The 72,089-nt window shown below is 34.9% G+C and overlaps 2 protein-coding genes and 1 long non-coding RNA gene across 3 annotated transcripts; 1 reads left to right on the top strand and 2 right to left on the bottom strand.

Moving 5' to 3' along the window:
• The first annotated feature begins 21,647 nt into the window (after positions 1-21,647).
• Positions 21,648-23,663, top strand: LOC137835506 (transcription factor MYB8-like). Its single transcript, XM_068644041.1, has 3 exons — positions 21,648-22,223; positions 22,383-22,512; positions 22,827-23,663. The coding sequence occupies exons 1-3, from the start codon at positions 22,094-22,096 to the stop codon at positions 23,545-23,547; spliced, it is 981 nt and encodes a 326-aa protein (XP_068500142.1). The 5' UTR covers positions 21,648-22,093; the 3' UTR covers positions 23,548-23,663.
• A 23,068-nt stretch (positions 23,664-46,731) lies between these two features.
• Positions 46,732-49,343, bottom strand: LOC137834501 (uncharacterized). The gene is made up of 6 exons (XR_011084905.1): positions 48,928-49,343; positions 48,023-48,193; positions 47,585-47,659; positions 47,340-47,438; positions 47,038-47,089; positions 46,732-46,950 (listed from the first exon to the last, which is right to left on the bottom strand). It is a non-coding gene; the product is annotated as an uncharacterized lncRNA (long non-coding RNA).
• Positions 49,344-63,041: 13,698 nt separating this feature from the next.
• Positions 63,042-65,477, bottom strand: LOC137835505 (putative cyclin-D6-1). The gene is made up of 6 exons (XM_068644040.1): positions 64,922-65,477; positions 64,737-64,817; positions 64,372-64,467; positions 64,081-64,297; positions 63,835-63,965; positions 63,042-63,701 (listed from the first exon to the last, which is right to left on the bottom strand). The coding sequence occupies exons 1-6, from the start codon at positions 65,096-65,098 to the stop codon at positions 63,465-63,467; spliced, it is 939 nt and encodes a 312-aa protein (XP_068500141.1). The 5' UTR covers positions 65,099-65,477; the 3' UTR covers positions 63,042-63,464.
• Between the last annotated feature and the right edge of the window lie 6,612 nt (positions 65,478-72,089).

The following is a 72,089-nucleotide window of genomic DNA, read 5'->3' as shown; positions in this document are numbered from 1 at the left end:
ATGTTTATGTGATTCTCTCTTTTCCTGATCTTACATATATCTTTTTTAAGTTGTTTTTATTAACTGCTGATAAAAACAGTTGGTTGAATCGCAAAACAACCGGTTGATTTTCTGGAAATCAACTAAAACAGCTTTGTGTTTTGCTTTCCTTAGTTTCTTTCTCTGTGATTCTTCATTGACCTTCATTATACCTTTAAAGTTTGCGAAAATCTTTCATAAACAATTCACTCCCCCTCTTGTTTAAGGCCATATATTCTAACAACCATTTCCATTCCACATTGCATTCCATCTATCACTTTATATTTTTTTTTTTCATATTTTCCTTTGTGAAGTGAACATTCACACTTACGTAACCATTTGGTTAAGTTCGTGTCTAGTGGGGATCTTCCTTAGGTTTCACCATAAATTGCTAAAATCCCAACTCTAAGTAAAGTGTCACCATAAAATGGAACCATCTAAAAATCAACGCATATCAAGAGAGAATAAAGATTGATCACATCTGATACAGATTGAATTCAAAAGTTACAAAGTCCTATTCCACTCTTAGCAAAATTCAAAGGTTGAGGCAAATCTTGGATAAAAACTGATTTGAAAGATGTTAATTTGATATCTTAACTACTAGGAGCAGAAAATAGATTATTTAAACTTCAGATGGCTAAAAACCTTTAATGCAAAAGCCAAATCTGTTTTGAATCAATTAAAACAGATTTACCAAACTTAACAAATTCTGTTAAGGATTTTCGAAAACCAATCGGTTGAAACGTTGAAACAACCGATTGAATTTGTTTGACAGCAAGGTCAACCAATTCCAAGCTTTGTCAAAACCTGTTTCAAAAACACTAAGTGTAAAACAACCAATTGAAATGATAAAACAACTGGTTGTTTTCCACTTCTTTGTAAAACACTATTTTTTAAAAGGATTTGATTTAAACCAACTTTGTATCCTAACGAAGAGTGGATTTACAAATCCAAACTACCCAAAACCCACACACACAAGAAGAAGCAAGGCCTTCAACCAATCTTCATGGATTTGGAGACATCAAAGCTCTTGTTCAATAGATCATGTGTGTGGACTATACGAACCTAAACAAGGTATGCCCGAAGGATTCATATCCGCTTCTTAACATCGATCGACTGGTGGATGGAGCGGCCGACAACAAGATCCTAAGCTTCTTGGATGCTTACTCTAGTTTCAACTAGATAAGCATGCACCCTTGGGACAAGGAAAAGACGACCTTCGTAACGGATGACGCCAACTACTACTACAAGGTGATGTCGTTCGGCTTAAAGAACGCTAGAGCAACCTACCAATGGCTCATGGATAAGATCTTCAAGGGTCTTATCGATTGGTGTGTGGAGGTCTACGTGGACGACATAGTGGTGAAGTCTAACTCGTGTGACCAACACATCAAGGACCTTGAGGAGGTCTTCGAAGCCCTTAAGCGAACGAACATGAGGCTAAACCCGAAGAAGTGCGTGTTTAGGGTCGATGGTGGAAAGTTTTGGGTTTCATGCTAACCCACCGGGGGATAAAGGCCTACCCAGATAAATTTCGAATGATATCGAGATGTGGAGCCCCCATAACATAAAGGAGGTTCAGCAACTGATAGGGCGTGATGGATTTGCACTTCATGACCGGTTGTTCTTCTTGGAGATTTGAAAAGGTTGGCGAAAGCAATGGATGTGATGGATCAAGGAGGGCTCATATAGAGCTATGGGTTTCTTGTAAGTGCATGAAAGGTATGGAGAGTGATTGGTTGGGCCATATCACTTGGAGAAAGGTGAAGGTGAAGACCAAAGTGTCTAACCTAGAGAGACTAGACAAGGGAGTAGTACCTTGCAATATTTGGCAGCATTTTACTCATAAAATTGATCTTACAAAACATGAGCCACCCTTGTATATAGGTGCAAGTGCCTTGGAAGACAAAAAGGTGGAGGGGTAGAAAAGAGACATGAAAGGGGCGGCCTTGGGTGTTGACCTAGGCCAATGTCGCCCCTTGGCTAGGTTTCTAGTAGGTAGGGTTGCATTCCTACCCTAAAAGGCCTAGGCACAAGCCAAAATGATAAATACACCCCCCAACCAAAATGATAATACACCATTCCTATTATACTAAATATACCCTACTCTACTAAAATTACAAATAAAGAAACTAGTTGATGCTCAATTCCCATAGCTTGGGCTCTACTTCTTGTGATCCATTGAGGGGTCTTTGAACATGTAGAGAAAAGTTTCTCTGTCATCAGTAGCAGAGTCCCAATCTTCTTGAATCTTCTTTGGCATCAACCTAGTTGTTGGTCCTAAACTTGGGCTTGAGCTTGGGCAACTTCCATTAGGGCGTCTTACTGCCCTCTTCAGGTTTATCCCCTGGCTAGCCGAGAGAACGAGGTTGATGGTGCAGCTGCTCCGCAAGGCGACTAAGTTTAACTGGGACGAGAAGTGTGAATAAATATTCCAACAGTTGAAGGACTTCTTATCCTCGCTTGTAGTTATCCAGAAGCCGAGACCAGACCAACCTATTCTGGTGTATTTGGCGGTCTTCGAAGAAGCGGTCAACGCCGCACTGGTTCAGGAAGTAGAGAACGAGGAACGACTAGTGTACTTTGGCAGTCGAACGCTTCATGCGGCCAAGACGAGGTACCAAATGATAGAGAAGGTGGCTCTCGCCCTAGTCTTAACGGTCAGGCGAATGCGCCCCTACTTACAAAACCACTCCATCACGGTAAGAACTGACTACCCTATTTTTAAAATTTTATCTAAACCCGACCTTGTAGGGCGCATGATAGGGTGGTCAGTAGATCTTCCAGAGTTTGACATCTGGTACGAGCCAAGAGGTGCAATAAAATCCCAATGCTTGGCCGACTTCTTCGCCACGCTCACACCTCTACCAGACCTCTTCGTCGGATGGACTATATATGTTGACGGCTCCTCAAGCAAGACCGCATGTGGAGTGAGAGTCGTCCTCGAAGGACCTGGTGATCTCCTCTTGGATCAAGGCCTCCAATTTGGGTTTAAGGCCACCAATAACCAAACTAAGAATATGGGAACTCGTCGAGCTAAACCTGACGTACAATATGGGAGCTCGCGAGGTAACCTGTAAGAGCGACTTTCAGGTTATGGTCGGCCAGATCAAAGGGGAGTTCGAGGTAAAGGAGCTCTTGCTCCAAAGGTACTATCATACGGTCAACACCAACATCGCTCGGTTTGAGAAGGTAACGGTTGAACACATCTGTCGCGAGAACAAGAGGGCCAATGCGCTATCTCGGCTGTCGACGACCAAGAAGAAGAGCCACCACCGGTCAGTCATGCAAATCTGGCTAAGACAACCTAGCGCGACAGAAACTGAATGCCTAGCGGTCACCGAAGCCGAGGCCCAGACTTGGATGACACCGATCGTCCGATATCCTTAGCACGGCACGTGCAAGCCAAAAGAAGGGAAAGCTATGAAGCAACAGGGTTCAAGGTACACCATGCTCAACTAGGATCTCTACCGCAGGGGCTACTCAAGGTCATTGCTAAAATGCATCACCAAGGACCAAGCCAGGTACGTCCTCAAGGAAATCCACGAGGGGGTACGTGGCTGCCACTCGAGCGGACGAATGGTGGCTGCCAAAATCCTCAGGGTCGGTTATTACTGGCCTACCGTCCAGAGCAACTGCACAGAGTTTATGAAGAAGTGCGCCAAGTGCCAGAAACTAGGTTCCCTACACCACCTCAAGCCGGAAACGCTGCATAACATGACATCCTCATGGTCGTTTGCCATCTAGGGATGGACATCGTTGACCCCTTTGCCCCGGGGAAAGGTTAGGCGAAATTCCACCTAGTCGAAGTGGACTAATTCACCAAATGGATCGAGGCCGAACCACTCGCCTCCATCTTCTCCAAGAACGTGCAAAATTTTGTATGGGGAAGTATTGTGTATCGATTCGGTGTGTCACACACAATAATAACTGATAATGACCGACAATTCATCAATCGAGGGCTCCAGTCTTTCTACGAGGACCTCGGTATCAAGTCAATAACCGGCTCAGTCGAGCACCCCCAGAACAATGGGCAGAGCGAGGCTATAAACACGATCATCCTGAACGAGTTGAAGAAGCGACTCGGCAAGGCGAAAGGCCGATGGACCGAGGAACTCCTGAAAGTCTTGTGGGCATATCGTTGTACCCCCAAGAAGTCCACGCAAGAAACACCGTACAGCATAACGTATGGAACTGAGGCTATGATCCCGGTTAAGGTGGGCAAGCCTACCATTCGAAGGTAACTATTTTAGCTGACTATGAATGAAGAGAGTCTCTTGGTTGGCCTAGATATGCTAAACGAGCTTCGCGACAAAAGCAAGATTCGAGAGACCGCATGCAAGCTTTGGGCTATAAGGCGCTATAACACGAAGGTCCGACCGAGGAGCTTTTAGAAGGGAGATTATGTCTGGAGGATGAGAAGCAAAGAAAGGAAGAATGAAGAAAAGTTCTCATCCAACTAGGAGGGGCCCTTCCGGATCTGAGAGGTTGTAGTTGGGGGTCGTAGCACTTAGAGTGGCTATTATACCGAGGAGGTGGAATGCCACGCACCTCAAATTTTATTACAGTTAAAAGCAATAAAACTTACGTACTTTTTCCTTACCCGATTGTTTTTTCTCGAAGGAGAATTTTCGATCGAACAGGTTTTTACGAGACGTTTCCCTTTGCAACTTAAAGTCAAATTCACGCGTCTCTCAACGCTCGGTGTGGTTAAGGATGAAGCCTTATCCGGCATACCCTACCGATACTACGAAGACTCGATGAAGTCAAGGACGAAGCCTTAATCGGAATACCCTACCGACACCTCGAAGTCTCAGTGTGGTCAAGGATGAAGCCTTAACCGGCATACCCTACCGACGTCTTGAATACTCAGTGCCGTCAAGGATTAAGCCTTAACCGGCATACCCTACTGACACCTCGAAGACTCGGTGCGGTCAAGGATGAAGCCTTAACCGGCATACCCTACCGACACCTAGAAGACTCAATGCGGTCAAGGATGAAGCCTTAACCGACATACCCTACCGACACTTCGAAGACTCGGTTCGGCCAAGGACGTAGGCTTAACCAGCATACCCTACCTAAACCTTTAATACAATCAAACTGATCACTTAACTTATTCAATTTCCTTTATTCAATTAAGTTTTTCTGACCAATCATTTAACTTATTCAATTTCCTGGTTCAATTAATTTATTTGTTCAATCAAGCTATTATATGCAAAGGAACGACCGTTTCATTCAAAAGAAAGCAAGGAGGAGGCCACACCCCAACCTCAATGGTAAGGAGTAAAGGGTCACATCCCAACAGAAGGAAACAAAAACTAAAGCCTAAAGACTCACTAGTCTTCGTCTTCAGCACCCTCGGTCGGTGCAGGTTGTGTTGCACTCTTCAAGGTCTTTACCTCACTGCTCGACAAGATCTGACCCTCGAACACATCCATGTTGGGGTCGAAGTCGTCAAACGATGGTGGACCCTTGTAGAGGACGTGGGCCTGGCGAACGGTCTGGAAAAAGCTTTGGCTAAGCATAACCAAAGTGTCATCAATATTTATGTCCAGCTTCATCTCAACTGCCACCTTCTCAGCCAACAACTCAGAATTCTCGGCCTGCAGTAGTGAGTTCTTTTTATCCGCCTCCTCCAAAGCCTTCTTCAGCCGAGCAATCTCGGTTGTTTTCTCCACCTCCCTTCGCTCGAGCTTAAATGCTCGACCCTGGGCAATCTTCCGCTCGACAGCCTCACGAGCAAGCTTCTCCGAGTAGGCAGTGTGGCTGCAAGAGATTGCTTCAAGTTTCCCAAAGCCTCAGCCAACTAGTGCTCAAGTCGAAAGATCTCTTCTGCATGGCGGCTTCGATCCTTGGAACCCAGATTGGCCAGGACGAGTGCTCTGCACATTATTTCGATGTTGCCTTGGAGTAGGGCATCTGAGGGGATGACCCAGATGAGCTCTTGCGTCAGTGCATTCAAACCAATCTAGACCACCGAAAGGGGTGACATCGAAACCTCTGAGTTAGGCTTGACAGCACGACGGGGGATTGGCTGGTTAAAATCGTCGATCGACTGGGAGTCAACGTCGATGGGCGAACGGCATGGAGAAGGAGGTGTCGACAGCATAACCGGGGAGCGGGTAGTTGTAGCGATGTCACCCCCCACCTCACCCTCTTCTTGCCCTTTCCAGAAGGACCAGCACGAGCGATCGGCCACTTCCCGACAGCTAGGGCCTCAATGCTCAAATGACCCCTTCTTTTAGCAGCCCTCTCCTTGAAGGCGTTAAGCAGGTCGTTCGACTGGGGCACTTCCGTGTTCATTCTATCTATATTAATAAGAAGAAAAGCATCAGTTCAATATTAAACGCCCGACTGAGGTTAAAGAAAACTAGCATACCCTTAAAGGTCGTCCAGCGGAGTGATGACGAGTACATGGCTATCAGCTTCTGTGTGGGAAGTTTTTTTGGGAGCTTATCAAAGTTTTCTCAACCGACTGGTTTCATTAAAAGAATATGGCACACCCTCCGGTCGGATGACAACCTTGAATTTTTTTTCTTTGAAATTATTATAAGAGGTGGTGAAGGAATTAAAAAGAACGTTACCCAACCGATTGATCAGTGATGCCACAGAACTGGCTTGGCCGAGTGGGAGTTGTAATAACTCGGAAAGCATTAAGGGGTAGGATGCAAGCGGAAAACGTCACATATCAGGTGGAAGGCCTGAATGGATGCCCAGGTGTTTAAGTGAAGATGTGTGGGAGCCACGTTGAGTGCTTGAAGGACGCCCATCGTGAAGTTATCAAAGGGTAAAGAAACGTGTAAATCTGAAAATAAACATGAATACTATATAGAAAGAGGGTGGCTGAGTTGGAGACCGACCCATACATATGGTCTCTGTTGGCAAACAACGAACACAAGGTTAAGGCTACCGGGACCTTATCCAAAAAATTTGCGACAGATTTTCTCGGTCCTAAAGGCAGAGGTGATCCTAGTCACCTTAGGATCGACCCAATCAGGTTTCGAAGGGGAAATGACCTGCTCAGGGGAGCCTGACCAGTCAATAGCACCGCCCGGGTTGTCCCCCATGGCCACATCCTCCATAGGGTGCAACAGTTGGTTTGCACTTACCGACAAAGGCTCAGTCATGGAGGAGTTGGAAACAGAACATGAAGGTGAAGAAGACGAAGGACGCAAGGGATGAGGAGAACGGGAAGCCGAAGAAGAAGAGGTAGGACGAGACAAAAAAGACATGACTAACCTTTTGAAAGACGAAAGATAATAGATCAGGAGGATGAGGAATGTTCGGGTCTCGGAACAAATATCAGAACAGTAGCACATTGTCTCGGCACTGTTGGGACCACTATTTATAGCCCGTGGGGGTCTCGAGAGGTGAAGCATCACAACCATCTCAACTGTTAGGTCTTTTTTATCCAACGGTCCTCATCGTTTGGCTCCCAAAAAACCCCTCATTAATGCGAGTCACTTCACGGGTACACGCGTCGCCTGACGTCACGTCATGCATCGAGAAGCTCAACCATCACGACTAACCTTGGAAGCCCGACCGTCATATCACTCTCAAAGACTCTTCGGATTAATCATCCTCGAGCCTTGGAGGCAAGTGTACCGGTGAGGATTGTACGACTAATTACATGCCTCGTGGGGTCGAACGATGCCTCAGACCCAATTACGCTTAAATAGAGTCAATAAAGTTAATCCGTGATTAGGAACTAGGTAATGCACCCCTAAACGCGGTCCAACCCCCTAATCCAGCCCAATAAGGAAAGCCCACCAAAGGTAATATAAATAGCACATATTCCAAGATCCAGGTACGTCATCATATACAGTGCTCTAACAACCAAGCATCGAACACCTTTACTAACTTGAGCGTCGGAGTGCCTTTTGTAGGTACCATCCAAGCCTGTGTTACGAGAAGACCGAGAAGTGCAATGAAGAGAGAGGAGGAATGAGCTATCAAGGAGGGAAGTTGAAGTACAATACAACGGACTAATAGAGATAGAAGAAAAGTGACCTCAATAGTTCTCTCGGCCCTAACCCCCATTCGAAAACAATTTTAGTGGGATTTTTTACATCGAAGATAATGTGAGTTGGGCTTAGGGCTTTTAAACATAAAACCAATCATCCTTCCATATTGAAGATTAATTTTTAAACAATTATTGTGAGACATAAAACTTAGTCTGAGATAATTTTGTTAGAATAAATGACCTTAAAAAGGAGGGGGTGATTTGTTTATGAAAGATTTTCTCAAACTTTGAAGGTACAATGAAAGCCAATGAAGAATCACAGAGAAGGAAACTATGGAAAACAATGCACAAAGTTGTTTTAGTTGATTTCCAGAAAATCAACCGGTTGTTTTGCGATTCAACCAGTTGTTTTTATCAGCAGTTAATAAAAACAACTTAAAACATATATATGTGAGATCAGGGAAAGAGAGAATCACACAAACAGATTTATACTAGTTCACTCTTACACCAAGAGCTACATCCAGTCCCCAGAAACCAATAGGTATCTACTATGCAATCAAAATCCAGATTACAAACACACCACTAAAGAAGTGACCTTGAACACCTCAAATCACACACTTCCTTTGGCACACAAACACCACAAAAATCAGAACACCCTCTGATTCTGCACCTACACATCAGTATTCAGAAATACAAGAGATACAGAAAGGATTACACCTGATGAAGATCAAATCAAAAGACTACAGCAATCTTATTCCACTTCTTTGAGAAAACCCAAAAGCTTGAATGCAAATCTTCAAAACTCAAATTTGTTTTCACATTTTCACAAATGTCTCAAAATTGTTATCAAACATTTAAGAGAGTATAACAACCTCTTTAAATACTCCAAAAGTTGTTAAAAACTTTTAAAGCATGAGCATATTCAGTTAGAAAACATTTAAAGCTTACTTGCAAACATAACAAAAATTTTGTTATGGATTTTCAACAAAAAATCGATTGAATTCTCAAAACAACCGATTGAATTGGTTTGACAACAAACTCAACCAAGTCAAACAGCTTCAAACCGTTTTCAAAAACCTCTAAGTGTCAAACAATCGATTGAAACGATAAAACAACTGGTTGTGTTTTCACTTCTTTAGAAAACAATCTTTTTCAAAAATGTTTTGATTCCAAACTGTTTTAGATTCAAACAAAGAGTGGATTACACATCATTCTACCCAAAACCCACCCATACAAGCAGCAACTCCAGCCTTCCATCAAACACCATGGATTTGGAAACATCAAAGCTTCAAGATCATCCTTGATCAATAAATTTTTCTCATTTCAGAGAATAAGTGCATAGTGAACAATTACTTTTCCTTTGGAGTGGTATCCATAGTGTGAGTTTAGCAATTCTGAGATCTCCTTCAATTCCTTTTTCATTTAAAAATTCATGTTTGTATGCATTTTCAATTTCTTTCATGAGAATTTGTGAAAGAGAAAAAAAAAATCAAATTATTGAATCTTGTAATTTGTATTGATACAAAATTGAATAGATTCATTCATGTGTAGTGTGAGAAACAAAGTCATTTGTGATGGATCTTATGATATGATGAAGTGGGAGGTACCCAAATCACATGGAAGTTACTATGATGTAATGTAATATAGTTTTATATATGTAGGAAAATTTTTGTAATTTATTTGTTATATTCATATATTTATTTTATTTATTAAAAAAATGTTTTACTAAACATAGACAAATAAATACAATAGATATAAACAATTGTGGTTGAGAAAATACATGAATGTTTAAATGATAACATGAGTAAAAAATCAAATATTTTTAGTTAAAAAACCTATGGTATTTTACAGGAATTTTGAAACCCATGGTATTTTACGGGGTTTAGAAACCCACGGTATTTTATGGGAGTTTTGAAACCCATGATATTTTACAGAGGTTTCGAGACCTATGGTATTTTATGAATGTTTTGAAATCAATGATATCTTATGGAGGTTCTAAAATCCATGTTATTTTACGAAGATTCTAAAACCCATGGTATTTTATGGAGGTTTCGAAAATCCGTGCTATTTTACGAAGGTTTTGAATTCTATGGTATTTTACAGAAGTCCTAAAACTCATGGTATTTTGAAACCCACCGTATTTTATGAGAGTTTTGAAACCCATGAGATTTTATGAAAGTTTCGAGACCTATAGTATTTTATGGATGTTTTGAAATCCATGATATTTTACGGAGGTTTTAGAATCCATATTATTTTACGAAGGTTCCAAAATCCATGTTATTTTACGGAAGTTCTAAACCCATGATATTTTATGGAGATTTCAAAAATTCGTAATATTTTATAAAGGTTTTGAAATCTACGAAAGTCTTAAAACCCATGATATTTCACAGAGATTCTTAAACTCATGGTATTTAGGGGAAGTTTTGAAAAATTTTACTAAAATTTAAAAAAAACCTCATAAAACATGTTCCTCGAAAATGATTCAACCAAAAAAATACAATTTTAAATAAATAACTTAACAAAGATTTTAATCTTATTAATAAAAAGGTAAACTCTCGTTAATTTTCTTATACTGTAAATTATGCGATTTTTTTTTCTGATAAAGATCTCTGTTTTATTATTTTTGTAATCTCATTGTTCACATCTGATTCAAACATAAGAAAAAAAAAGTTTGAATAGTATTTAAAAGGACGTGGTTCATTTTAGATCACAAACCCTTAAAATTGATTTTTAAATGTTGTACAATAATTGCGACGCTATTTTCTCACTAATACTAAGGAAAGATGTGTATATTTTTTAAATATTTTTATATAATAATTTTATATTATAAGTTTATAATTATTTTTAATTAATACATATTGTATCCAGAATTTTTTATATATAATATTAATTTATTTTCAAATTTAAATTTTCAGTTTAAAATTAAAACTTTGCGTTTTTTAACTTTTTCAAATTTAAATTTTTAGTTTAAAATTAAAAAAGTTGTAGTTTTTAGTTTATTTTTGTTTAAAAATCAAAAATTATATTTTTTAATTTTTTCAAATTGAAATTTATCATATTTTAAAATTATGTGGTAATTAAAAAAAAGAATCCTCTTTTTATATATTGTTATAGATTATCTCTTATAAGTTATATATATATATATATTATTTTTATATGATTTTATTTGTTATATAAAATAAAATAATAAAATATATTATTTATTGTACACTGTATTAAAGTAATGTTATAATAAAAAAAATAATTATATAAAATAGAATATTTTAAATATTTATAATTTAATTATATTTATAGCTAAAATATGAGTAGTTAGTATTTTTTAATTTAAGCGGGAGGTTTCTTTTTCACCAACAATTAGTTACTTATTTTTCCACAATAACTTAGTTCTTTTTAATTCGCGTCTTTGTAAATTTTAAATTATAATTTAAAAGTATTATTAACGGTAAAATAGACCAATAATTTTTATATACTAAAGGAAAAAAAACTCTTATATATTATATAAATTATAAAATATTCTTTTAGTGAGTTTTAGTTATACTTTTTTTCAATTTTAGTTTCAAATTTAAAAAATTCAGAATTTAATTTATTTTTTAGTTATATATATATATATATATATTTATTTTATTTTTTATTTTTTTTTATTTTTAATTCAATTCAATATTTTGAACATGGTACATACAAGATCCTAAAGTCCAATGTGAAATATTAATCTATATTCGTAACAAGCATTAAGAAATAATTTAATTCATTAAAATTAAAACTAAAATTATAAATTTTTAAAAATCTAAAAGCTAGAAAAAACATGTATACAAGTTAAGGAGTGACGAAATCATTTATGTTTAAATTGTAGATGTATGTACAGAGACCTGGTTATGCTTTGGTTATGCTTTGATTGAGACCTGCTTTTGTTCTAATCGAAATGAAATCCTTCATCTAGTTAGAATGATAATGAAGTTTCAATGTCTGAATACAGCTAACGATGGTGAGATGTGATGATGGATCAGGTTGAGGTTGCCCAGTTCTCTCCTCTTCTTCTCAGAAGCTACCACCGTATCCTAAAATGAAGACTAATTCATGTTTTCACGTCTTTTCCATGAGTTTCATGTTTTTCCTTTTAAAATTTTACGTTCAAAATTCACATATAAAGTTATTTTATAATATATATTTTTGTAAAGTTGAGTTAGACTTAGGCTCAAACTTCTTAAAATGATATCACGGTCATTTAGAATCTATCAATTAGAATTATTAAGTTTTGTCTTGTCATCTGATATCATATCATTATAAGACCATCGATCGCTATAAGACCATCCACAAACATTTAGTCTCATGTACAAACTAGTAGTTCCAGTGTGAGTTTGATAAAAATCTCACATCGATTAAAAATAAAATAAAATTGAATTTAAAGTTTTTTTTTAAAATTTTATATAGAGAAATATTTTATATATATTTATTCGAATTCAATGGATATATAAAAAAAAGAATTCTAATAAGATAAAGGTTGGCTAATTGGTCCTGAGTTCCTAATTAACACAATTCCTCAATAATCTTCATGCTCTTTTATGATGTAACAAAAAATAAAAATTAGGCAACTACAACTATCAATTCTTGAGTAAAACTCTCAAAATTGTTTAAGGTTGATACATCCACTTGGTTTAATTGGTTTCATTTTTATTTATTTTTGTCATTCTCTGTCGTAATCATCATCTTGTTAAATTTCCATGTATCACCATTTCAACTTCATTTTAATAGGGGTTTCAATCATATTTTATTTTCTAACTTGTGTCTAATTCATCTCACTATTTAATAATTAAACACACTATCTTTTATTCACAATTCAAAATTAATATTTTAGTTTTTTTTTATTTGAGAAAAATAAACTAAAAAACAAATTAAATTAAAACTGAAATTTATTCTACAGAAATAATTCAAGACATAAAAATAACCAAATAAGCAATAACAACAAATTTATTCAAAATACAAAATAACAAAATAACAAAATAAAACAAACTAAGCAAATAAACAGAAAACACAAATAAACATAAAAATAAAACAAAATTCAAATAACTAAAAATAAAATTATAAAGATAAACCATATTTTGCTCAATCCTTGCTTCCTAAGAAGTTATCCAGCTGCGTGTTAAAATCTACATTTATAGTTGTAGATGATCCTGCTTCATTTGCTGGATCTGCCCACTGAATAATAGAACTTGTCCCGAGGCCAAAATACATAATCTTCAAACTGATCTGGAGGCATATAAGGATTGGTTTACCTTAGAGGATTTTTTTTAATTTTTATTTTTTATTTTTATTTTTTTGCAAAAAAAAATTGCTTGAACGAGATTCCTTGTAGCAAAACTCTATTTTTCGGCTTCAAACTCGCTCATGCGAGATTTATCTCGCTCGAGCAAGATGAGGATCTAATTTGGAAGTGATTTGAGCCACTCGTTAGCTTTACCTACCAATGAAAAAGGAAACAAGCGCATATAAACATTCTCAATATTACCTGATTGAAAGCTCATTGTTCCCACCAATTCATAAAATGTAGACAAATGTGAATATGGATCCTCATAATCCATTACTGTAAATTGATGGGTACTTATGAGAGTGAGGAAAACGGGTTTCTTCTCCATGGCCCTGGTGGTAGCAGGTATTACAATATTAGAAAAATGCCTTGGCCCTCGATACATTACATAATCTCCAAGTGTCCTCCTAGGAGATGGTGCCTGTTCTTCTACCATGTTGTTTTCCTCTTGAAAAATATGAATGGGAAAATAAGTGGTTGGGGATTCCTCTCTAGTGTCTCCTTGTTTCTCTTTTGTCTTTGTCTTTTTGTTTTTTTTAGTTGCCCACTTCAAATAATAATTGGTCTTTGGGAATTTGACCTCTCAATATCATATAAGACATCTAATTCAAGAGTTAGCACAAGGATTCACTAGCAACAACAGAATATATATATATATATATATATATATATATTTTTTTCAAAATTTTAAAAATAAACAGAAAATTAAATTCTAATTAAAAACAAATAAAAATAAACAAAATAAATTCAATATAAATCTGAAAATAAATTAAAACAAATAACACCAAATAATTTCAAAATAAAGATTAAAACAATAAAAGCGAATTTTCAAATTAAAAGAAAATAAAATGAAATGAAAACAAATTTGTAATAAAACAATTTTAAATAAAGAAAAATAAAAATAGTAACAAATATAAACACCCTAATTAAAACTTAAAATAAATCAAAACAATTAAAATATTCATAGTATTTAGGAATTTATACTCAAAATCAAATCGTTCTCTAGCCACGGTGCCAAAAACTTTGATGACTTTTTATGGTAAGTGCACCACGTTGTCAGAAGTAATATGTGTCCCTAAGAACGAATATCGAACTCACAAAGAAAAGTTGAATATTCATGTAAAAGATTCGCTAAATATAAAACAAAATAATGAAAGTTTGTTGAGAGTTTGTTGGGATAACAATGATAACAAGAAAACAAAGCAAAAAGTTGTTGCTTCAATTGAAAAAATAGGGATTTGGTTTCATCTTTCTAACTCTTATGTATTTTGATTAGCATGATAACATTTTGTCCTTTGATTGATATTGATGCCCGTATAAAATTCATTTATATTGTTTCCTCACATAAAATTCTTAAGATGCTTCCTAAATATCGATTCCTCGCATATTTATAAAAACAACTTAGTAACAAGATCAAACATTGATATCAATTAACATTTGAAGTTTATTCCTAACACTCAAATATGTTAAGTATTATTGTTTAGGTCAAAACCATAAAAATATTTTCCGGTCAGATTTAAGATTCTATATCAAGAATTAGAAGCAAAACAATAATACCAATAATCAATCAAGAACAAAATTATATTCAGATATACCACCTCAATACATAAGAGATTGAACAAATTACTCCCAAATCCACATGGTAGAATTAGCCACACATCTTCTAACACCTTCTATTCTCCCAATTGGGTTACAAGTCACTCAATGGTGTTGTCCTCACAATCTTGCACACTAGGGTTGTGCCTAAAGCCCCCCTATTTAACCTAATTTGTTAGGGTTAAGTGGCTTATTGCGTTGCGCTGATAGGCTCGTTGAGTAAAACCTAAAAAGGTCTAATGTTTCTACCGCCTTCTCGCTCAAGTGAGATATAACTCACTTAAGCGAGCAAAACATCGATTTTTTTCCAATGCTTCTGGAGCATTGGCTTGCTTGAGCGAGATTATCTATTGCTGAGTTGGGCTTTTGGTGTTTTTGTGTGTTCCAGGGCCTTCCAGTTTTCTGCTTTTGGCTTGTATTGTTCATCTTTAGCCCAATCATCTCCATTTTCCCCTATAAACATAAAATTAACATCAAATTTGGGAATAAAATGTTCTTATTCAAATAAAAATCATAAAATATGTAAAAAGGTATAAATTCATAAATTAGGGATTACTTTATATGTAATTTAGCAATTAATACTCATAAGTACCTATATTTTAATATGAAATATTACTGAAAGACACTTATCAGAGTCAAATTCAAACAATGAAGAGTGGTATTTTTGGAGGTGTTCATCCCAATGGTCACTGTTCTTTTCAAAATAATTCATTTGAAGAAGAACGTAATTATGTGGAAAATCAAGGAACACAAGGGGTATACTCCAATAATAATAACTATCCTCAAGGTTGGAGAAGCACTTAAAATCAAAGTTTTAAGCAAGGCCCATTTCAACAACAACAACCACTATATTCTTCATCCCAAGAAAGAAAAAGGAAATTGAAGAATGCCTTGGAGAAATTTATGCAAATATTATTGTCCAACCAAAGAACATTGGCGTTGTTATTCAAAGTTTGGAGACACAAATGGGACAAAATGCACAACAGTTGAAGGAATCTCAAAATGATCATTAGAAAAAATCCAAGGAGCAATGTAAGTCAATCACTACTATAAGTGGAATAGTTATAGGAAAGGAGATTGATGACAATTTGATTGTTGATGAGGAGAAAAAAATTGAGGGAAGAAAATTTGTGAATGAGGGGGAAAAAGAAGAGGAGAAAGAAAAGGAGAGGGTACAGGAAGAAAAGAAAAAATAAAAACAAAGTGAGAATATAAAGAAGAGTGCTCTAATCCTAGATTTACCTTACCCACAAGCTGCCTCAAGGAAGAATATAGAACTACAGATTATTAAATTTGGTGAAATTTTGAAGCAACTAGAAATCAATATTCCCTTTACTGAATCTTTGGAATAGATGCCCACTTATGCCAGATTTATGAAGGATCTATTAACAAGAAGAGAATATTAAAGGAGAAAGGGACTGTTGAATTAGAAACAGGGTGCAGTGCCATCATTCAGAAATCTTTGCCAGAGAAATCTAGAGATCCAGGGAGTTTAACCTTACCAATCACAATACAAAAATTTACAGTGGGTAAAGCATTACTAGATCTTGAAGCAAGTATTAATCTCATGCCTCTCTCTATGTTGAAGAAAATTAGAGATATTGAAATATTAACTACAAGGATGACATTGCAATTAGTTGACCGACCAATAAAGTATCCACATGAAATAGTTGAACATCTTTTAGTAAGGTAGACAAATTTTATTTTCCAATTGACTTTGTAATCATGGACATAGAGGAAGATGTTGAAGTACCTCTCATTCTTGGGCACCCATTTATGAAAATTGCAAAAATTATGATTGATGTGGATGAAGGAAAACTGAAAGTCTGAGTACAAGATGAAGAAGTTAGTTTTGATGTATTTGAAGCTATGAAGCATCCAATTGACCAGAGAGATTGTTTTGGAATGGATGTACTTGATGAACTATATTTGGAAAATCAGAGGCAGATATCTGAAGATGAATATTTGATGAAAGCAATCCTTAATAATAATGAAGATCTAGAGGCTTTTGAAGAAAAATAAGTCAAGGATTGCTTACAAGATGTGGAGAAGGCTAAAGAAGTGTATCAAGAGGTTTTTGATGAATAAGAGTGAAATAAATCTAGTCCTCCTCGAAAAATAGAATTAAAACCGTTTCCATCTCAACTGAAATATGTTTTTCTAGAAGAGAATTGAGAGAAACCAATCATCATAAACAATCTTTTATCAGTAAAAGAAGAGCACAAGTAATAGAAGTGTAGAAAGTAAATAAAGAAGTTATAGGATGGACTTTTATTGACTTCAGAGGTATAAGCCCATCATATTGTATGCATAAAATTTATATGGAGGAAGATTTTAAACCTGTAGCTCAACCTCCAAGGCATTTGAATCCTTCTCTAAAGGAAGTTGTTAGAAAGGAGGTGCAAAAGCTTTTGGAGGCAAGAATGATTTATCCCATTTCAAACAGGGCTTGGATTAGTCCTATACAGGTGGTGCCTAAAAAAGGAGGTATGATAGTTATTCATAATGAAAAAAAATTGAGTTAATTCCTACAAGAACTGTTACATGATGGAGAATATGCATTGATTATAGGAAACTAAATCAAGTTACACGGAAGGGTCATTATCCATTACCTTTTATGGATCAAAGTTGGAAAGATTGGCAAGTAAGGCATACTATTGTTCTTTGGATGATTATTTAGGTTATAATCAAATTGTGATGAATACAAAAGACCAAGATAAGACAACATTTACTTGTCCATTTGGAGTTTTTGCCTACTGAAAATTGTCATTTGGTTTATGTAATGTTCCAACAACTTTCCAAAGGTTTATGTTTGATATTTTTGCAGATATGATCGAGAAATGCATTGAAGTATTCATGGATGATTTTTTTCCTGTTTGGATCTTCTTTTTACTCTATCCTAGAAAATCTTGACATTGTACTGAAGCGATGTGTGGAGATAAATCTTGTGCTGAATTGAGAGAAATTTCATTTTATGGTCATAGAAGGAATAGTCTTAGGCCGTAAAATTTCTCATAAAGGGATTGAGGTAGATAAAGCAAAAGTTGAAGTCATTGAGAAGTTACCTCCACCCGTTAACATTAAAGAAATCAAAATTTTCTTAGAGCACACTGGATTTTACATAAGATTTATTAAGGACTTCTCCAAGATTGCAAAGTCTCTATGCAACCTTCTCAATAAGGATACTTCTTTTAAATTTGATGATAATTATTTAACTACTTTTAAAATGTGAAAACAATGTTGTTGATCATTTATCAAGATTGGAAAATGATGAGGTACCAACATTGGAACCCGAAGTTCTTGTTAAATGTCCATATGAGAAGCTGTTAGTAATTAAGGAGAGGCCATGGTTTGCAGACATGGCCAATTTTAAAGCTTCTCGAGCAATTTCGGAGAATTTGGATTGACACCAAAGAATTTTTTTTTAAAAAAGATGTTAATCATTATATATGGGATGATCCTCATTTATTTAAGATCGGTGCAGATAATTTGCTGAGAAGATGTATTCAACTAGATGAAGCCTAGAGAATTATATGGCAATGCCATACTTCATCATGTGGAGGACATTTTAATGGGGAACAGCTGTACAAATTCTCCAATATGATTTCTTTTGGCCTTCATTAACCAAAGATATGCATGCTTTAGTATAGAGATGTGACATGTGCCAAAGAACAAGAAGCATCGACATGAGACTCCATTACAAAACATTCAAGAAATTGAAGTTTTTTATTGTTAGGGCATTGATTTCATAGGACCATTGTCATCTTCTTTTTCAAATGAATATATATTATTGACAATTAAGTATGTCTCTAGATGGGCTGAAGCAATTCCAACATAGAATGCAGATTCTAAGACAGTCATTAAATTTCTTAAAAGAAATATTTTCTACAGGTTTGGTACTCTGAGAGTATTGATAAGTGATGGTGGTTCTCACTTTTGTAATAACCAGTTGAAGAAAATTTTAGAGCATTATGGTGTTAGTCATAAAGTAGCTTCAGCCTATCATCCACAAACAAATGGACAAGTAGAAGTTTCTAATATAGAAATTAAGAAAATTTTAGAGAAAATGGTAGCCTCATCTAGAAAATATTGGTCAAACAAGCTTGATGAAGCTTTGTGGGCTTATACGACTTCATATAAAACTCTTATTGCTCTTTCTCCATTTCAATTGATCTATGAGAAAGCATGCCATCTTCCATTGGAATTGGAATACAAAGCATATTGGTCATTGAAGACATTAAATTTAGATGCTAAATTTGTTGGGGAGAAGAGAAAACTCCAAATCCAGGAACTTGAGGAGATGGGATTAAATGCATATAGTTCCTCGAAGCTCTATAAGGAACGCACAAAGAAATATTAAGATAAGAAGATTGAGGAAAGAAATTTTCATATTGGCCAATTTGTGATGTTATTTAACTCCAGATCGAGACTTTTTCCTGGAAAGTTAAAATCTAGGTGGTCGGGTATTTATACTGAGAATGCGGTTAAGTCTTATGGAGCAATAGAGTTAGAGGATCCAATATCACATAGAAGATGGGTAGTAAATGGTCAAAGGGTAAAGTCATATTTGGCTCAAGCTATATGACGTTAAACAAGCACTTACTAGGAGACAATCCGATATATATTGTTTAGTTTTATGATGAATTGTTATTTCTGTTTTGATTTTTACTCCTAAAGTCCATGTTTTTATGCAGCAAAACTCACCTAGGCGTAATATATCTCGCCTAGGAAAGTTCGACGACGTAAATTCAATATTTTTGTGTAGGGAAACTCGCCCATGCGTAATATATCTCGCCTAGACGAGTTAAGCAAATTAAAAAGGGGTGCTCTATGGAGTAATCTTGCCCAAGCGAGACAAATCTTGATTAGGCGAGATTCCACTTATACAATCTTGTCAAAGCGAGATAAAACTCGCTTGAATGAGTTTGACAGTCCAAAAGTACGTAATTAAGGGCAACCCAACCCCTATATGCCTCCAGATCATTTTGGAGCTTATGTAGCTTGGCCTGAGGACAAGTTCTATTTTTCAGGGGGCAGATCCAGCAAAAGAAGCAGATCATCTACATTTGTAGATTAAGACTTTAATACAGTGTAGTGAGGAAACTCTGCACGTTCCTGAACCATAACTCTCACATCCTCGTTGCATTCTAGAACCATTCGGATCGCCGTAAGCTTAAGCATTCAGACCACTGCTTGGATATGTGTCGCGATCCTATGGATTTGAGGTATTTTTGCGGAAACTGAGAACGATGAGGATCTCATTCAAGATTCAGTGGAGAAGATCGTAGAGAAATGCCTTGGTTATGAAGTGGAGCAGAGGAACTATATCAGCATTAGTGATTGGTATAAGAAATATCTTAGTGACGATCAAGTTGCTTATGCGATCGTTGCTGCCTAGTGTGCGTGCCTCGTGGGAAGGAATAATAGAGTGTGAAACGTTTAGAAACCCATTAGGTAACTCTTGTATGCTACAAATGCTTCTAGTTTAGTTCCTCCTTTACATGTTAAGCAAATAAGTGATTAGGAGCATAAGAAATGAGGGTTCGAAAATACACACCAATTGGAAGCAGAGAGAAATGAGGATTAAAGGGAAAACGCATACGATTGACAGAAGAAAATTGGAAGAGTTAGATATGATTTTGTAAGGTATGAGCAAACCCTAAACTATGAAGTGTGTAGAAAAAAAGGGAAACAGTGGAATGTGTAGAAAAGTGTAAATAAATGTGAAAAAGCTCAAAAATACAAGAAATTGATGCGGTTTGTCAAAAAGCCTTATAAAGAAGAGTATGATCCGCATACTAAAGACCTGAGGTTCTACTAACCAAAGTATAAAATTATCACAACCATATATATAATAAATATGATAAAGAAAGAGGATAACCTCATTCTCTAACAATTAGTTAGAGAATGCTTTAAGGAATTTCGTGAAGGACAGAAGACAAAACATAGATTGACAAATTCAAAAGCAGTGTATTTTTTATACAGCTGTTCATGTCATTGAATGTGGGGGTGATAGTTGAGAAATTAATACAGCAAATCTAATGTCACGAAACAAATTAGATTTATTGTTTAAAAACATATTTATGGAAAACTAATATATTTTACTTTCATTGAAATTTATAATAAATGTAGTAGCGTATGAAAAAAATACTTCTATCCCTCTACCATTATTTTCTCTAAATTTTTTTAAGATAATCACACTAAAATTCTATGGATTTGTTCGAAGAAGCAATAGGAAACTCACAAAGAGAAATTCTACTCGATAAATTTTGTAAATCAGCAACCATGTAGAAGTTTTTGCAGTGACTCAAAGAAAAGTTTGGGTTTGGATTACAAGTAAAGAAAAAGATTCAAAGTTTACTTATTCTAATTGGTCTATAGAACCTTTGGTATGTATGAAATTTAAGAAATAGATTTGTTTCCTTTATTTTGGTATGTCTCTTTAATTCCTTCTTTTAGGAAGGAAAAAGTTGTGTGTTTTGCATAATGATTTTAAAGAGTCCGTCTTTCTAAGTGAAGTAAGGGGTTATGCTTCAGGAGCATTTGTCTTTTACTTTAGAATAATGAGAAAGGAGTAGCAATAGTGATGTGAAAAAGAATATCTATAGATTTTGTTGAGATCGTGATATTTTTAGTTGTTGTCTTATTTGTAAAAGAATAAGTTCCTCTAGTTTTGGTGGTTTGATTATGTTTTTATGTTTTTTGGAATTTGATGTATTATTGCTATGGTTATTGACAATGATGAACTTCTTTGACTCTACTGTTTTTGGGATAAGGGTTAGTTGGTAGTTTTTATTTGGAGTTTAGTATAGGTTGAGATGTGAGATCCTATTTTATTTTTTATTTTTTTTATAAGGGTTGAGTCACTATTCAAGTAATCATATTTATTAATCATATTTATTTATTTATTGTTTCTTCTAAAAATATACTTAATAATTATAATGCATTACAAAAAGTCTTCTTTCCGTATATGTTTAAACTATTTGGTTGTCTTTCCATAATAAGACATGTGCTTCCCATGGGGTTTATAGGGTTTTTTTCCTCCTATAAATCTTCACTTACTCTTACTCTTGTTTCTTAAGTTCTTAAAAGACAATCATCCGTATCATAAAAAACCCGATCTTATCAGTGTTATCAGCCATATTTTACAGCATCATCATCTCATTATAATTTGTCACCGAAACTACATTGCGAAACATAGCATAACAGAGATCATGAGAACCCCTTCCTGGGACAGTAGTGGACTTAAGAAAGGCACTTGGACTCAAGAGGAAGATAGGAAGCTCGTAGCTTATGTCACTCGATATGGGACTTGGAATTGGCGCCAACTCCCAAGATTTGCAGGTAATTCATCATATCCATCATTCATCTTATATGTCATATACTTGTCCATGAAATGAAAAAGTTGAATAATACACAAACGCTACTGAGAAACCTTTATGAGTTCATAGTTCTACAATTTCATTGTAAAAGGACTAATGTCATTGGTGCATTGATTTTCAGGTCTGACAAGGTGTGGAAAGAGCTGCAGACTTAGGTGGCTCAATTATCTCAGACCCAACATAAAAAGAGGAAACTTTACTGAGAAAGAAGAAGAAACTATAATCAAACTGCACGAAGAGCTGGGTAACAAGTATGTTGACATTAAAAGCAAGATATGGGAAAAACTTAATTCCGGTTTCATAAACAATTTTGGTACTATTTTCTCATCAAAACTACAGTTTCACTGAGTAATGCAAACTAATATTATATACATTACTTGAGTAAAGAGAATCAACAGTTTTACAAGGTAACTTTTTTCTACTTTTCATAAAATATATATAGCAACAAAAAGAGCTATAAATTCAAACAAAGTTTTTAAAAGGTATAATTTTTATAAAAAAAATCCCATTTTGCATCTTGGAAATTCCCTTTTAATTACTTAATTTTGTGTTTTCTCCCTTGCAGATGGTCTGTTATTGCCACTCATTTACCCGGAAGAACAGATAACGAAATAAAGAACCAGTGGCACACCACTCTGAAAAAGCGTTTTGGAAAGAAGGCAGTTCATACGAAAACAAATGTGAAAGCCGCAAAATCAAACAGTTCTGTGTCTAACCAAGACAAGGATTCCATTCAGAACAATGGTTTCTTCCACGAAGATTCTCCTTCTCCAACAATTTCTAGAGCCTCTGATCCTGACCCTTTGTCCCTGGAAGTATCCTCAATCGAGTTCTCGTCCACAACCTCAGATTATACCACTAACGATAATTTGTTAATGGAAGAAGGGTTCGATTTTCTGTATGCATGCTTAGAGGATTTGAACCAGAATATTTCGACAGAGTCGTTACACATTTCTCACGGCACAATACAAAACAATGGTATTGAAAATTTTCATGGTTCAGATCCGATGACCATGGAACATGTTTGGGCAGAGTCTCCTCTGTCGTCATATAATGAAAATGTGGTTGTGGAAAATGATGATTTTGGGTTTCTAGAAGCAATACAACCAATAACTGAAAATTCTTGGAGGGAAGCATTCGTGGCAGACACGTCTCTTATTCCGAACGAATTTCTTGTTCCTTTGGTGAACGAATCCGAGTCGTACTTTTCTTCTACGTATGATGCGAGAGATATTTGGTGTCTCCGCGATAATTCTCATGATTTAGACGTCAACTTATTTCAATAAATAAAATAATTAGCTTCTATTTTTTCAACAAATTTAACTGAATTATGTAACTAATTCAGTTTAATGTAACTTTTTTTTTCCTCAGCATACAACTCAAGCATATCTGTTGTACAAAATTGCTGTTCTTAATTACGACTTGATGCAAATAGTTCTTTTTTTCTTTGTTATGGATAAAGAATAAAATAAGAGAAGAAACACTTAAGTGTTCCACCGTGTATGAAAAAAATACAGACTTCGTTCGGGAATACAGGTTGATTTAACAAACAAAAGCAATACATTTATAAGAATTTAATTACTTAGAGATCCTCGACTTGAAATTGTCTCGATCAGTCCTCGATCGTCGACCCAGAGATTGACCTCAGACATTACGCACCGATGCTTGGTATGGGAAGGGGGCCACGTGAGGTGGGCCCCAGACGCACCTACCAAAAGGATTGGTTAGTCTTTGATATTGATGTTCTAAGTCCGATGTTAGAGATCGATATCGAACCTCGCCAGTAGAGGGAGAAGATCTGACATCGGTTGCCTGAATGTTGTAAAGGGTCACGTAAGGTGGGCCCTAGAGTTACGACAAGTTAACAGTTAAAGACATGAGATGTGTGGGAAGCCTAAGTCACGAGGGATCATGCACGTGATGTGTATAGCGCATGAAGGCGCGACTCGTATGAATAATCCTGGGAAGCGTTAGAGCCCATTAGGGTTAGGGTTTCTAGGGAAGTTGCATGCATGGCACGTGAATACTTAGGGCACCCACGAAGCAGATGACGCTAGAGAGTAGGTGCACAAGTTGGTACCCAAGCAGCCACTTTGTTATTCATTACACTCCAGTTAAGGAAGGTTCCACGTGCCAGATACGCTAAGATTACCTAAATAGCAGCGCAGAGACATTTTCCAAGGAACCCTAGATAAGGGTAATAGCACAAAGGTAAACCCTAGTTTCAGCCTATATAAAGGGTGTCAAGAACCCTAGTAAGGTACGCAGTTTCTAAGACTGAAGCTAATATACACACTTGGTGTTTCTTTGCCCTAATACTGACTTAAGCAACAGAGTGCAAACGGCCGCTAGGGCGCCCCTTTTGTCTTTGCAGGTGAGAGGTTTCTTGATCAAGAAGGTACGATTCTCAGGCAAGATCGAAGGGCCAAAGCAGGTGTTGGAGTCAACCGGCAGAGCGAGTCAACCGGCAGGAACATTTGGCGCCCATCGTGGGGCCCGTTAAAAGAAGGTCCCACTCGTAATCACGTTAGGAGTCTTTACCAGAAACATGAGGAGTACAAGGCAAGGAACTGTTAGATCCGCAGGAGGTGCACCCCCTCAAGGAGACAACGTTACCACACAGCAAATCTTGGATACGATGTGTGCCCTCCAAGTAGAAGTAGCAGCGTCACGAGCGGACAACGCAGAGCCAATAAAGAACTGCGTAGGGATCTGCAACAAGTAGGGGAGCACACAACGGACGAACGTGCCCCGCCTGTACCACTTAGGGCACGTCCCATGCCATTCTCACAAGCAATCATGAATACGGCGTTAGCAACAACGTCTCTAGGTTCGAAAGTCTCTTTCACAAGAGTAGAGGACCCAAAGGCCCATCTCACGGCGTTCCACACCCAAATGATGCTTACAGGAGGATCTGACATTGTGTACTGCAAGATGCTTATGAGCATGTTGTCAGGCGCGGCGTTGGAATGGTTTACCCGACGGGCACATCACCACCTTTGACCAGTTTGCAACGCTGTTTAGGGAGCAGTACCTTGTTAACAAGGCCCCCATCCGACTTTCTTATGATGTTTTCAACGTCAAATAGTACTAGAGGGAGTCCATGAAGGACTACCTCAATAGGTTTGGGGTCCAAGTGGTGAGATTGAAACCTATTGATGAGGCCATGACGGTGCATGCCTTTGTCAAAAGAATGCTACCTGGACCTTTCAATGAGTCACTGCTAAGGTTCTACCCAAAGACGTTCACAAAAATTAGACGTCGAGTGTTGGCACACATCGTCGCAAATGATCGAGTAACGTAGAAACAAGGTCTTGTCAATCCTGTCCGACCTTGCGCGGTGGCACGACCTCAGCCTATGAGGGTGCACAAGGCAAACACAGAGAAAAAGGGGATGGGAAAACCCTACGAGCGGACCCAGAGGGGGACGTGCACACGAAGGGACCCACCCCCGAAGCATAACTTTTGAGTAGAACTCAAGGAGTTGATTGTTATCCCGAACATAGTGGTTAGGCTGAAGGTACCAGCAAAGACCGATAGGAAGATGGGACCCAACAAGAGCGCTTGGTGTTAGTTTCACCAGGCAAATGGCCACTACATACGTAATTGTTTGGCCTTGGCACACCAACTAGATGAGCTGGTAAAAAGCGGTTTCTTAAAGGATTATCTTCAAGAGCCACAAGACGACCAGGCGTTTGTAACTGCAGAGGCGGACCAGGGGCACGAGGTGCCTATCCACGAGGAGGTAAACACCATCTCAGGAGGATTCTCAGGGGGAGGGTGCACTGCCTCCCAGCGAAAGAAGTACGCACGAGGCATAATGGTAGTAGAGGTACAACAGGTAGACCAAACCCCCGATGTCGACCTCGTCTTCACCAAGGCCAACCTCCAAGATGTCATACCCCATGACAATGACCCGATAGTGATTTCACTAGTCACAACAGGAAGGAAGGTGCACTGTGTCCTCGTGGACCAAGGGAGTTCAGCCGACGTGATGTTCTTGACGACCTTCAACCAGTTACAACTGTCCAAGGACCGGATGTTTGCATGGTTTTGCAAGGGATCAGGTGGAGGTTCGTGGGCACATCGAGTTTAGGACGACGTTCACGGATGGCACGACTTCGTGCATTACCAACATCAGGTATCTCGTTGTTAATACTCCCTCGGCCTATAATATACTGTTAGGTAGGACAGCTTTAAACAGGATAGGAGCAGTTGCCTCCACGAGGCATATGAAGATGAAGTTGCCTTCCCTTGAGGGTGCGGTGATCACCATTAAATCTGACCAAAAAGAAGCGAAGAAGTGCTACGAAAACAGCCTCAAAGAGGGGTGTTTGCTGTTACGACCAGACCCCCAAGAGAAGACGGGGTGACCCACGTAGAGATCGCCCGTGCGAATCGACCCGAGCCCGTGGGAGACGTGGTAGAAAGAGAAATCGGTGGGAAGACGTTCAAATTCGGGCGGTCCTTAAGCCAAGAGTCGCAGGATCAGGTTGTTGAGGTCATAGCACGACACCTTGACGCTTTTGCATGGTCCGCCTCTGACATGCCCGATATAGACCCTAACTTCCTGTGTCACCGTCTCACCATGGACCCTCATGTCTGACCCGTCTGCCAGAGAAGGCAAAAATTCAACGAAGAAAGGCGTTGGGTCGTACGAGAAGAGACGGAGAAGCTACTGAAGGTTGGCCACATTAGTGAAATTCAGTACCCCGAGTGGCTTGCCAATGTGGTACTAGTCAAGAAGGACAGCGGAAAGTGGAGGATGTGTGTTGACTTCATGGACCTCAACAAGGCCTGTCCAAAGGATTCTTACCCGTTGCCCAATATTGATGCTTTGGTGGACAATGCCTTCGGATGCAGATTACTCAGCTTCCTGGATGCCTTTTCTAGTTACAACCAGATCATGATGCACCCCAGGGACGAGTGCAAGAAAGCATTCATAACGGAACTGTCTTGTTATTGCTACAAAGTCATGCCCTTCATACTAAAGAATGCAGGAGCCACCTACCAGCAGTTGATGGACAGGGTACTAAAGCCCATGTTAGGGCGAAATGTCCAAGCCTACATAGATGACATGGTGGTCACCTCCCAGCAGAAGGGGATGGAAGAGGGTCAAGCATCACTACAACTGAAAGCCAACCACCATGTCATATTGGGCCAATCACTAGGGACATGGCTAGAAAGCTTGAAGAGGATTGGAACACTGTTACTGATGGCAGAGAGACCTACCTCTACATGTTATAAGAAGCCAAGTTTCTGTTGAACCAAGTGGTGTTCAATGTTTTGAAGAATCCAAATCCTTTGAAGGATGTTGAAGCCTCTGCTTTGCTGTGTGTTGCTATGCTGGTTTAAGCTTTGTTCTGGGGTAGTTTAATGTTGTAATCCACCCTTAGATTAAATCTCAAGCAATTAGCATCTCAATCTTTATCAAAGTAAAATGTTTTCCAAACTAAGTTGAAACAACCGATTGTTTTGTCGAAACAACCGATTGTTTACACTTAGGTGTTTTGAGAAAGTTTGAAAACTGTTTTTGAATGGTGAAATCTGTTAAGTAACAAAACAACCGATTGATTCGAGGAAACAATCGATTGTTTGTTTTGAAACCATAACAGAAAAACTGTTTTCTTTGACTGAGCTTTAAATGCTTTAACTGAATACGCTCCAGTCATTAAATGCTTTGACCAATCTATTTTAAATGCAATTAAGAGTTTGTTAAGATTTGATAACAAACTATATTCTTGAATATATTCTGAAAAACGGTTTTTAAGGATTAAGAATCTTGAGACAAATTTTTTTTTTTAACAACTAAGATTTTTCAAAGAGTTCTGAGATTGCTTAAGAGTTGAGAGATTGATCAAGGTGCTGGAATAGGATTCTACTTGTGTTGATTTCAGATATTCATCTGTAACAAGTGTAATCTTTGTAAACTGTTGAACAATTCGTGTGTGTGTTTTGCTGAGATTGGTTGTGTGTTCTTGAGGTGTTCAAGATCAGCAATCTTAGTGTTGGCCAAGGAGAGTGTGTTTCTTGAGGTGTTCAAGGTCATTCTCTTGGTTGTGGTGTAAGTGATCAAGTGGTGATTGCTTAGTGGTTATCCTCAGGGTTTCTGAGAAGACTGGATATAGCTCTTGTTTGGAGTGAACTAGTATAAACAACTGTGTACAAATTCTCTTTCTCTATCTCTTTAATTCAGTTTTGATATTTTGGAACTGGTATAAACAACCGATTGTTTCGCTAAAACAACCAATTGTTTTTCCAGCTTTGTGCTTTTGTTGTTTGTTTTGGAAAAACTGAATCCTTAATCAAGGTTCTTTCAAAGAATTTCCATTCTAAGTTTAAAAGTTTTCAAAAATCCTCCTTAAACAATTCACCCCCCCCCCCTCTCGTTTAAGGCCATATATTCTAACAATTGGCATCAAGAGCTTGGTTCTTGAAAGTTATTCAAGTTGATCTAAAAACTTTTTCCTATGGCTGGAAAACTATCTTTTGAGGAGGGTGCTTCAATCTACAAACCACCTTTATTCTGTGGATTGATTTATAAGTTTTGGGAAGAAAGAATGAAAATCTTTATTGAATCTATTGATCAAAGAATTTGGGACTCAATTGAGAATGGTCCTTACATTCCAAAATTCAAAAAGGATAATTCTTTTATTACAAACCTTTGTCCAATTGGACAAATGATGAATGTAAGATGGCTCAGCTTGATAAGTCTGCTCAAAACATTATAGCTTCTGCACTAGATACTAATGAATTTTTCAGGATATCGAAGTGCAAAACTGCTAAGGAAATGTGGGAGACACTCAAGGATGCTCATGAACCAAAGGAAGCAATGACAAAGAGTCAAACAAGAAGAAAGAGAAGGCAAAATAAGAAAAGCCTCAATCTTTGCTTAATGACCAGAAGGGAGGATGACTCATGTAGTGTAAGTTCATCAAATTCTTCAAACTCTGAAAATTATGGTCAATTGCTTCAAGCCTTTCAAGAAACGCATGAAGAAGCCAACCGATTGGCTTTCTTGAACAATCGATTGAAAGAAAAGAATAGCTGGCTTGAAAACAGAGTAAAGGCACTGGAAGAGGATTTAGAAAATTCAAAAATGGATTTTGAAAATCTGGAAATCATTTACAAAAACTCCTCTTGCAAGTGTGATACTCTAGTTTGTGAAAATTGCGAAAATCTTGAAAAGAAGGTCCACTATCTTGTTAAAACTGTGGATAAGCTTTCTAAAGGCCAATCTAACTTTGAGAGTGTGCTAGCATCTCAAAATTGTGTTTTTGGAAAATTTGGATTGGGTTTTAATCCACAAAACAAGCAAGATAGATTTTCAAAATCATTTTCGAAAATGCCAGAAAAACAATCGATTGGATCATCGAAACAACCGATTGTTACATGCTTCTATTGCATGAAAAGAGGTCATTCTGTGCGATTCTGTAAAATCAGAAAACATGATGTTCCTAAAGGGCTTATGAAGTGGATTCCCAAGAAAAATAAAGCTTGTATTGATGAGTATGAACCAAATGGACCCACATTCATAAGGGGACCAAACCTATGTACTTGAAAATCTTTTTTGTAGGACATCTTGGAGGAAAGAAAGCAACTTTGGTACTTGGACAGTGGATGCTCCAAGCATATGACAGGGGACAAATCAAAGTTCCTGAGAATATCCTTCAAGCAAGAGGGTCATGTCACCTATGGAGACAACAACAAAGGAAGAATTCTTGGAAGAGGATCCATAGGAGATGAGAGCATCTTGGTGATCCATGATGTGCTCTTCGTTGAAGGCCTAAAGCATAATCTTCTGAGCATTAGCCAACTATGTGACAAGGGGTATCAAGTGATGTTCAAGACAAACACATGTGAAATTTGTCTGCCTAACACCAAAGAGGTAATGTTGGTAGGTAAGAGAGTTAACAATGTGTATCTTCTAGATATCTCTTCACCGTGTTCAATTGGATGTCTTCTATCCAAGCAAGATGAATCTTGGCTTTGGCATAGAAGAATTGCTCATATTCACATGAATCATTTGAACAAGCTAATATCAAAAGATCTTGTGATTGGGCTGCCAAAACTCAAGTTTGAGAAGGATCACATTTGTGAAGCTTGCCAAAAAGGGAAACAAGTGAAAAGTTCTTTTAAAACCAAAAATGTTGTCTCTTCATTGAGACCTCTTGAACTCCTTCACATGGATCTCTTTGGACCCTCTAGAACTATGAGTCTTGGTGGAAATTATTATGCTCTTGTTATTGTTGATGATTTCTTTAGGTACACTTGGACCTTGTTCTTAAAATCAAAGAGTGATGCCTTTGCTGCATTCAAAAGGCTAGCAAGAAGGCTTCAAAACAAAAAAAAACAGCAACATAGGCTCCATAAGGAGTGACCATGGAAGAGAATTCCAAAATGAGAAGTTTGTCAAGTTCTGTGAGAAGTTGGGGATTCTACACAATTTCTCTGCTCCAAGAACACCACAGCAAAATGGAGTTGTAGAGAGGAAGAACAGATCTCTTGAAGAGCTTGCAAGGACAATGCTTAGTGAGTCATCACTTCCTAAGTATTTTTGGGCAGATGGAGTGAGCACCTCTTGTTATGTGATGAATAGGGTGCTTATAAGGCCCATTTTGAAGAAAACTCCATATGAACTTTTCAATGGAAGGAAGCCTAACATCAGTCACCTCAAAGTCTTTGGTTGTAGCTGTTTCGTTCTCAACAATGGAAAGGAAAGCTTGGGAAAGTTTGATGAGAAAGCTGACCTTGGCATTTTCATTGGTTATTCTCTCACAAGCCATGCATATAGAGTCTACAACAAAAGATTGATGACTGTAGAAGAATCAGTTCACGTAGTCTTTGATGAGGTAGATCACAGAATCTGTCAGAACCCAAATATCAGTGCTGAGGAAGATGAACAGAGCATCAGTTTGGAGAAGCTAGATATCTGTGCAGAAAAACAATCGGTTGATTCGCAGAAACAACCGATTGAAATTCTGCAACAGAGTGAGCTGCCCAAAGAATGGAGGATTCCTAGAGATCTGTCTGTGGATAACATCATAGGGCAGATAAAGGAAGGTGTCTCCATACGTAGCTCCATCTCAAACTACTGCAGGCACACAGCTTTTGTTTCTCAAATTGAACCAAAGTCAATTGAGGAAGCTCTCAAGGATGAGAAGTGGGTTGAAGCTATGCATGAAGAGCTAAACCAATTTGAAAGAAATGAGGAACAAGCTAGATGAGGATGGAGTGATCACTAGAAACAAAGCAAGGCTAGTTGCCAAAGGCTACAATCAAGAAGAGGGCATAGACTATGGTGAAACCTTTGCTCCTGTGGCTAGATTGGAGGCTGTGAGGCTGCTGCTGGTTTTTGCTTGTATGAGTGGTTTTAAACTCTTCCAAATGGATGTAAAGAGTGCCTTCTTGAATGGCTACATCAATGAGGAAGTCTATGTAGATCAACCACCGGGCTTTGAAGATCACAAGTATCCCAACCATGTCTTCAAGTTGAAGAAAGCTTTGTATGGACTGAAACAAGCTCCAAGGCAGTGGTATGAGAGACTTAGCAACTTTCTGCTATCACATGGTTATGAAAGAGGAATGGTAGACAAGACTCTCTTCATCAAGAAGTCAAATGCAGAAATAATTCTTGTGCAAATCTATGTTGATGACATCATTTTTGGTGCTACACAAGATAGGTTGTGTGAAGAATTTGTGGCTGCAATGAAAGGTGAGTTTGAAATGTCTATGATGGGAGAACTATCTTTCTTTCTTGGATTGCAGGTTAAACAAACAAAGGATGGGATCCTCCTAAGTCAATCAAAGTATTGCAAGGAAATTCTCAAAAAGTTTGAAATGGAGAATTGCAAAGAGGCAAGCACTCCAATGCCATCAAGCTGCTACATGGATGCAGATGCTGCTGGAAAGAGTATAGATCAAACAAAATACAGAGGTTTGATTGGATCATTGCTTTATCTAACAGCAAGTAGGCCGGACATCATGTTTGCGGTGTGTCTATGTGCAAGATATCAAGCAAATCCTAAAGAATCACACTTCAAAGCTGCAAAAAGGATTCTAAAATATCTCAAAGGAACATCATCTGTAGGACTATGGTATCCTTCTCATTCTCCAATACATTTAATTGGTTATTCAGATTCTGACTTTGCAGGTTGCAAGCTAGATAGAAAGAGCACAAGTGGTACTTGTCACCTTCTTGGCTCAAGCCTAATCTCATGGCATAGCAAGAAGCAAGCATGTGTTGCTCTCTCTACTGCTGAGGCAGAATATATAGCTGTTGGTAGCTGCTGTGCACAGATCCTATGGCTCAAACAACAACTTGCAGATTTTGGTTTACAAATCAGCAAAGTTCCTTTGATGTGTGATAACACAAGTGCAATAAATCTTACCAAAAATCAAATCCAGCACTCAAGGACCAAACATATTGAAATAAGACATCATTTCATCAGAGATCATGTGCAAAATGGGAACTGTGAAGTAAAGTTTGTGGAGACCAAACTGCAGCTAGCTGACATCTTCACAAAGCCTTTGCCAAAAGAGAGGTTTTTCTTCTTAAGAAATGAGTTAGGTATTCTTGATCTTAATAATCTCTCTTAAATCTGTCTTTGATACATGTTAAAGTCTATTTGTGAAGACAAATAGAGGGAGAATTATTGGTTCTTGTATATCTGTGTCTTATATGCAATAAAATGTTTAAATCTCTTAGTATAAAAGTGTTTTCTGCTGCTGCTGATAGAAACAACCGATTGTTTCGTGTAAACAACCGATTGTTTATTATGTTTAAAGAGTTATAATCTAACTTGCTACTGTAAGAAGCTTTGGATAGTATAAATGCTTTTTCTGCAGGAACTGCTTCAGATTTAATCAGTACAACACAAGCACCAGGGATTTGTCTTCATCAAATAGGGGGAGATTGTTGAACCAAGTGGTGTTCAATGTTTTGAAGAATCCAAATCCTTTGAAGGATGTTGAAGCCTCTGCTTTGCTGTGTGTTGCTGTGCTGGTTTAAGCTTTGTTCTGGGGTAGTTTAATGTTGTAATCCACCCTTAGATTAAATCTCAAGCAATTAGCATCTCAATCTTTATCAAAGTAAAAGGTTTTTCAAACTAAGTTGAAACAACCGATTGTTTGGTCGAAACAACCGATTGTTTACACTTAGGTGTTTTGAGAAAGTTTGAAAACTGTTTTTGAATGGTGAAATCTGTTAAGTAACAAAACAACCGATTGATTCGAGGAAACAATCGATTGTTTGTTTTGAAACCATAACAGAAAAACTGTTTTCTTTGACTGAGCTTTAAATGCTTTAACTGAATACGCTCCAGTCATTAAATGCTTTGACCAATCTATTTTAAATGCAATTAAGAGTTTGTTAAGATTTGATAACAAACTATATTCTTGAATATATTCTGAAAAACGGTTTTTAAGGATTAAGAATCTTGAGACAAAGTTTTTTTTTTAACAACAACTAAGATTTTTTCAAAGAGTTCTGAGATTGCTTAAGAGTTGAGAGATTGATCAAGGTGCTGGAATAGGATTCTACTTGTATTGATTTCAGATATTCATCTGTAACAAGTGTAATCTTTGTAAACTGCTGAACAATTCGTGTGTGTGTTTTGCTGAGATTGGCTGTGTGTTCTTGAGGTGTTCAAGATCAGCAATCTTAGTGTTGGCCAAGGAGAGTGTGTTTCTTGAGGTGTTCAAGGTCATTCTCTTGGTTGTGGTGTAAGTGATCAAGTGGTGATTGCTTAGTGGTTATCCTCAGGGTTTCTGAGAAGATTGGATGTAGCTCTTGTTTGGAGTGAACCAATATAAACAACTGTGTACAAATTCTCTATCCCTATCTCTTTAATTCAGTTTTGATATTTTGGAACTGGTATAAACAACCGATTGTTTCGCTAAAACAACCGATTGTTTTTCCAGCTTTGTGCTTTTGCTGTTTGTTTTGGAAAAACTGAATCCTTAATCAAGGTTCTTTCAAAGAATTTCCATTCTAAGTTTAAAAGTTTTCAAAAATCCTCCTTAAACAATTCACCCCCCCTCTCGTTTAAGGCCATATATTCTAACAGTTTCTAGCGTAGAATAGCTTTTTACATTCTTGTCAAAAGTAGCATAGATTATTTCTTTTGTAATTTTGTTGAACATGCAAAATGGTACCTAAAATGCTAACCTAAGTTTAATTAGAGTTTCCTACTCCTAATTAAACTTAGGACCGGCCCACCTTAGCCCAAAGAGGAGCGTAAGGTTCTAGATCTCATTGCACATGATAGAATTCTAGAACCTACCTCCCATGTGCTAAATTTTAGGCGCTATCTCCATGTGCATAACATTTGAATTTCCCTCTCCTTTGTGCCTTGTGTAAACTGACCTCCTAAGCTATTTAAGGAGTGTCTTGGCTCTTAGTTTTGCAAGATTAATATACTTAGTGAATTGTTGCCAAATTGTGCCAATTTCACTTCTTGCCCAAAACCTCCTAGGTTAGGCTTTTAATCTTCACAAATTTTCCCTTTCCAAGTAGAATTGGCCTCACCACTCTCAATCCCTACCTCTCATGCACCTTCAGGGTCACCACCACTCTTAGGAGGACCTTGCTTCATCTTCAATCCATGATGCTTCCGCCATTCACCAACAAAATCTGAAAACTATGAAGGCACATCTCCATGAGAAGGAGAAACATGTAACTGACCTGGAAGAACTGTTCACCAAGATAGCAAAGTACAGGCTGAAGCTGAACCCGGAGAAGTGCGTATTTGGGGTTGAGGCAGGCAAGTTCCTGGGTTTCCTACTCACTGAACGAGGGATAGAGGCAAATCCCGAGAAGTACGCTGCTATAAAAGCCATGAAGAACCCGATCTCGGTGAAAGAAGTGCAACAGTTGATAGGCGCATGGCCGCTCTGTCCAGATTCGTATCGGTAGGAGGAGACAAGGGGCACCCTTACTTCCAGTGCCTGAAGAGAAACAGCAGGTTCATATGGACCCGGGAGTGCGAAAAGGCATTTGTAAAGCTGAAAGACTACCTGGCCAGTCCACCAGTGTTGTGCAAGCCAGAGTCAGGTACCCTGCTCCGCCTATACTTCACGATTACAGAGAAAGCGATCAGCTCAGTCCTATTACAGGAGCAAGACCAGGTGGAGAGGCCGATCTACTTCGTCAGCAAGGTGTTGCAAGGGCCAGAGGTGAGATACCAGGCCTTAGAAAAAGTAGCTTTGGCAATAGTATTCTCCGCGCGAAGACTCTGCCACTACTTCCAGAGCTTCACCGTGATAGTAATGACGGACCTCCCAATTCGCAAGGTCCTGCAAAAGTCAGATGTGGCAGGCACAATGATACGATGGGCGGTAGAACTGTCTGATTTTGACGTGCAGTATTAGCCTAGAGGCCCCATCAAGGGCCATATTTACGCTAACTTTGTGGTAGAACTCTCCTCGGCAGCCACGCACCAAGAGGGAGTGGGCTTCAGATGGGTGCTTTCTGTAGATGGTTCCTCAAACCATCAAGGTAGTGGGGCTGGTGTCATCTTGGAGGGATCAGATGGGTTGTTGATCGAGCAAGCCCTACGGTTTGCTTTCAAGGCCAGTAACAACCAAGCAGAATATGAGGCCCTGATCGCTGGAATGTTGTTGGCCAAAGAGATGGGAGCAAAGGGGTTGTTGGCAAAGAGTGATTCTTTGTTAGTTACAAGCAAGTCACGGGGGAGTACCAAGCTAAAGACCCTCAGATGGCCGCGTACTTGGAATATGTCCAAATCCTAAAGGAGTCGTTCAAGTTAGTCCACGTACCCAGAAAACAGAATGCCCGAGCTGACTTGCTTGCAAAGCTTGCCAGTTCGGGCAAGGGGGGTAGGCAGAGGACAGTGATTCAGGAGACCCTAAAGACACCTCGAACTACCACAGACAATATGACAGAAGTCCAACAAGTTAGCACATCGGAAGGGACGAGGAGGAGTCATCGGTCGTTAACACAGAAGACGATGAAAACACCCAGAATAAGTAGGTACCTGGTTGTTGGGGAGATAGCGTCGTAAATTTACCAGGTTGAATCAGGAGAAACCTAGATGATGGCCTACCAACGCTACTTGACTGATGAAGTACTCCCGCTAGAACCTGCAGAAGCTCGGAAAATCAAGAAAAATTTGAGCAAGTACACCCTGATCGATGGAAAATTGTTCAGGCATGGATTCACCCATCCTATTCTGGTATGTGTAGACGGTGAACAATGCACACGCATCATGGCAGAACTACATGAAGGGATATGCGGTAGCCACATCAGTGGTTGATCCCTCTCATCAAAGGCCATTTGCGCAGGGTATTACTGATCAACCATGAGGGTGAATTGTACGAGGTACGTCCAGCGGTGCAAGCAGTGCCAACAACATGCTGATTGGCACAAGGCGCCCCCAGAGAAGTTGAGATCGATCTACAGCCCATGGCCATTTCATACCTGGGGGATCGATATTCTGGGGCCCTTTCCTTTGGCGGTACGACAGATGAAGTACCTCGTGGTTGCCATAGAATACTTCACGAAGTGGATCGAGGCTGAGCCCGTGGCACATTTCACAGTCCACAAGGTCCAACACTTCGTATGGAAGAACATAGTGTGGGCCTACCACACCACCCCTCAGTCCACAACCGGGGAAACCATTCAGCTTGGTATATGGTTCAGATGCTATGATTCCAGTGGAAATTCAGGAGAACTCATCGCGTTTCCAGAACTTCATGGTCAAGGAGTCCAACAAAGAAAGAAAGGTGAACCTAGACCTACTAGATGAAGCAAGGATTAAGGCTGAAGTCTTGAAAAGGAGGGTGGAGTACAAGTACAGCTCCAAGCTGCGACCTCGGCAGTTCCAGGTCGTCGACCTGGTGATGCAGAAGGCCCACCCGTATAAGGGTTTCTTAACGAGGTCACCCGAATAAAATTCTAGTTATTCAGTTAAGAAATGTGCATTGCAGTTAAATAAACCTCTCCCTTAAAGTGAAACACGGGGAGTAGAGGTAGTTTGGTTTTCCAATAAGCCCCCCTCGTGTAAGTTCAGCAAGGCGAAGAATAGTACGGTTCCCCAGTCAAATGAACCTCTCCCTTGAAGTGATAAACGGGGAGTAGAGGTAGTTTGGTTTTCCTAATAAGCCCCCCTCGTGTAAGTTCACCAAGGCGAAGAATAGTACGGTTCTCTAGTCAAATGAACCTCTTCCTTGAGGTAATGCGCCTAGGTCGAGAATAGTATGGTTCGATGATGAACCTCCCTCTTGCGCAAGTTTACCAAGGCTGAGAAAAAGTATGGCTCGAATGTTGAAGGCTTGCCTCTTGACTTTTTACAAGCAAGGTCACGGCCAGTTATTCAGGCCCGCCTCTTGACTTTGTACAGCAAGGATGAGGTTGGTAAGAGTCGTTCGCCTGGGTTAGAGACACCAAGACTGGAGAAGTATGGTTCCTTAGGGGGCCTCCCTCTTGCGTAGTAACCCCGAGGTAGAACAGCATGGCTCACCAATTAAGTTCACCCTTACCTTTGTGATGCAGGATCAAGATCAGAGCCAAAGTAAAAAATGGTGTAGTTCACCAGTATTTCCAGCATGGTATTCCCGTCAATCCAAGGAAGGTAGGGACAAGATTAACAAGGTCGCCTTGCTTCACGAGAAGAAGATCAAAAAACAGCAAGAGTGGATTACCCTCGAACAAAGGTTGGGCCAGTTAAGGGATTCGTGCACACAGGATAAGGCATACACTCAAAACGTGTTACCTAAAGTGTGAACCTAGGTCGAAGGCGCTATTAGTTGAAATCAATACGAGCAAAAGCAGAGAAGTGAAGCGGCTAAGGTAAACAGTTAAAAGAAAGATAAATATTTATAGAGGTCTATGCACATGTACAAAGGACAAATTGTTCTTCCAAAAAGACAGAGTTACAAATGGTTACTCTCTCAGCACGAGTTGCCCATCAACAACGCACTTAGACTCGCCGAAACGGGTAAGATCCACCTCAGGATGCACGCAGGCAAACTGAGCGATGGCATCTTGGAACCTCTCACCGTAACCGTCAGCAACATCATTGGTGAGTTCCTCCTCTGTCTTCTTGAAGGATTCAACCTTCTCACCGAGCTCCCCCTCAACCTGCCCCAGCAGGACCTCGCTGGATCGCCCTTTCCTCCAGCTTTGCCATTTTCCCCTTCATCTCCGCCACCAGCTCTTCTAGCTCGATCACGTTGGTGCGAAGAGGCAAGATCTTCGCTTCTAGCTGGATAGCCTCCTGCCCTTGTCATGAAGAGCCTTCTTGGCGTCCTTCTCAAATTGGCGAAGGCTTGCCAACTTCACATACATGGCGGTCTCCCGATTGGCAAAGGTCTTGGTCTGGGTGGACAACTCTTCCTCAAGCTTCACCATCCTAACCTTGAGATCTTCGGCCTCTTGGGCCCTACTCAACGCAAGATTAGATGCGATCAGGAAGTCTCCTAACCGTCGACCACGCGATCCTGAGAGAGGTTGACGCTCAAGCTCTCCACCACCTCCTTGTCCTGGAAGCGGTTGAATATTCGTTGGAGCAGCACGGGAAGCTGGGAGGTAGAAGGCATCTCCTGGCCCTCGGGGGCGCTCTCTCCTCCACCCTCGTGAACAACAAGTTGGAGTGGGAGGAGGCGCTCGGGGGATGGTCCATGAAGGTCGGGGTCCCACCGGATGCAGAAGCAGAGGGTGCCACGGCCTCGCCAACCCTTTGCCTTTTGAAGACGAGACCGGTGCATGTGTCTTCATCATCGGTCTCGAAGGCCACCACCCCTCTTTGTCCATCAACGGCAGGGGCTGGATCGATGGGTTGGGGAGCGGGGGTAGCTGAGGTTGCCGCCCGACGCTTGGCCAGCAGGTCGGCCAACTTCTTCTTTTTGTATTTGTTGAAGCCCATATCTACATGAAAGCAACAAGTTAACACAGGAGATAATAAACAAGGCGAGTATAAAAGCAAAAATGAAATGAAACAAGAGGCATGGGAACAAGAAAATATTGATATATGTCTTAAGATTTTTGGGCTAAACTCACGCTTGAGTAGCTCCAAAGTGCTGAAAGGGGCAGAGAGTCCAGAGAGGAGCTCGCATACTCCTCGCTCCTAAGGGGAAAGATCCTCAAGACTTCAGGCTCTCTGAAGGTTTGGCTTCTCCATCCAATATAAGGGAAACCCATCTAAAAGAGCAGGGTCCCTCCGATTGCTTTGGACTTTGAAGAAGTTCTTCTTGAACCCCTTGTATGATTGCTGGAAGAGCGTTAAGAGCACCCTCCCAGCCACACCATTGAAGCTGAACCACAACTTCTTCCCAAGGTCTTTAACTTCAAAGAAATAAAGAAAGGTATCCATAGACGGCGTAAGGCCGAGGCTGTAGCAAAGGATGGCGAAAGCCCTTACGAACGCCCAACTGTTGGGATGCAGTTAGGCGGGGGCAACGTTCACCTCGGTCAGAAGTGTGCGCTCGAAGAGAGTAAGGGGTAATTGAAGCCCTAGTCTTCGGAAGATGGTGGAATAGATGAAGCAGAAAGGGCCTTCGGGATCAGAGGCTTCATCAAAACATACTGGCTCACCCTCACGACAAGCCACTATCCGCACAAACTTATCGTGATCTTTGCCAAAGACGCGCGATGGGTGGCAAGTTTGTTTCTTCCTATAAGTCGTTATGCTCTCGAGGGATGTGAAGGTGGATGTTACCCCTAGAAGATCCGTCGGTGCCCAGCGATATAGGGACTTGTAGAATGAGGCAGAAGGAGGGGGAACTGGCGAAGAGGTTGGAACAGGGGATGAAAACGAAGTTGAGTTGGAGTCTGAAGGAGAAGCTGGAGAAGGTACTCGTTTGGTCATCTTAGATAAGAAAGCTAAAAAGGAAAGGAAAAAGATAAAGTTTAGAGGAGGAGGTGGCGTAATTTGACGAAACCAGGGAAAAACAAAAAAAACAAAGACTCGAGACATGAACAGTAGAAATGAATGCGCGAAGAAATGCAAGAATCATAAACAGTCCCAGGCAGTTATAAGCATGTTACAAGTGACGAAATCATAAATGGCAAACTGATCGGGAATAAAAATCATACCTTTCGAATGCTGAGGTTCAAGGGTTTGACTTTTGGAAGAAAGAGAAGAGAGCGTTTTTCGCAGAAATGCTAAGGGAAGGTTTGCATAAGTGAATGTAATGGAACAGTGGGGAAAGCGTAAGAGTTAAAGTGTTTTAACAGTGCACGAAGAAGTTCGAGCGCCAACAAGTCCCAACCGTTGATCTTGACACGTGTACGTTGATTAACGAAGAATGGTGAGATGTCACTTCGGTGTATTGTTCACGTCTGTTACCCAGTGCCACGTAGGTCGCCCAGCGCAATCACCTAGCCTCTTCACTGAAACAAGTTACAGTTCGAGGTCGGGGGGCTTGTGTCCTGACCAGTCCTCGGTCATCGACCCAGAGACTGACCTCAAACATCGCGCACCGATGCTTGGCAGGGGAAGGGGGCCACGTGAGGTGGGCCCCAGACACACCTACCAAGGGATTGGTTAGTCTTTGATATTGATGTCCTAAGCCCCGATGTTAGAGATCGATATCAAACCTCGCCACTAGAGGGAGAAGATCGGACATCGGTCGCCTGAACGTTGTAAAGGGCCACGTAAGGTGGGCCCTAGAGTTACGACAAGTTAACAGTTAAAGACATGAGATGTGTGGGAAGCCTAAGTCACGAGGGATCATGCACGTGATGTGTATAGCGCATGAAGGCGCGACACGTATGAATAATTCTGGGAGGCGTTAAAGCCCATTAGGGTTAGGGTTTCCAGGGAAGCTGCATGCATGGCACGTGAATACTTAGGACACCCACGAAGCAGATGGCGCTAGAGAGTAGGTGCACAAGTTGGTACCCAAGCGACCACTCTATTATTCATTGCACTCCAGTTAAGGAAGGTTCCACATGCCAGATATGCTAAGATTACCTAAATAGCGGCGCATGGACATTTTCCAAGGAACCCTAGATAAGGGTAACAACACAAAGGTAAACCCTAGTTTCAGCCTATATAAAGGGTGCCAAGAACCCTAGTAAGGTACGCAGTTTCTAAGACTGAAGCTAATATACACACATGGTGTTTCTTTGCCCTAATACTGACTTGAGCGTCGGAGTGCAAACGACCGCTAGGGCGCCCCTTTTGTCTTTGCAGGTGAGAGGTTTCTTGATCAAGAAGGTATGATTCTCAGGCAAGATCGAAGAGCCAAAGCAGCTGTTGGAATCAACCGGCGGAGCGAGTCAACCGAGAGGAACAAAAATAAAAATACTTAATAATATATAAAGTGAATATAAATTTTATTTTATAATTTTGATTTTATAAAATTAAATTACACTTAAAGTTTATTTTTTAATTTAATGTGAAAGTCATTTAAAATTTATCAAAACAAAAATTTATTAGTTTTAGATTAAGTTAAATTTAAAGTTATTTTTAATATTGTATTTACTATAGTGAAAAATCTGTCTCTAAATCTCCCCAACTTACACTTTTCGAACTTACCAAAAGATTTATACATTGTCTACTACTTTTTTCATTTTTACGACAAATAAATAACCAAATTGTTTGGGTCATTGTTAAAATATTTAAATTAGTTCATTTAAATAAATAGTGTTGTAATTTTCTTTCACAAAATATACTTTCATGACCCCTAAGTAAATGTAAGTGAAAGGTTTTTCCTAAATCCATGATTATTCTTCATGCCAAAGATATGTCTAGTATTAAATACAACTTGGGTTAATTTAATTTTTTCTATAACACCCTAACTTTGTATACATATTTATAGAGTATATATGTACACTCATGTTTGGTACAATAGTATTGTATAATTGGTTTATAAAACTATACATAAAAGTTATCAAAGAAAAAAAATCATTGAGTTTATAAAACTAACACAAAAGTTTTCGTACAAATAAAATGCAGTCAACAACATAGAATCTTTTTAGATTAGATTTGTCTCTAACACTTGTCTTTGTAATATATTTTCTACTCTCATTCTAAATACAATCATATTCCATTATCATGAGATAAAAAAAAGTCACAAACAAGAATAAGTTAACTTTAAGTTATTTAAATTAACACTAACTTTAAATACATATTTATAGTATATATATATATATATATATATATATATATATATATATATTATGCATACTCATGTTTAATACAATAGACTCTCGTATTATTGGGTTTATAAAACCATATATAAAAGTTTTTTATGGGAAAAATCAATTGAATATAGAATCTTTTTTATTTGTCTCTAACAGCTAGATATGCAAATTTTTCTACTTTCATATTAAATACGATTATAATCATCATTATGAGAAACAAATGCAAACAAAAGTAAGTTAACTCCAAATTATTTAAATTATAAGAACATATACAAATTTACTAGATTGACACCTCTTTTCATAATTTATCATTTGTCATCAAACAAAAATTTTACATTTCTATCATTACAAACACACTTTCTAACTAACAATGGATGCAAAATAGTACATCAATGTCTTTCAAAATATTTATATTAAATATATCTTAAAAAATTAATGCATGAGAATCTAAACACTTTTGATCTAAGATAAATTCATTGAACAAATAATTGTACTACTAAAAATATATAGCAGTGCTACAAGCATTTTTTTTCTCTCAGCTACTAAAAATGTTTTATATTACTTTGTCTTCTAACTGATAAGATTTGTGTGTGAAAAAAATGTGAGAAACAACCTTCAAAATGAAGAAAGAAAGTAAAAAGGAAAAATTGACAAGCAAAAAAGAGAGAAGTTTGCGAAGAAAATGAAGAAAGAAGAAAAAGAAAAGAAAGAAAAAGAGAAAAGAATAAAAAAGAAAACCAAGAAAGAAGGGCTGTGACTTTTGTTGTTATTGTGAAGCCGTAAACACGAGCTATAACTTTCCTTAATTAGAGGCTCAAAACCTCACTTCATATTGTTTATGGATTATATATTTTTATGGATTATAATGTAAAATTTGCAATTCAAACTCACTATGTAAACTTAATTGCCTATTAAAAAATAATATTAAAACTACTCAATATATAAGTCGTATTTGATGTTTCATAGCTTCAATTTTTTTATTAGTTTCAGTGCTTCATTTAAAAAAAATATTTACGATAATAAGTAACAACGAAGTCTTACTTTAAATATACTTTTCATTATTAAAACACAAATTTAAAAGATACCTAATTGATAAAATTAAAATATAATACTCACAATTGAATAAAAATATGAGTATAACTCCGGATTCATCATATAACAACTTATTAAAAATGTAAATAATTATTTTACTCTTATCTTTATTTTTATCAGGTCAAAATTTTAATTGTATTAATTTAATTATTTGAATTCAATTCAACACGGTGAAACCTAAATTATATGGATAAAAGTGGATCAACCCGACATATTAAAATAAATTAACATTAAGAATGTATAGCTAAAATTATATATAGATATTCTGACTGGTAAAAAATAAGAGACATAAGTAATTTTATATTTATAATTTTATCATCATATACATCATTATGATAGGTAAAAAAATAACTAATATAATAATTAATTTCTTATTTAAAATTTTATTATTATCTTTTTTATTATGTAGATAAAAAAATAATTAACAAGCAAGTAATTTTGTGTTTATAATTTATTACCATCTCATTTATTATCACAGATAAATTATATTGCCACATTAAAAGTTGTCATATAATCATAATTTTATATTAATGTATATATAATATAATATAATATTAGTAAAGTATCATCATTTAATTAAAAGATAATTATTAAAATATAATTTTTTAGAAAAAAATGGTAATTTTCTTTAAAAAATACGAAAATATATATCGAATTGAGATGAAATATTAATTGCACTTTCTTTTGAAAAAAAAAATATTATTTCAAGTTATGATGAATTAATTTGAAATTTATGAAAATCTGAATTCATTTATTTATTTATCAATAAGTATTTAAAAAACATTCAGACAAAAGTATGACTAGTAAAGGAACTCCATATAAAGGGATAAAAAAGTAAAAGAATTTTCTCTAAAAAAATTTCCTTGTGCTTAAATTCACAACTTTTTTAGAGTGTATCAAGAATTATAGAATTATCTTCTTCCTATTAATTATAACTTTTAGTTTAATAACAAATCAAAAATTATATATGTGAGGAATAAAACTTCACAAGTACAAAAAAATAAATAAATGATGGGAGCTAAAACTTAAAATTTTAAATTCAACACAACAAAAACTTATTTAATAAAAAAATTATGTTCACTAGTTAGCGCAAGAAACTGGAGAGAAAAACAGAAGATCACGAGAAAAGAAAATTGATTTTCTCTTCAACAGAGGGATTTATCATGAAAAACTGTGTTAATCTTCGAGTAAAATATAAAAAATTATAAATTTTAATAATTTCAAAAAACTTGTTTATAATTTATAATTATATCTAAAAAGAGATATTTTATTTCAATATATACATTTTATATATCGTATTTATCGTTGTAGTTATCATTGTGAATTATTGTTTCTTTCTCACGTTCTCAATGATTTGTATTTAGTCTTTAAGAATACATCACAAAGTCTTCACTTGACAGTCATTATCACTCTTTTTCTTTTATTTATTTTTAAGAAAATATAGAGCACAGAGGGTATCTTTTTCTGTAGTGAAATATAATTTTCTTTCTTTCTTTGTCTAACCGAACAATAAAATAAATTTTTTTATTTTTTTCCATTCTCTTTTTTATTTTTTCAATCCAAAAAAAAAAAATACTACAACATTTATTTTTCTATTCAATTTTTTCTCCTTCCCAACTTTTTCCATCCTAAATTTTTTCTACTTTCTGCACATCCAAAACGAAGTCCAAGCGTACACTGGATTCAAATAATACTCGATTACAATATTAAAAAAACAAGATGTCATTTGAATTGGGCTTTCTAGCTTTGGATATACCTAACATAGCATGGGCCAATGTATGCATGAAGGGACCTCTATATTCTTGCACACCCATAAATTTAAACTGCATCTCAATAGGATATGTCAAAAGATAAAATTACCCATCCTCTATTATATTAAACCCTACCTTTCCATCTCCCTCCACTTCTTCTTCTTCTCTTTGCACTGCTCCCCCCTTTGTTGCCCCCTTGTCTTCTTCAATTCTTGACTGTGAGAGCCCACTCGGAATTGTATATGTTGTTTTTTATTCGTGATTGGTATTGTGGTTCCTATGTTTTCTAAATCTAAAAATACATTTTGGAATACACAATCCAAAATGTATAACTTATTTAAAAATAAAGTATTGATTGTATTGTGGGACTTTATTGTTGGCAGAAATATGGCTAGAAACAAAGGTGGATCATTGCAAGCAAAAGTCAAACATAGACCAACAATGTCCATTTATAGAAGAGATAGGAAACAACTTGTCACTACCATTAATTCATGTATTGCTACCAACTCTTACAGAACACAATGAACAAGTAGGACTTGTTGGGGGACTTGCTTACATTGACCACGTTGTAGACTGTGGAAGGGTGAGGATCAAGAAAAATTGAAGTTGGTCTCCCTTGGGTGCAAGTTAAGTAAATTTGAGACCCTAATTTGAGGTTGTAGTGCTTAACACCAAGTTGTTGCTTCTATGCAACATTAGTTATGAGAACGTTGATAAAGATCCCATTTCAAATTTTATGGAAAGGTGACACTGCGACACCAACAATTTCCACCTCCCTATTAGTGAGATGACCATCAGTGGATCATGTTTATATATATGAACACTTTCCAGGGATGGAAATGAGAGATATCAATCTCATATATCAAAAGCTCCTCCCTCGGACGTTCCAATATGTCTCTACATACTTTCTCAAGTGAATCGTCTATATTGTTGCATCGTTGTCCACAAATTCCGCGTAACGGCCAAACACGTCCGACATCACAATAGGAGCATGCTTGTTCAGTGAGTAATTTATATTATTCTCAATCTCACTACAAAAAAAAGTGTATATTGTGGCGGTTATTTTCGTATAAACTGGCGTTTATAACCGCCACAATATACGCTTGTGACGGTTTTCCAAACCGCCATAGAACTGGCCGCCACAAAGTTTAATGTGGCGGTTTTACTCTACCCGCCGCAACACCCGCCACTTTAAACATAGTGTAAGTAGTGACAGTTTTTATATGTAAGTAGTGTCAGTTATAACTGTCGCAATTTACATCCATTGAAGAAGATTCTGGCGCCATAATATACGTAAGTAGTGGAGTTTTTAACTGACGTAATTTTAATTCTGAATAAATAAAATTTAACCACCAGTTTTTTATAATCTGTTTTATACAATTATAAAATTTAACCACCACTTTTTTATAATCTGTTTTATACCATTATAAAATTTAACCACCACTTTTTCATAATAAAATAAAATAATGTATAAAGTTATAATCATCCATTCATTTCATTGAAAATTAAAGCACACGTAATAATGTTCAAAAGTTTATATGTAATTGAAAATTTAAACATATAAAAAGTTCATACATCCCTAATCAAGTTTAAAATTACAACACATAATTATTCAAAAGTTCATACATCCCTAATCAAGTTTAAAATTAAAACACACATCCCTAATCAGTTTTGCTTGCAACACTTGATCCTATTACTTGATTAGGTGATGGAGCACCACTTCCATAATCTGATGCCTGAAATAAATAATTTTAAGTTAATGAATTTGTATGTTTATAATTATAAAATAAAAGACACCAATAAATATTTAAATATATTAATACCTCATTGGGGGATGTATGAACATTTCGGGGGTCTGGAACAGCTCCATCAAACCTGCCAAAGGACAAAATCTCCATAAATCCAAGAAATGCATATCAAAAACAAAATTTTGAGTAAGAAACATTTCTTACATTAAAATAAAAAAGTAATAAATGAATAGCGTAATTTTGAAAAGAAATCTGCTGACATACAACAATGACAACCAAAGTGGTTAAGGTATCTCCCACTTAGGTGGGATAAATATCTACTAAGAAATATTATATCCATTTTATTAGGAAAAAGAACCTAAAATTTTGATACATACTTCTTTCTTTCCATTTGATTCCTTGACATTCTTTTGATGATCATTCTCAAGATTTGCCATACTCGTGTACTTGAATATAAAGCCGTTTGTAATTGCAACCTACCATTTAAATATAGCACAAGAAAAATTATTAGAGAAAAAAGAAATGGCCTGATATCAAATTGAGGAACCATTACAAACCTAGATGAAATTTTAACTCAAGCATGTGAATACGAGGAGTGATAGAACAAAAAGTAATAACAAACCTGTTGTTCTAATCTCTCATCTTTTGAGAACCATGCTTAAGTAGTAAGATACTCTATTTGATCTCTTGCACAAATCTGTTAAAGGAAAAGCAGTGCAGGAAAGGAAAATAATAATTAACAGTAAAGGAAGGTAAACTACAATATGCAAGAGTATATAGATGAAGCAAACTATTTTTGGTGTACGCACACGTTAGAAGGATTAAGAAAGCAAAAGTTCATTATGTACCCATAGAAAATCATAACGATGGAATGTAAGAGAATAAATGGAATTAGGACTAGATGTGACTGGTATATCACTCTATGTTTTATGAAATGATAGATCCTTCAAAGTTCAAGACGACAGAGTACTAAATAGATTTCTAGCACCCATAAACAAAATTCGAGCATCCTCTCTAGAAATGTTAGATATAGTTTAAAGGGGAAAAACAAGACAATTACCCTTTGTATAGGTATGTCCTTAGCCTTTTGAATCTTCATATCTACCACAAAATTACTGAAATCAGCCAAGACCCCTTTAATTTCAGGATCTTTGGGAAAACTTCCCTTGTATCTTCCAGATAAAATCAATGGACCATCTGAAGAAAGATCTAGAATATGGAAGGGGCACGCCTATCACAAGATATATTGCAAATAATGCCATTAGAGTGAACCAAAAGTTCAGGGGAAGTTAGATTAAAATAGAACATATAATAACATATGCTACAGAAAAGTAATATCCATACTTGACAGGACATTAATTAATGACATCTCAATTGATATACCAAGTTGCAGAATTTTATGCCGGTGTCAATATCTTTGATAGCAAAGATACCAGTAAACCAACTCTATGAGAGGCTACACAATCATACAATCCTTGAAAGATGATTTTAAAATTTTGGAAATCTGAAGTCGATTCATTCTTATCTATGCACTGCTATCATCCCCTTCTTTACAACCATAGCAGAAAGCAACCAACAGTTTTGGACCTTGAATGTAGTTTTGGACATTGAATGCGTGAAAATAAAAGTTCAACAATCACATATAAAAAGTTAGTTTCCTATCCAGATTCTTTTATTCTATAATTCCTAACTTCTTAATGCTTTATACTTTTCTTCCTCCCTATTTCAGTTTTGCATAGGATGAACACATATAAGAAAAAAGATTCAGTCATTTGAATTGTAAGAAATTACTTCCAACACACTAGAACTCCAATTCAATTCTAAACTGCAACTCTCACTCTATCGCAACCAAATCCACACGCTTAATTAAACTTTCAAGAAGTTCACAGAGCTAAAAAATGCAGACTGACAGACACATATATGTACATAAATATATATATATAGAGAGAAGCAAAAACTTCAGACCTTGTTGCTGAACCACGAGATCGTGTAGTGTGTTACTGGCCTCGCTACCGAAGACGCACTTCACAGCGGAGAAAGAGTTTCGCCTACGGAGGAAGCTCAAGTTGGAGCTTCTTCCGATAAACCTGAGCCTCGATTTTGCGAAGGATCTCGCAGAGACGGTTAAGAGCACGGCGAGGGAGTTACGGCGGGGAAGCACCTGAGCACCGATGGAAGTAGCGGAGAACCACATTGGGGTGGAAGCCATTGCGAATCGCAAATCACAATCTCTCTTCTCCTGAGATCAATAATCGTAGAGAGAGAGAGAGGTTTATTTGTTTCTTTTCTTGCTCACGAGCTTGGTAGTATGAATTTGTAACTGAGGGTGTTGTGTGACTACAATGAAGATGGAGGTGTTACAACTCTGTTGGCGCTCTATCAAAGTGCCAGTAGTTACTTTCCCTTCCGCCTTAACCTTCCCACCTTGTCGTCACCAAAATTTCCGATTCCAATTTTATAAATATAAAATATTAAAAATAATCAACCTTGTATAATATTTCATATAAATAAGGGTAAGAGGTTAATTCTTATTATTATTATTATTATTATTATTATTATTATTATTATCATTATTATTATTATTATTATTATTACTATAATCATTATTATTATATTATTATTATTATTATTATTATTATCATTATTATATTTTCAAAAATAATTGGGAATAATGAGGGAAGTAAAACTTGTTTTTATTCTGAAGGATAATTGTGACAGTTGAAAATGACATATTTTAAAAGATAATTGTGACAGTTAGTCAAATGACGTATTATACTGAAATTTGTGACGGTTATTAATAACCACCATATTAAAACTGTCACTTTTTACACGATTTTTTGTAGTGTCTATTGTTACCATGATTATTTGTTTTAATATTTTAAGTGTCTAATGTCATTTGAATAAATACAGGGTATATTCAGGAAGATCTTCTTGTTTGTATTCTGCAATGCATAATCGAATGTAGATGCATAATTAGCCACTCATGTTGGCTATTACAAGCAGGGAGAGAAAGAAAAAAAGATACAAGATGTTTCTCCTTAATGGTTGTCTCCTCTAGGGTTTCTAACACCTTCTATTCTCCCAACTGATCTCCAATCCACTCAATGATGTTTAGGGTTGTGCCTCAAGCATCATATTTAACCTAATTGGGCTTTGGCTAAGTGACTTCTCACCTGAGCGCTATTGGGCTCGCCTTAGTGAGTTGCACAAAAAAAGGTCCAACGTCACTGGAGTGATCTCGCCTAGGCGAAATTGGGCTCGCTTGGGCTCGATCCTCTGGGGCTTCTAGCTAAGGTGAGTTTGTGCGAGCTTTGTCTATTATCCTTTTGGCCTTTCGTCTCCATTCTTCCTAGAATCCTGAAATTAACACAAATTTGAAATAAATCGTTCTAATTCTAATTATAAACACAAAATATGTAAAAAAAGTTTAAATTCGTAAATTAAGAATTATATTATGATTATTTTATCAATTAATATCCATAAATATCTTTATTTTAATATGAAATATTATTAAAAAATTTGAAACTTATCAACGTCAAAGATGAGGGAATCATTTCCACCATACCTAAGATTAATTGTTAGAGAATTTCGTAATCTAATTAGTTTTGTATTTAAAAATTAGTAATTATAATATACACCAATTTTAATCATTAATATATGAGATATTCTCATTTATGTCAAAATATTATATGTCTATTTTACGTAAATATTGTCACTATTAAAGAAATTTTTATTAAAAAATTAATTATGTTTAAAATAAAAAATAACTTTAAAATTATTTGTGCCTCAAAATTAACTGTCAAAAGAATTTTAAAATAAAAAAAATGTATTTTGATACATTCAAGAATATATTTTTTATTTTCTGGATAAGATTGTGCCTAAAAATAATTATAAAAAATATTAAAAGAATTTAAAAAATAGAAAAAATTATGTGTGTCCGTACATTCCAAAAATATAATTTTTTTTATATTCCGATTATAGAATATAAAAATAAAAGGATGTATTATGGAATGTAAAATACAAAATATATATTTTATAAATATATTTTTTGTATTTTAAAATACAAATTTAAAAAAAAAAATTATTCTCAAATTACATGAAAATGACTTTTTAAGTTATGGAGTGGAAAGGACATAACTTAAAGCTTGAGGTTGACGCGCATATTAATGTGAAATCATAAATGTTAATTTTCAAAAGTTTCTTTTTATATTATATATATATATATATTAAGGAATTTATGTAAATAATTTTTTTTACTTTAATTTCTGGCAAAATATATTTTCCATTTTAAAACTAATATACAAGTTACATAAGTTACTTGGAAGTAGCTTATTAGACAAATAGAGGTACCAATTCTTTTTTTATACTAATGTTATGCATACTAAAATTGTGTTTTAGTTTTTTTTTTTCAATTTCAGCTATATTTTGTATTTGATTACAATTACAATTATATTTTGTATTTTATTCTCAGCACCCTAATTAAAATTATAGTTATGAATAAAATTTATTTGACTTTAATTTAAGAGTACATTAATTCCATATGTATGATTTATTTTGATAAATACTTTTAAACAGGGAAAAAAAGGTATCCACATGTATGGAGAAAGAACAGGAGTGGAGTAAGCAATGCTCCATGCACGGAAGCAGGTATTGAGTGAACGAAAGAAACCGCAAGTGTGTTGGATATTGTGGTTTACTAAGGTAAAAGTCACCACAGCAAATGAGACAAAGATTTAGACCACCTCGTATTATGGAGTTTGGAGGCTTATCATTGGGAGTTTGTAACCTCTTTAACCATAACCATGACAAGTGCCAACTCTCTTTCTTTTGTCTCAGAATTCATGTGACTTTCACTAGGACTGGGGGTTCCACTCCTTTAATTGCTCTGTTCATGTTGTCCTCACAACCCAATTCAACCAAAAACACTTGTACCAATCTCATCCTGTAAGATTCTCACATTGCATTAATTACGTATAGTTCTCCTGCACAAAGTTTTTCTTTCTTACAGAAGTAAATTTATTAGTAACTGCTAAATCATTAGTTAAAAAGTTATATACTGCTATATTGATTAATGGATACATTCTATTTTAAGTTCCTTTCAAGATGGTAGATTGGTAATTCTTTGAGGTATAGTGTTTTGCAAGAACAAGAAACTTCACGAACTGACATCCAAAGGACAAAAAATACAGAAAAAGATCTCTGAGATTCTTTTAGAGTCAAATACCTAATCACACAGTATATACTAGTTTTTTTTTCCTGACTTTGCATTTAGGCAATCTTTTCTTAGTTAATCTTAGCTTTGTTTTAATAAAGAAGGTATAAATGTTTAATATTAATATATTCTTGGAAGTGCATATAATTGAAGATTGCTCAAATGAAAGGTGTAAGAATGGTTTCACAATGGAAATAATCCTTGTTCAGGACTACTGGTTTTTACTAATGGATGGGTAGTTCTTCCTTCTGCTGATAAAAAAAGAAAATATTTTCCTTCATGCTACAGCTTATGGAAATAATATAATATATTTTTACATACCAACATTGATTCAGAAAAGTATAAAGCTTATGTCTTATTCAATATTTGTATCTCTTTTTCTTGTGTTTATCTTTGATGATAAGAGTTATCCTATAGTAGAGTAAAAATGTATGGTAGAGTTATAGTCGGCAATATCAATGCAGCTGAACTTTCTATTCATGCAGCTTATCTTTTTCACTGTGTCAGTGTCTCACTGACCCATAAGATATGGCTTAAGTGTGCATGACTCCCTTATTTCTCCAGCCTGTCTATAAACTAGTTTGGGATTGTTGCAAATCTCTTCTTTATAAGAACCAATATTAAAAGAATAAGTGAAAAACGAAAATAAAACATTTTAAAAAGTACTTATAATATATATATATATATATATTATCTTCTCATTATGTTTTTATGTTATAATAAAATAAATAATTTAAATTTTATTAATTCAATTTTTTGTATTATAAAAAGTAATAATTAAATTTTAGAATAATAAATAAAATAAGTTAATTTAATATTTATTAATATATATTATTATAGTGTGATAAAATAAATAATTAAAATAAAATATTAAAATCGTAAATTAAAATAAATTATTTAATTTAATTTAAATTTTTATATTTTATAAAGTAATAATTTACTTTCATATGTTTATATTTTAAAATATAAATTTTTTATTTATTAAAATTTGATAACAAGTTTTTATTTTAATTTAAAAGCTATATTAAATCAAATTTATATTTTTAAAAACTATTTTTATATCAAATTATTTTAAAAAAATTATTATTTTTAAATATAGCAAAAATTTATTTTTTACATTAATCATATCTATTATAAATTTTTCATTTATTTTTCAGTTTTTTATCTTCAATCCATCTAACCTCACCTTTCCCTCTCTTTTTCTTTCTTTGCTTGTTCAGTCCTCCTATAATTGAAACAAAACATTAGTAAAGCATTAGTGACAAATATTGGTTTGTAGTAGTTGTTTTTTTTGTCCCAAACTAGTGTGGCGAGAGTGCAGTGTCCCATAAATTACGAACAAAGGCCCGCAAGGGTATTCGTTTTCAAGATTTGTCTCTTTAGGTAGAATTGAGTGAATGAGATTAAGTTATAAATGCAAATTGGTGCTTCACTATTTTTGTGCCTACATCAGAAGCAGTAAATTACAACCTGTCTGGTCCACATTTCACCTTAATTTATTTCAGCAAAACCCTGAGAAGATAGAAAACATGTTGCTGTGTACGTTTAGTTTACTTCCCCCATCTCTTCTCACGGCTTACACATCCTCCTTATACAAATAGAGTGCAAGAACTTGGGAAACAAAAAATACACATATAAATGTTTATTTTTGGTATCTATTCCAGAGGCAAAATTGGAAGGACCTTTTTTTAGAACTCAGAAAATTAATATCCTCTCAATTTGATATAAAACAAGAAGGAAATGAATTCTCTCTTCTTCATTATTTCATTTAAAAAACATATTTTTTATAACACAAAAGTGAAAAATATAATTACTAGTTTTTTCAAGAAAAAAATCTTTTATTTATACCATTTATTTCTCTTTCATGCAAATAATCAGGGAAGTGTTCCATTTCTAAACTCATGTATTTTTTACAACGATAAATTTGTGGGATAATACTTGTTTCGATCAAGGGTTGTCCAATGAAATGTAGGTGCGGAAAAGAGTGGAAGCACTAGTGCAAAAAGGTTGTATGACGACATCTATAAACATCGTTTCAGAGTAGTCTGTCATCTAAAAAAATGTGGTGATAATTTTGTAAATAAAAACAACATATAAACGACAACTATGATAACAATCATCATCTATACAAAAACACATCATATAGATGACGATTTTATTAGAGAATCTTAGTCTATTGTTTAAAAATAGATGACACTTTTGGAGAGAACCATCACCTAAAGTTGACCATTCCAAATAGACGACAGTTATGACCTAGTAATCGTCATCTATGTGTTTATTTACATCTTCCCCAACTCTTTTCTCTTTGCGCCTTCTTTTTCGCTATTGTTGTTTTTCTCTTCTCTACTTCATTGTTTGTTCTCTTTTGCTCTCCATTGCCTTCGTTGTTTGTAATCTCTACACTCTATTGTGTTATTTAGCAGCAACAACGTCAGAAACCAAGTCCTCAAAGAAAGATGCAAGTTGTTTCTGTTAAGGTTGCCTATAATATTCTCTTGGGGGAGGAGTCTACAGTGGTTGGGGACCCATTTGTGGAGTTTCAGAAGTTAAAGATTTTACCATCGTCACAAGTTACGGCTTGGAGGGTGTTATATAATGTGATAGTTACTAAGGACAATCTCTTGAGACGTGGTATACCTATGGTGTGTGCTCGGTGTCCCTTCTGTAGTGTGGAGGAAGAGACGGTAAGGCATCTATTTTTTGAGTGTAGGGTCTCTTGGAGAATTTGGGGACTGTGCCTCGAGTGGTTGGGGTATTTTTCGGTTCTACATTGTGATGCACAATTGCACTTTAAGATGTTAAAACCTATAGGTGTGAAACATGCTATTGTTAGGTGTTGAGGGAGTATTTGGGTAGGCATAGTAAGTGAAATTTGGAATCATAGGAATAGGGTTGTTTTTAGAATGGGCGCGTTGACCTAGTGGAGGTTTTTTCTTTGACACAAAGGAAGACTTAGTCTTGGGTCACGATAAAGGAAAGTGTGGCTAATTTTTTTTACTTAGACTGGTGTTTGGAACCTCAATGTTGTATGAGGTATTTGAAAGGTTAATATTTGGTGTTTCTTGTGTATCTTTATCCAGGTTTGGAAGATATAGTGTGTTTGTGCAGGTTTTCTTGGCCTTTTCTAATTGGCAGGGTCGGGCTGATGATTTTGTTCCTGGACTGCGATAAAGGAAGTGTTTTTGATGTACGATTCTCGGTTTGGTGTTGGAATTTTTATGGTGTTTGAGATGTGGCAAATGGATATGTGGTGTTTTTGGTTACTGTCATGTCCATTTTGGGAAGTTGTTACGTGCTTTTTGCAGGTTATCTTTGGTTTATGTATCCTCCTCGTAGGATTGGTTTGTTGATGTTAGCACTTGGTTATTTGGCGTATTTCAGCCTGCTGCAAAGATATTGCTTAGTTGTTGGATGTTGTGTTTTGTATTGGTTTGTCGAGTTTGGCACTTAGTTATGGTACTTTAGCCTGTTGGCAAAGACCTTGTAAGGACCGAGAAAAATAGTCTTAGAGTAGAAATGGTACAATTAAAATGACACCTGAATATTTTATTATTAAAGTGAAAAAGCTATATAAATAGAAATTTAGTTATTCAGGTTTCATTTTAAAAGAATCACCATCTCTCTAGAAGTTTCCTTTTCCTTTCATCTCCATTCTCTCTAAAATTCTGACCTCCTCACTCATCTGTTTAACGATCGGAGTCTGCCATTGGACTCCTGGCAGTGAACTCTACGAGATTGCCTGATCAAAATCTTAGATAGAGTAAGTTCATTCTTGGCTCATTTTCCTTTGAGTTAGTTTTGATTTGGTTAGGTTTGGTCTTAATTAATCATGCATTTGATGTTTGTATCTTCAGAAGTAGTCTTGGTTAGCTCAGGATCCTAGTGGTATAGTTAGATTTGTGATCAAAACTCTGTGATGCAGGTTAGGCTATCCTTAAGCTTTTGGTGGGTTCGGAGCTCTTAGAGCTGCTGAAGTCCAGGTAAGGGAAGCTAGTTTTTTTTTTTTTATAGAACCCTAGGTTAGAAGATCTGGATGTGGGGGTGACGTGGTCACTAGTTCAAATTTCTGCTTGCAAGATTGTCTCTTTTGAAGAGTAAAGTAATATATTGATTGAAATGGTTAATTCTGAATATTTTATATTGATTTTAAGGTGAATAAGTTGTTGAAAGTATTTGTGATTGAGAATTGAAAGTGTTTGAATGATAATATAAATGAGTTGAACTGTTTTTGAATATTTTGTTGAATTACTTAAATGAGATGTTTGATGAGAAGTGGTTGTTTGATTTTAGATGATGATTGATTAAGAAAGCATATATTTGGAACTTAGTTATGTGTTTAAGTGAATTTTTAGATATAATTGATTTTTTAGAAAAGTTTAAAATATTTATATGATTAGTGAATGAATTGTTGTGTGATTTGGAAATTCTAAACTTTAGTATGATTTGATTGTGTAATTTGGATATTGTGAGAGTCAAAATATGAATTTTAATCAAGACATAGTATTTTCAGGAAAGAAAATACCGTGTTAAGATTGTTTAGGATGTGCATTGACTAGGGATTTGTCTAGAAGGAGATATCCTGACTCTCCTGAGATAATGGAATCATATAGATGAAGTTATTCAGGTGGTGAGAGTTGAAGGAGGTTCATATGAATGGGTAAGTTGTTTGAAAGATAACTAACTTGACCTATTATATGAATTAACCCTGTCATACTAGGAGAGATATGATATTGAGATTATTTATGCACACAGCTGTGTGGATTTCACAGTGAGATAGTATGACAGGTGCAAATCTCTGAGTCTGAGTCAACGCACGAGTCTTCCGGAAGTAGAGTCAATTGTCTATGAGTTGTGAGTCAGTAGAAGACTGACATGAGAAAGATGAATATTGAAATTGTTGATAGACACTTGATGGTTAAGTGAAATGCATGAGAAACGATGGATTTATGTGGATGATTAAAGTTATATTTATGTTATAAGTTTTAAAAATACCTAGCTTACCCTTTGTTTTCTTTTGTGGTTGTTTTTCTTTGATGTGTGATGATCGTGTATTTTACACGGGAACAGATGATGTTACAAGTGATAGAGCTCCTCAGTGAGAAGTTGGATGATGAAAATATTTTATTTTCTTTTTAGTATTTGTTTTAATTTTATGTAAATATTTCAAATCTTATGAAGAGAGATATTTTGAAACAGTATATGAAAGAATTGTAGATATATTTGTATTATGGTTATATTTTTATTTTAATATTTCATACAAGATTATGGTTATTAGATATGGAAAATATAGGGATGTTACAGACCTTGTTTAGTTGTTGGATGTATGTCCTTGATTGAGGGTGTGACCTCTTTGATGGGTTGATGTAACTGTATTTGTTGGGTTTCTATATCTTGTACTGGGATATTATCTTGGTTTGTAGTGCAATGTTTGTTGGATCCTTAGTTGGTAAGGTGTTAGGAAACTTGTTTTTGGTGTTTTGTATAAGGGTTGGGACACCCCTGAAATGTCTCATTTTATTTTATTTATTCTTTGCTGATAAAAAAAATATAGTCGTATTATTATAAGTTAATGCGACTATGGGTACAAACCCTACAAAGATTCTATGGGATGCTACTATATATGGAAGAAACAATAACATCCCATTATATATACATAATATATACATATGTATGATGTGTTAGAGGTTGCAGCTAGCAACCACGAGCTTAATATATCAGTCATTCAGTTCTAAATGATGTAAGTCTCTTAAAAATTATTTTACTTTAATTTATTAATCTAATCATTGATTATATTTTAACTAATTGTACTATTTATACTTGTAGATATATGTTTGGAGGGGAAACAAGATGCTTGTGAATTCATGGATCCCAAATTAATCAATCCTTTAGAAAATAAGAAAATTGAAAACAGACATACATTACCAACTACTTGGTTACAAGAGAAACAAATATATTTTGCACCTAATATTAATGAGTAAGTACAATTTTTAAGTCGTCAAATATTGTTATTTCATCACTTGTACTTTATATTAATAGTTTTTTCAATGCAAACATCACTAGCAATTACTTGTGATATCGGTAAATAACACAATGTTGTATGGTTATGCTCACTATACAAGAAGCCACACGTGTTTCTCAAGCTAATATTCAATTGGAATTACATTATCAATTTACGTATGCATATTACTTAAACCTTTCCTAACTTGTGTTTTTCTATTAATTAGCTCATACAATAGATATAACATCTCGAGAGGTCGAGCAAGTGCAAAGTCCCAAAAGCTTACATGGTTGCACCTAAAGGTTATTTGTAATTTTCATTAATTAATTTTCTATCTTCTTTTGTTTGTAAAATAAATATCTTTATTAAGTCTTCATTAATATTGAATTATAGTGCAATAAATAATCAGAAGGGTATGAGTGTGACTATTATATAATACAATGAATGACTACCATTGTATGAGCCGACATTGAAAGAGGTTGGGACAAGGTAATCACATTTAACTAATTCTTTATATAAAACAATGTCTACTTTATGGATTAATTTCAACTTATTTTGTGTCACAGTATTTTATGGATGTTTAATGACTCAATTATGAATCAATGGATTATGTGAGGAACACTTGGAAAATATATTTTATTAGCTTCTACAACTCTAGGATCGATGATATTTGATTCGTTAAATCTTATATTGTTTAGTGTTAGTTTTAGTTTATATGCTTTTAATGTATACAAATTTCCACTTTACAAAATTAATTTATATTTTATTTTTTTATGTGGTTAAGGATTTATTATTTTATGAGTATTTATATGTTTATATATTTTATTGTCATATTCCAGAGTCTGTCTGGGATTTAGTCAATACAAGTTAACAAATATGAGGAAATGAAATATTCAAACCAAATTAAAAAAAAAAATCATCACATAGACAATGGTTCACACCAAAATTGCCGTCTATATAACAATATAGGACAGTTATTTCAAAAAGTTGTTGTCTATATTGTCACTTTATTAATTTGTTCAATTTTGTCACATATTAGGCGACGTCAGGCCAAAATCGTCATCTATGTGTGACAATTTTTGTTTTTTATTTTTAACTTCCCAAAGAATATGGACGACGGTTTGTGCAAGAACATCGTCTATCAGAACAAAAATAAACAACGATTTTAGGTAGTAACCATTGTCTATATGCAAAATTATAAATGAAGGCTTAAGCGGTTGCCTATAGGAAATTTGTTTTAACAATAGTTGAGTGGACGATAGTTTTAAAATTATTGTTGTACGATATTAAAAATCATCGTCTAAGGACCTTTTTATAATAATGAAACAAGAATATTACATGCCCTACGTGTTATCCAACAAAAATACAATATGTCCTTACTTTTTATGTGCATGGCACTTGTGCATTTCATTGTTCAAAGGTGGTAGTGGTCAAGAAAATGAGTTTGGTAAAAATTGTTTTGCAATGTTATGTTCACATTTATTGGTGGATATGGTAGTTGTGGAGGAGGTGTCATGGTGATTAATGGAGGAGGAATGCTACCAAAATTAAATTAGACAAACTTTAAAGATATGAGTTCATATAACATAATCGATTATGTAAGACAATAATCGATTATGCTAATTTTGTGTGAATAATAATTAATTATGTGTTGTTGAGTGTGAAAAAATAGTCAATATTATATATATATATATATATATATATTTATTTATTTATTTATTTATTTATTTATTTATTCAATATGATTAATTATATGCATGTATAATGGATTCTATTTGTATGATTTCAAGGTAATGTTGCACCAACATTTTGGCTTTTGATTTTGTGAAAATCTTTCTTTTGAGTTGAGTGATGCCAACTTCTTATATTAAGCATGCTAATTCAAATACAACTAAGCAAATTAGAAAAAAAATTCTTCCAATAAATTGAATTAAGTTATATTTTGTTAATAAGACAAGTATCATTTACTAAAATATATATTCAAATAATTAAGTAAAGTTGCAATAATATTAAAATACACTATTATTTAAAAATAAAAATATTAATAGTAGACTGGTATAATTTCTAAAATTGAATTTACATTTTTCTTCACTCGTCCATTTGGTATTTGGTTTTGCTGTGGTAAATAAAAACTAAAAAAGTTCAAATGAATGAATGAAAAAATCGTCTTAAAAATATTCTTATCACCTAAGTTTATCTCATAGATATGATTTTATATTATAATAACAATATTAAAAGATTAATAATAAAAATAAATTTCTAAAATAATAATTATAATATATAAAAATAATAAAATTTTAAATAATAATAGTTAATGTAAATTTATTAAATAATAATATTTATATTCTAATTCGTTGACATCTTTTATAATTATAAATATTTTATTTTTATTTTTTATTTAAACAAAACAAATTTAACAATTTTTCTCAACAATAGTTAATTTGTATTTTTTGAACCGAGTTCTTGAACAGTATAAAAACAATGTTTTAATCATAAATGACTTCCATTAACAAATAATTAATTTTTTTTAATTATCAGATTAACCTCAAATTTAAAAAATATTATATATCATCATTATCATTATGTTAATTATTTTATGTTAGACACTGTTTATTGAGTCTATAAAAACTATGACGGTTACATCAGTCAAGTAGTATTCAGTCAATACCAATACTTCCTTGGTACCGTATGGTACAGAAAATTTTACCAGTTATTAATGATAAATGATCATACATGATAACATACTTATTTTCTTATAATAACTATTTTAAAAGTATATCTAAAATGATTTAATTTCTTATTAATTATCAATCTAAAAATCTTTTTACTTGGATTGTATAAAAAGGATAAACTCGTAAGTAATTTATACCCCACCCACATGATGATTTGACAGTCAAAAAATTCAGAAAGAGTTTAAATACATGGAAGTAAGTTTTATATAGAAGGAAACTTTACTTGGGGTTGAGACACATGTGGGGTAAACCCAGCTACCCAACAAAGGGAACACTTAGTACCCAATTCTTGACAACATTTCAAAGCCCAGCTTTAATTTATGGTCTTTATTCTTAGGAATTCTCACGTCGGTTCTCGCGAAAGAAAAATAACACCGTGAAAATATTCCTTCCTTTTATAAACAACTGTTACCTATGGTAACAAATAACGAATCTTGGTAACATAGTTGTTGTGAAAAAAAATAGAAAATAGTAAAAGTGGGTTGATGATATGCATACTTTAGCAGAACCCCCGCTACACATGCTATTTATCTCGAGTCAAACAAGAATTTCAACAAACGGCGCTTTCATGTTAGGAATCTGACAGCGCATTCAAAAGTAAAAAAAAAAAAAGCACAGCATCATCAAACTCAAACTTTTCTATGGCAGGGCACCTAATTATGTAACAGGTAAGAAATTTTGTTACTTCAACAGTAAGAGTCTTCTGCAGTAGGTCTAGTTTTAAATGCTTATCTCTTGGATTGAAAATGCTTCAATATAAGTGACCATCTGCAGCTGAAAACGCCACTCATGTCACCATTATAATAAACGCGGAAAAACTCTAGCCCAAACAAGAGGATAACCCAAAAAAACAGAGAACAAAACTTTATAAAAGAGCAAAGATTATTATTGTTTTTAAAAGAAAATAACCCACAGTGGTCCCTATTCCCTCTGTGATGTTGCAATCAATTCCCAGGTACAATAACAGAGATCTCAAAAATGGGTCCGAACAAATATCTTTGATAAAGAGGTCTGAGTCATGGACCTTTCAACCATTCATATATATTAAAACAACACTGTTCACTAAATTCCCATAACAACCCTCACAAGTTCTGTAGCCGTAGACACTGAGTTCAAAAACATTAAACAACTTGATTTATGTAAGAGAGAAAGTAGAAAAGACAGAGATACTCTAGAAATAATTATATAGTTTACACCACACATTATTGAAATTTAGTTTAAATTTGTACTCTTTTAAGTGTTGATTAGTGACACCGATCATACATTTGATAGGTTATAGAAAATTTATTTTTAACGTTTTCATCTCCATGTTTAAATCTGAAAAACTGTGTATCTCTTGACCATTGCCAACTTAGGAGATTGATTAATGGTCAAGCTTCATCCTATTTGAAACGGAATTATCTCTCTTTCACAACTTTATCTCCCAGTTTGGTCATCAGAGAAGAGATTAAACACAATTTAGGAGAGTAGACACATCCTCCCTTCGGACAATGGTAGAACACTCACACAGTTCAATGGGTATAAAGATGTGATAGAATTTATTACGAGTTATTAGACAAAAATACTTGAAATGTTATTGGATTTAAACTCAAATTCTAGCCTATTTCGAAAGAGGATTATAATAATCTCTCGAGATACAACCTGTTGAAAAAATCAATTCAAATTTTTAAACATTAATAAAACAACATAAAAAGTGAAGATAGACATTCCAACTTCCAAGCATGATAAATGAATCTTAATTCTTAAAGAATCCCATTATTATGATAAAGAGACTTGAATTTTGTCATATAAAGGATATTATGAGAAAAGCAAATACAAAAAGAATTGTGATGTGTCTAATAATGCAAAGTCATGTATTTTCATTTTCAATGTCCTTTTTTGTGCCTCATGTTTTTTTATCTTCGTTTTTTTTTACTATCAGATGCCCAATTGTTGCCATAACGATTTATATATATATATATATATATATATATATATATATATATATATATATATGAGACGAAATAGTATGCATTAGCATCTGCAGCGGAAAACAGGTATATGCAGGGTTATAACGGGATTTCGCTATTCTTGGTTTGCGCTGACCTGAACTAACACATAAGAAAGAAGAAACATGAACAGCATACATGTTGTCCAGTTTTAATACATTAATAAAAGTGCTATATTTTATTTTTTTTAAGAAGATTGGTTGCTTAAACATGAAAAAAAAAACAAAAAACAAAACCTCAACCCTACAATTCAAAGTCATGTTTTGTCGTTTTGTTTTTTTTTCTCCTAGGAAACAAAAAAAAAATCCCATCTTATCACGATGTTCCTTTACACAACCAACAGATTTAATGAAGGCCGTACCGGATCACGTTACAGTGATTTTGTCCACTAACTACGGATCATCGAATTCTTCTCTTCTCATTCTGAGTCCATCAGTGTCTCTTCCTATTATTGTGTTCTCCATTGGTTTTCCTCGTTTTTTTTTTGTTAAGCCAGGACAATGTGATATTTCCAACGACATTAATCGCTGTTGGATGGACCAGAGGATTAAATGTGTTCTTCTTCTGGTACTTCAGCATTGATGAAAATGAGAAAACGGGACCGTGTGTTTGTTGCCATAATCGGTGATTTTCCTTCTTTTGAACTCCTGCTCTTGTATCACCCCGTTGGTTTTTTCACTTTCCAAGCTTAGAAAATGTTCGTCTAACACATTAACCGGTGTGTCTGAAGTTGAATTTATATTCAACACAGATTCGTACTCCTCCCTGGCTATGTCCTGTATCACATTATAACATTGCACCACAGTTTCCTACAGTAAAATCATCGTACCCTCTGTTATCCACATAATAGTATCAATAATGGTATAAAAAATTTTGTTTTTCACCATTCATTTTACCATATATGTCGATAAAAGAAAAATGAAAAGAATGAAAGATGTGTACTTTGTTAACATACGAACAGTCGGATATTGCTCTTAAGAAGCATGGATATTGAAAGGGAAACAACTCATGTGAAGCATACAGAAGGGCTGACGCAGCAACTATAGATGGCTTGAATTCCAAGACCTTTATCTCTGAAAAGTAAAGTGAAATATCAAACATTATTTAACTCTAATCCTGGATTAGCAATCAAATTAACTCATTTAACTTACAATGTTCTAGTCAATTCAGCATTAACTATGGTTATACCTCTTTGTGACTTTAGAATGATTTCAGATGCTCGATCCTTCAAAACCTGCCTAAATGCCGGGTCTTTGAGCCTGAACAAATCCACGAAGAAGGGAATGAAAGAAAAGGGGGTGATCGAACGCATTCGCCACTGGAGAGCCCCCAAGACAATGCCCTCCATTCTTTGAACTGTTTGTGTCTCAAAAACTACACCTCCTTCACCATGATTCAGCAGAACCTGGTCACAAGCAATACTAGTTAATTTCAATTCAAGAAAAAGATTCAAAGCCTTAGGATGCTCAAACAGTTTACCTGGACGTCAGTGGCAGAGTATTCTGCTTTCAACATCTTGGCCGCTAAAGAAAAGCAAGATATTGCAAGAAGCTTGTTTGCCCATGGCTTTGGTTGCTGTTGCACAAACCCAGTTTTCGTTACATCTTAAGAGGGCATACTTTTTTTTTATTGGTACAAAACTAATGTTTTAAATTTCCTTTGCCTTAACAATTTCATTACAATCCTTGAAATTGCAAGAAATCATGTCGATATTGTAAACAAATGTGACCACAATTTCTGTGGTATTTCCAAAAAGATTGATACTCCAGTTACATACCCTTTGAAACTAAGCATTAAACAAAGTGGGGTAAATTATGAACAAGCTGTTTGGTTTAGCTAGTTACCAATATTCCTTGGTTAGCGAGGAAGCGATCCAAGTAGTTGATAGCTAGGTAAGGAAGAACTGGATCGAAAGTGCAGGACAACTGAAGAGAAACGAAACAAGCAAGAAACCACGTTGAGAAACAAAACACCAAAACTGGATATTTGTCTTTGTCAAAGAAAGTGAATTTCGTTGGTGCTGGATTACCTGTGAAATCAAAGAGACAACATTTCTTCTAACAGAGATGTCGAAGTCGCTGGCTTTGAGAGTTTGACAGTAATTGGGTGGAGGGATGTGGTCGGATTCGATGAGGAAGAGGGAAGGGAGAGCATCCCATGGAAGGTCGTGGAAGTTTCCAAGAGGGTTTTCGAGGTTAAAATCCATGGACTCGAAACAAGTCTGTTTTGTGAAGTTGGTCTTGGTTAAAGGTTATGGAAGAGTAAGAAAGAATGAGCATTGTAGAAAAATAAATGAGATATATATACATAGAACAAAGAGAGTGTGTGTGAGAAGGTAAAAGGTAGTGAGAGAGTTAGAAATGTACTGTGGTTTCTTGAAATTGAAGGTTTTATTGGTGTTTTTGTTAGCACAGAGAGAGAAAAGAGGAAATAAAAAAATGGGGAAATGGATGAGGAAAGGAGAAAAGTTTGGTCCCTCACCTGCACAGTGATGTGCACAGGGCTGCATGAGAGGTGAGTGAGTGAGGATGCTGCTAATGCTGTGCCAGAATAAAGGTTAAGACCAGTTAATGACCAAAAAGTTTGGGTCTCTTTTTCGAGGCTCAAATTAATACCTTACATTATTTTTAGACACCCAATGTAACTTACCAATGTCACACTGTAAATACCAGAGAAAACCATAAAATAAATAGTTTGTTTTTAGCTGAATGTATAAAAAGTCAGTACTTTTTTATACACTTACATATAATTTTAATAATAACAAATGTTTTTCAAACTGTATTTTTATAACATTACTGATTTTTTTTTTAAATCATGTTTTCAATAATGCATTATTTATACATGCTTCAGATATAAATATTGTTATTTGAGCATCTAACATATAAAAATTTTATAAAAAAATTTCTTTTAAATTCCTATTTTATTTTAGCCGAGTGTTATTATCTCATTATTTTTTAAGAAATTCTTTAAGTTTTACTCTAATTAAGAGGTCTTATAAAAAAAACTAATTTTTATAATTTTTTATTTGTATTTTAATTTCTTATAACTTTATTTTTTATAATAACTAAATTCTAAATTTTAGATTCTTATTAAAACTTTTACATATGATATGCTCTAATTTATTTAGAGAAAATTAGAAATAAAAATGATAAAATTACCTATGTCCCTGTAACTGTTTTAGGAGAATTTACATGAACTAATTTTGTAAATTTTCGATGAAATATAAATTATTTTTCCAAATGAATTACATTATGTTTGTATTTACGATATATAAAAGTAGGGCATTTATTGAAAGATAAGTTACTCCATCATTTTCTTCTCATCTCTCTTTTAACTATTTTAATCAAGAAATAAATACATTTGTAGAACTTACAATTATAAATTTTTCTATTTTATTTTCTTTCATCTTTATATTTCAATAAAATTTTATATATATATGTAAAATAAATAAATATGACATGAAAAAGTTAAAGATATAATCAAAGATGAACAATAATTATGTTTTGAACTTTAAATGAATTTAAATTAGATAAATACACTTGAAAAGATAAAGTGAGTATTCTTTTAATAAGTCACACACTTACCCTCTTTTACACTCTCACACAAGGATAGAAAAGAGATAATGAAAGAAAACATTATCTTAATAGCAACGAAAGTTTCTTATAAGAGAAAGAAAAATATCTACCCACTCTAATACATGTATAATAGAAAATTTCATAAAGGTCAAGGAGAGAGATATAATTTCAAATGATTTCACACTCCCAAATAATTTCACACTCTTCTACTACCATTGTTGCTCCTTAAAACTGTTTCACCACACAAAATCTTCAGGTTTGATTGACCAACTTTTTATGTTCACTTTTTCAGTTGATAGTTTTCGGTACGTGTCACCTAGCTAACAATTTTCTTTTTTTGTTTTGGCATCAACTTTTTGTCCTTATCCGTTATTTTATTAGCTGACCCTTTTATCCCCATAACATTTCCAGTTGATTCTTTTACCCTTATAACATTTCCTCCACCCTCAAAATCAACCTTATCCTCAAGTGTGATAGAATTCCATTATGTTGGTGTAATAGCTTTTGTAAGGATGGAGGCTTAGTGTGATTGAACTGATACTTGGTTATGGTAGGTGGGTCACAACCATAGACAACTCAAAATGGTGTCATTCCAATGATAGTTTGGAAGGAATGTTGTACCATACTTCTACTCAGTTAAGAATTTAAGCCATTTTTTCATATTTTCACTAACAAAACATTGTAAATACGTCTCAAGGCATTTATTGAGATCCTCATATTGACCATCACTGTGAAGATGGTAAGTTGAACTCATCACTAATGTAGCACTACTTAGTTTAAACAGGTGTTTCAAAATCTAGTAGTGAAAGCTCGATCACGATTTGAAACTATGGATTTTGAAAAACCATGGAACTTGATGATAACCTTGAGGAAAACCTTTGGAACTTGTTTGCTTGTATGATAAGTTTTCAGAGTGACAAAGCGAACATATTTGACAATTTGTCGAGTCGATGACAACCATAATGAGTGTTGATAAGTGTCATAATTCAGTAATATTTCATACAAAAGTATAAGCACTTATGGACTTTAATTGATAAATTAGTTATAATTCAACCTCTAATTTAGAAATTTGAACCTTTTTTACTTATTTTTGGATTATAAGATGAATATGAATGATTTATTCCCAAATTTGTGTTAATTTCATGAATCTAGGGGAAAATGGAGATAAAAAGGCTAAAAGAGAATGAACAAGTTAAAGACAAGATGAAAAAACAAATTTGAAACATTGAAAACTCGCCCAAGCAAGATCACTCAAGAGGAACTCCCCTAAAGCTCGCTTAAGCAAGTTCACTTCAGTAAAGTTGGGTTTTTTTCTTGTAAAACTCGCTTAAGCAAGTAATATCTCACTTAAGCGAGAGGTCACTTAGCCTAAGCTCAATTAGGTTAAATAGAAGGCGTGAGACATAACCCTAGACATCATTGAAGGAACTAAAGGAAGGAAACCCTAAAGGAGACAGTTGTCAAGGAGAAACACTCTGGATCTTCTTTTCTTGTTGTCCATGCTTGTCACAGCCACCATGAGTGGCTAATTATTGCCTTTGAGATTGAGAGTAATTTGTTCAAACTCTTATGTATTGAAGTGATATTTATCTATAATATTCAGTTCTTGATTGATGATTGATATTATCATTTTATTCTCAAAGCTTGAAACTATTCATGATTTTAATCCTTAGATTTGATTGGAAAGTACTTGTAAGTATTCGACCTAAATGATAATGCTTAACATATTTGAATGCTAAAAATTGATTTGAAATGTTAATTGCTTTATAACATTTGTTCATAATGATAAAGTGTTTTTATAAATATGTGAGGAATCAATATTTAGGAAACTCTCTTAATAATTTTGTATGCAAGAAATCAATACGAATGATTTTTATATGTCCATCAATGTGAATCAAGAAGGAATGTTATATGTTTTAAACTACAAACGAGTGAGAAGAATTAACCTCATTCCCAATTTTCTTAATTGAAATCTTTTACTTATTTACTTTTCTTTTATTTATATTTTATGCAAACTATTGTCAATATCAAATCAAATCAAATTATTCTATATATTCTTATACTTAGTGAATGCTACTTTTAGGATTTTAAATAATTGTTCCTTGTGAGTTTGATATTTATCCTTAGGGATAAATTATTACTTCTGACTTGTACACTTGTCATAAAAGAATTATCAACTGTAAATCCTTACGAAGGAGGAAGTCACAAAATGAATTTGATAGCACATCTTCCAATATCTTGGCAGGCATCGGGAGCAATTGTAATAATCTTGGGGTAAGGCAATGCTAGACTTGTCTTTCTCGCTTGGAATGTGTAAGAATCTTCTGATGTGATCATATTGTGTTGGTGTAGGTAATGTGGTTTTTTCCCCATGCAATGTGATAAAAGCTCTTCTTGAATAAAACTTCAGTTGGAGAGTACTTAGTCGAAAATATGTGGACCCAAGGTTGCTAGCGATGAAGCCCTCAATAACTTGTCCAACACCTCCGACAAGCAATAGGTAGATTGATAATGTTAGTTTATGGCCTTGTATCGAAATTGTGATTGTTTTCACTAATCCTTCCACCCTCAGCGCATTACCATTGCCAACCAAGACCTGAAGACTAAGAATAGGTTCCACTAGCAACTTCAAATGTTGAGTAATTTGAGGCTGCAAAAAATGTCAATGTTACCACTATCTAATCATATTTCTATAGTTACACCATTGATGGACTCTTGGAATTTCATATACCTATCCATGTGTATCCTTCTAATCATATGCATTATATGAATTTCATAGAGGAGTAAGTATTGTTTGTTGGGACATTTGTGTGCATGTGTAAACTTGTCATCACAAGTATAGCACAAGCCCTTTTCTCAGCATAAGTGCATTTCTGCTGGAGAGATTCTCCGGATATTGGATGGTCTAGCAGGAGGTGGAATTGGTTGTTGGCTGGGTAAAAAGAAGAGGTTACGTAGGGTAATAAGTTTTTGGTGGCAAGTGATAGGTTTTTATGAAGGGTAAAATGGAGGCAGTGGTATGCTTGCATTCAAACAATCTAGCTAGGGATATTGCTTTTAATAAGGACTGAGGACTTTGGGATAGTACGTCTCTATGAATATCCAGCTTTGACCCACTGGTGAAATTTTCAGGCAAGACATCTGTACTGACTCCAATGATTCCTTTGGGTAAACTTAAATAGTGTAGAACGTGAGAACTCAAATGAGGAGGGACCAAATTACACCTCTAAGGCACGAGTTAAACTTTGCTAGGATGGAAACAGGTTGTTCTTCTGCATCAACTGAAACCACGAAACAACATCTTTCTCAAGGTGAATGGCAACTATGGCCAAGCGTTGTAAATTTGGTGTTGCATAATGGTCAAAGAATTGTTATGCTTGGAATACCCATTAAAACATATTGACCCATCAAACCTAAGAAAATCCAATTTAACGTTGTGAACTTGGAATGGTGGTCGGTGTGAGCTAATCGTATCTGAATCGAATTGTAGACACCAGTAGTGCGTGAATTCGAGATTTCCCTCATAGTAGATTCCAACTACTTAAAACAAGACTCATAGTTAGCATTGTAGTTCTCTGAGTTCTAAAATCTTGTTAAGATAATTTATGAGTTCTTTTAATCTTATATTTTCCGCCATTGGTATGATGAAAACACCAATGTTATACTCACACACAAGGGTAGAAAAGAGAGGATGAAAGGAAATAGTATCTATATAGTAACAAAAGTTTCTTACAAGAGAAAGAAAAACATCCACTAACTCTAATATAGATACTAAAACAAAAAATTCTCAAGGGCTAAGGAGAGAGAGATAATTTCAAATGATTCCACACCTTTTTGCTACCACCACTACTCCTTAAAATTGTTTCACCACACAAAATGTATAGGTTTGACTAACCAACTTTTTACGGTCACTTTTTTGATTGACAATGTTTTTTCTATTCTCGACGTATATGTCAGCTAATTAACGATTTCATTTCTTTGTTTTGGCATTCGCTCATTGTTCTTGTTCGCTATTTTATCAGCTTACTCTTTTTTCTCCCATAACATTATCAATTGACCATTTTATCCCATAACATCATCATTATCAAATGAAAAACGTATTTAATTAAAAGTTGAAAATATTAATTAATTTTAAAAATAAAAACTAAATTTGTAGTTATTTTAAGACAAAAAAAATAGTTATCAACTAGATACTAAATATAATGGATAATATGATAAAAATTATAGTATTAGTTATCTATAATATATAATAAAATTAATTTGGTTACGTAACTTATATTTTTCCTTTTTTCTATTATGCGATTATAAACACTACAAGGAAATAATTAAATAATAACTAATATTAGAGATAAAAATAATTAATTAAAGACTAAGTTAAATACTATTTTATAAATTAAAAATTATTAATATATAAAGTAATTTCTATTATTAATAAAAATTTATAAAATAGTTTCTAAATTGACATTTAACATTATCTATCAAGATTTTAGCTATTAATTATTTTAGATTTAAAAATAATCATTAATTCTAAATTAACTATTAAAGACTAATTTGAAATCTAAAGTAATTAGTAGCTAAAACTTTAGTAGCTAATGTTAGATAACAATTTAGAAACTACTTTATAAATTTATATTAATAATAGAAACTATTTTAGATACTAATAATTTCTTACTTTATATAATAATATCTAAATTAATTAATATAATGATTAATTATTTTTTTATCTATAAGTTAGTTATTATTTAATAATTTTTTTGTAATGAAAAGAGAGAGATAAGTATTGGTAAAATGTATTATGATACTAGTATGTGATGTGTTCTTCTAAATTTTAAAATATAAAATATTTTACTTAAAGATATATTTAAAATTAATATAAATATAAATATATAACTTAAACTTATTAAAATGATATAATAAAAATTATAGATGGATACATATATTAATGCTAGTATATTAATTTACAAATGAAGTCCTTTTTAGTTATTTAATAATCGAAATTTTAGGGAAAAAATAATTTACTTGAATGCTTAAAGTTTGAGTATTTCTATATTGAACATTTTTATCACGCATAAAGGATTTATATCACTTAATTACAATAGTTGGAATTTAATTTCTAACTAATGAAAATGTAGAAAATTCAAATTGAAAAGATGTATTAAGCATCAAATCTTTAAGAAAAATATTAGTTTTCATGTTCGAGAAAGTGATACTACTTGTTCAAAAAAAAAAGAAAAAAGATAGAGAATGTTTTTACTTTCTCAAATAACAATTTTCTTTTATTCTCTTTTTTCATTATATATGATTGCTTTTGCTTTACGAAAGTAAGATTGGTTTTTAAAGTTTTATAATTTTTTAAATTTAAATTATAGTAGTTATGCATATGTTATTATTTTAAAAGTTAACTTTAATAATACTTCATTTGAATTTTTTTGATAAAAATATTTCATTTTATATTAAAACAAATAATATTATTTTAATTATAACTATATCAATTATTGTTAGTTTTTAGTAGTGCTATATTTGAATTCAAATTAAATCTCGTTTTATTTTAAGTTTCACACATTCTATTACAATTATATTATTATCTACGAATTTAAATTAAATATTATTTTAATATTTTTA

The sequence above is a fragment of the Phaseolus vulgaris genome, chromosome 5, assembly GCF_000499845.2.
Source record: "Phaseolus vulgaris cultivar G19833 chromosome 5, P. vulgaris v2.0, whole genome shotgun sequence".
In the NCBI taxonomy this organism is placed as follows: Eukaryota; Viridiplantae; Streptophyta; class Magnoliopsida; order Fabales; family Fabaceae; genus Phaseolus; species Phaseolus vulgaris.
This window is presented reverse-complemented; position numbering and strand designations above follow the sequence as displayed.

Bases quoted from the DNA above. Each gene is read 5' to 3' on its own strand.
- LOC137835505 (XM_068644040.1), bottom strand. From the start codon at position 65,098: ATGGATTTTAACCTCGAAAACCCTCTTGGAAACTTCCACGACCTTCCA. The intron at 64,818-64,921 runs GTAATCCAGCAC...GTTTCTCTTCAG, and splicing joins TTGTCTCTTTGATTTCACAG to TTGTCCTGCACTTTCGATCC. The intron at 64,468-64,736 runs GTAACTAGCTAA...TTTGTGCAACAG, and splicing joins TCGCTAACCAAGGAATATTG to CAACCAAAGCCATGGGCAAA.
- LOC137835506 (XM_068644041.1), top strand. From the start codon at position 22,094: ATGAGAACCCCTTCCTGGGACAGTAGTGGACTTAAGAAAGGCACTTGG. The intron at 22,224-22,382 runs GTAATTCATCAT...ATTGATTTTCAG, and splicing joins CCAACTCCCAAGATTTGCAG to GTCTGACAAGGTGTGGAAAG. The intron at 22,513-22,826 runs GTATGTTGACAT...TCTCCCTTGCAG, and splicing joins CACGAAGAGCTGGGTAACAA to ATGGTCTGTTATTGCCACTC.